The sequence below is a fragment of the Phocoena sinus genome, chromosome 5 (assembly GCF_008692025.1).
Source record: "Phocoena sinus isolate mPhoSin1 chromosome 5, mPhoSin1.pri, whole genome shotgun sequence".
In the NCBI taxonomy this organism is placed as follows: domain Eukaryota; kingdom Metazoa; phylum Chordata; class Mammalia; order Artiodactyla; family Phocoenidae; genus Phocoena; species Phocoena sinus.
This window is the reverse complement of record NC_045767.1, coordinates 55,592,111-55,664,199: the sequence shown is the minus strand read 5'-3', so window position 1 is coordinate 55,664,199 and position 72,089 is coordinate 55,592,111. Positions and strand designations below refer to the sequence as shown.

The following is a 72,089-nucleotide window of genomic DNA, read 5'->3' as shown; positions in this document are numbered from 1 at the left end:
AAGTCTAAGTAAATTACTATTGATATGTAAAATGTTCCTTTGTATCAGAAAATGAACTGCATAGGGAGCTTGTCCATCCCTTGCATTGTCAATCATCCCAATATCTTCTCCTTTTTTCTCCCCATTTTCCCAGGGATTCCACCTCTTAGCATCCTAATGAGTCTCTGTCACAAGAGCTCAGATCTTAATCCATGGCAGCTTGCTCCCTCTGAGCTTTGCAAAATGACACTGAAGGTCTCCAATTTATTATCCTGTTCTCCCACCTTGTCTGCCAACCCTGAAGCCAGCAGAGCACTGGACCCCAGCACATCCTTCTCTATCCTCAGCTCTTCTTACAACTTTCTAACTGGAGCACCAGCTCTGGTTTGGCATTGGTGTCCAGCCGGCCTGCCCACAGTAGAGGCTGACCAATGCAGCAGCGATTCTTCTGCCTTCTTTGCCACAGTGTCTTAGATGCAGTTCCTCAAACAAGCATATCAGATCAGCCAGGTTTTCAGGGGTGTCCTCACACTCACATAGAGGTAGATGGCCAACTGAGGATTTCCCCTGTGGATGTCTCTTTCCCAAGGCCCATTTCTTAAGTCTCCTGGCTGGCTTGTCAATTGTTGGTTCACAAACTGGCCCCCATACACAGAGGGCAAGGAAAGACCCTGAAGAAAGAGGCTAACCACCCAAGATTGATAGGTGACAGGTTTAATAATCAAGGGAACTTACATACAAGGTTTGTCTTGGGTGGCCACAAGATGAGTAGAGTTCCACACCTACCTGCCAGAATCTAAAAGTTTATATACAGATCTTAACTGAGTTCTGTCACATGTACCATTAAGATAGTCTCAACAACACATTGCTCCCTCAAAGCTGGGTCCTTGAAAGCAGCTGCTACTGTTGGAACGATGGGCAGAGTGTAATTACTAAGGATGGGGGTGGGGCATGGGGGGGTGGGGTGAGGAGCCTTTGATTGCCCACATCCAGCTCTTGGGTCAACAGGCTGTCATGTCTTCTTGACCACCTCCTCCGAAAGCATGTATACCTCAAAAGTTTAAGAATACTGTATATATTTATGAAGGTCAATTTAATTTAATGCAGAGAATAAGTTATAGATGCTAATCAGCTCTTTCATATAGGATAAAAAGATTTAGTTGAAATTTGTTGTTGTAATGGTTTTACAGTGAAAATGTTAAGCTAAGAGAGGTGAGACATTATCCTCAGACTATAGTAGAGGCTGCATAAGATGAGAGTATCTGATAAGAAAACTACACATGCATTTTGACAACAGGAAAAAGATGAGAAATCAGAAAAAACACTTCAAATATCAAAATACAGAATGATTTCAAAAACAATTCAATGCAATCAAGACAGAAAGAGTTGTGTTTTACATATGATATTTAACAAATGTCTATTTTCAATAGTAACAAAGAAAAGGAGGATGAAGATGATCAAATCCAATATTTTCAACAGTTTTTGGAAAGGGGACATTATTAGTCAATTGATAAAACTTGTGTCAAGAATCTACACGTTTTCACCATCTGTAATTCCATTAGAATTGATTAAACTTATCTAAGAAAATAGTCTTCTGAAATTACATAAAACATAATACATTCAACTGCTCATTCAATATACATTCATGCAGAGCAACCATCTTACTAAACCCACATAAAATGATCAATCTGAATTAGAATTCAAAAATTTCAACTACAAATTTATGAGGAGTCAATGTGAAAGAAGTTGAATAAATGCACCTGGAAGTAATGTCCAAAAGAACTGGAGAACAAAAATGTAAGTGTTGCATTTATCCTTAAAATAGGTTAGATTTGAAACTTTCAAAAAGAATGATCATGCTTTGAACATTGATTAGAAAAAGCTAGAAATATAAATACCAGTGAATCTAGAGAAGCAGAAAAAATAATCTGCCTGAGTTAGAGAAATACAGAGCGTCAAATTTAAGGGATGTAGCATGGGCTAACAGCTCTTTGTTAAAAATCAAGGTTTTTGTGCAAATTGAATTGCTTATGAAAAGGAAAATTCCATTTTTCAAGCTTTTTATTTGACTATTAATGATTTATGAGTAAGAAAGTTGGTCAACAATGCATGCCTCAACAACAAAAAAAGGCATGTCTTGTTCTTCAGACAACAGAGTACTATGAAGAGAAATTATTGCATATACGGTATTTTTAAAAATACATCACCACCTCACACTGGTCAGAATGGCCATCATCAAAAAGTCTACAAACAGTAAGTGCTGGAGGCGATGTGGAGAAAATGGAACCCTCCTACACTGTTGTTGGGTATGTAAATTGGTACAGCTACTATGGAGAACAGTATGGAGGTTCCTTATAAAACTAAGAATAGAGCTACCACATAATCTATTAATCCCACTCCTGAGCATATATTCAGAGAAAACCATAATTTGAAATGATACACACTCCGATTTTCATTGCAGCACTATTTACAATAGCCAAGACATAGAAGTTCCCTAAATGTCCATCTACAGAGGAATAGATAAAGAAGATGTGGTACATATATACAATGGAATATTATTCAGCCATTAAAAAAAGAATGAAATAATGCCATTTGCAGCAATATTGATGTACCTAGAGATTATCCTACTAAGTGACGTAAATTAGACAGAGATAGACACATATCATATGATATCACTTATATGTGGGATCTAAAAAAAAAAAAAAGATACAAATGAACTTATTTACAAAACAGACTCAAAGACTTTGAAAAATAACTTATGGCCACCAAAGAGGAAACGTGGTGGGGAGGGATAAATTAGCAGTTTGGGATTAACAACATGTATACACTACTATATATAAAATAGATAATCAACAAGAACCTACTGTATAGCACAGGGAACTCTACTCAATATTCTGTAATAACCTACATGGGAAAAGAATCTGAAAAAGAAAGGCTATACATAAATGTATAACTGAATCACTTTGCCTTACACCTGAAAATAACACAACATTGTAAATTAACTATACTCCAATATAAAAAAAATAAATAAATTAGAAAAAATACAATCAACAAACAGGAGTTGGAGGTGCAGTGGTACAACTATGTATAAAGTAAAACAAATATTAGAAAGCTAAATAACTTAAAGACAAAATAATATATCTTTCAGGAGCTGAAATGTGTCCCTCCAAAATTCATGTTAAAGTTTTAAACTCCAGTACTTTGGAATGTCACTCTATTTGCAGATAGTTCCTTTAAATATAGAGTTAAGTAGAGTTATTAGGGTGGACCCTAGTCCAATATGTAATCATAGGCCATAGGATTACAAACCTATGCCTATGTAAAACCAAATGAGTATAAATGAGTAAAATAGAAGTAGCTTCTTTCATGGTAGGCTAAAATATACTTTTTAAGCAAACAATTTTACTTTAAAATAACTAGGGGGGGGACCTTGAAGATGGCGGAAGAGTAAGACGCGGAGATCGCCTTCCTCCCCACGGATACACCAGAAATACATCCACACGTGGAACAACTCCTACAGAACTCCTACTGAAGGCTGGCAGAAGACCTCAGACCTCCCAAAAGGCAAGAAACTCCCCACGTAACTGGGTAGGGCAAAAGAAAAAACAGAGACAAAAGAATAAGGACGGCACCTGCACCAGTGGGAGGGAGCTGTGAAGGAGGAAAAGTTTCCACACACTAGGAAGCCCCTCCGCGGGCGGAGACTGCGGGAGGCAGAGGGGGGAGTTTCGGGACCGCGGAGTAGTGCACAGCGACGGGTGCGGAGGGCAAAGCGGGGAGATTCCTGCACAGACGATCGGTGCCGACCAGCACTCACCAACCCGAGAGGCTTGTCTGCTCACCCGCCGGGGCGGGCGGGGCTGCGAGCTGAGGCTCGGGTTTTGGTTTTGGACGGAGCTCAGGGAGAGGACTGGGGTTGGCGGCTTGAACATAGCCTGAAGGGGTTAGTGCACCACGACTGACTAGCCGGGAGGGAGTTCGGGGAAAAGCCTGCACCGGCCGAAGAGGCAAGAGACTTTTTCTTCCCTCTTTGTCTCCTGGTGCGCGAGGAGAGGGGTTTAAGAGCGCTGCTTAAAGGAACTCCAGAGACGGGCGCGAGCCGCGGCTAAAAGCGCGAACCCCAGAGACGGGCGCGAGCCGCGGCTGAGGGCGCGAGCCGCCGAGACGGGCGCGAGCCGCGGCTGAAAGCGCAAACCCCAGAGACGGGCGCGAGCCGCGGCTAAAACCGCGGACCCCAGAGACGGGCGGGAGACGCGAAGGCTGCTGCTGCCGCCACCAAGGGGCCTGTGTGCGAGCACAGGTCACTCTCCACACCCCTCTTCCGCGGAGCCTGTGCAGCCCGCCACTGCCAGGTTCCCGGGATCCAGGGACAACTTCCCCGGGACAGCGCACGGCGGGCCTCAGGCTGGTGCAACGTCACGCCGGCCTCTGCCGCAACGTCACGCTGCCTCTGCCACCGCAGGCCGGCCCCGCACGCAGTGCCCCTCCTTCCCCCATCCCCCAACCCCCGGCCTGAGTGAGCCGGAGGCCCCGAATCAGCGGCTCCTTTAACCCCGTCCTGTCTGAGCGAAAAAACAGACGCCCTCCAGCGACCTACACGCAGAGGCAGGGCCAAATCCAAAGCTGAGCTCCTGTGAGCTGTGAAAACAAAGAAGAGAAAGGGAAATCTCTCCCAGCAGCCACAGAAGCAGCGGATTAAAGCTCCACAATCAACTTGATATACCCTGCATCTGTGGAATACCTGAATAGACAAGGAATGATCCCAAATTGAACAGGTGGAATTTAGGAGCGAAATCTATGATTTTTTTCCCTTTTCCTCTTTTTGTGAAGGTGTACGTGTATGCTCCTGTGTGACATCTAGTCTGTATACTCTAGCTTCCACCATTTGTCCTAGGGCTCTATCCGTCCATGACTTTTTTTTAAAAATTCTTTTTCTTAATAATTAAGTTTAATTGTAATAACTTTATTATACTTTACCTTCGTTCTTTCTTTCTTTCCTTCCTTCCCTCCCTCCTTTAGACAACGAATCACCCCAAATTGAGGAGGTGGTCTCAGGGAGCAGGATTTATGATTTTTCCCCCTTTACCTCTTTTTGTGAAGGTGTATGTGTATGCTTCTGTGTAAGATTTTCTCTGTATAGCTTTGCTTCCAACATTTGTCCTAAGGTTCTATCCGTCCCTTTTTTTTTTTCTAAATATTTTTTAATTCAATAACTATATTATACTTTATTTTATTTTTACTGTATCATCTTTCTTTCTGTCTTTTTTTCCTTCTTTCCCTCCTTCCTTCCTTCCTCCCTCCCTCCCTCCCTCCCTCCTTTCTTTCCTTCTTTGCTTCTTTCTTCCTTCCTTCCTTTCCTCCTTTCCTTCTTTCTTTCCTCATACTTCTACTAATTCTCTCTACTTTTTCTCCCTTTTATTCTGAGCCGTGTGGATGAAAGGCTCTTGGTGCTCCAGCCAGGAGTCAGGGCTCTGCCTCTGAGGTAGGAGAGCCAACTTCAGGTCACTGGTCAACAAGAGACCTCCCAGCTCCACATAATATTAAACAGCGGAAATCTCCCAGAGACCTCCATCTTAACACCAGCACCCAGCTTCACTCAACGACCAGCAAGCCACAGTGCTGGACAACCTATGCCAAACAACTAGCAAAACAGGAACACAACCCCACCCATTAGCAGAGAGGCTGCCTAAAATCATAATAAGGCCACAGACACCCCAAAACACACCACCAGACGTGAAGCTGGCCACCAGAAAGACAAGATCCAGCCTCATCCACCAGAACACAGGCACTAGTCCCCTCCACCAGGAAGCCTACACAACCCACTGAACCAACTTTAGCCACTGGAGACAGACACCAAAAACAACGGGAACAACAAACCTTCAGCCTGCAAAAAGGAGACCCCAAACACAGTAAGATAAGCAAAATGAGAAGACAGAAAAACACACAGCAGATGAAGGAGCAAGATAAAAACCCACCAGACCTAACAAATGAAGAGGAAATAGGCAATCTACCTGAAAAAGAATTCAGAATAATGATAGTAAGGATGATCCGAAATCTTGGAAGTAGAATGGACAAAATGCAAGAAACAGTTAACAAGGACCTACAAGAACTAAAGATGAAACAAGCAATGATGAACAATGCAATAAATGAAATTAAAATCACTCTAGATAGGATCAATAGCAGAATAACTGAGGCAGAAGAACGGATAAGTGACCTGGAAGATAAAGTAGTGGAAATAACTACTGCAGAGCAGAATAAAGAAAAAAGAATGAAAAGAACTGAGGACAGTCTCAGAGACCTCTGGGACAACATGAAACGCACCAACATTCGAATTATAGGGGTTCCAGAAGAAGAAGAAAGAAAGAAAGGGACTGAGAAAATATTTGAAGAGATTATAGTTGAAAACTTCCCTAATATGGGAAAGGAAATAGTTAATCAAGTCCAGGAAGCACAGAGGGTCCCATACAGGATAAATACAAGGAGAAACACGCCAAGACACATATTAATCAAACTGTCAAAAATTAAATACAAAGAAAGCATATTAAAAGCAGCAAGGGAAAAACAACAAATAACACACAAGGGAATCCCCATAAGGTTAACAGCTGATCTCTCAGCAGAAACCCTACAAGCCAGAAGGGAGTGGCAGGACATACTGAAAGTGATGAAGGAGAATAGCCTGCAACCAAGACTACTCTACCCAGCAAGGATCTCATTCACATTTGATGGAGAAATTAAAACCTTTACAGACAAGCAAAAGCTGAGAGAGTTCAGCACCACCAAACCAGCTTTACAACAAATGCTAAAGGAACTTCTCTAGACACGAAACACAACAGAAGGAAATGACCTATAGTAGCGAACCCAAAACAATATATAAAATGGAAATAGGAACATACATATCGATAATTACCTTAAATGTAAATGGACTAAATGCTCCCACCAAAAGACACAGATTGGCTGAATGGATACAAAAACAAGACCCTTATATATGCTGTCTACAAGAGACCCACTTCAGACCTAGAGACACATACAGACTGAAAGTAAGGGGATGGAAAAAGATATTCCATGCAAATGGAAACCAAAAGAAAGCTGGAGTAGCAATTCTCATATCAGACAAAATAGACTTTAAAATAAGGACTATTAAAAGGGACAAAGAAGGACACTACATAATGATCAAGGGATCGATCCAAGAAGAAGATATAACAATTGTAAATATTTATGCACCCAACATAGGAGCACCTCAATACATAAGGCAAATACTAACAACCATAAAAGGGGAGATCAACAGTAACACATTCATAGTAGGGGACTTTAACACCCCACTTTCACCCATGGACAGATCATCCAAAATGAAAATAAATAAGGAAACACAAGCTTTAAATGATACATTAAACAAGATGGACTTAATTGATATTTATAGGACACTCCATCCAAAAACAACAGAATACACATTTTTCTCAAGTGCTCATGGAACATTCTCCAGGATAGATCATATCTTGGGTTACAAATCAAGCCTTGGTAAATTTAAGAAAACTGAAATTGTATCAAGTATCTTTTCCGACCACAACGCCATGAGACTAGATATCAATTACAGGAAAAGATCTGTAAAAAATACAAACACATGGAGGCTAAACAATACACTACTTAATAATGAAGTGATCACTGAAGAAATCAAAGAGGAAATAAAAAAATACCTAGAAACAAATGACAATGGAGACACAACGACCCAAAACCTATGGGATGCAGCAAAAGCAGTTCTAAGGGGGAAGTTTATAGCAATACAAGCCCACCTTAAGAAGCAGGAAACATCTCGAATAAACAACCTAACCTTGCACCTCAAGCAATTAGAGAAAGAAGAACAAAAAAACCCCAAAGCTAGCAGAAGGAAAGAAATCATAAAAATCAGATCAGAAATAAATGAAAAAGAAATGAAGGAAACAATAGCAAAGATCAATAAAACTAAAAGCTGGTTCTTTGAGAAGATAAACAAAATAGATAAACCACTAGCCAGACTCATCAAGAAAAGAAGGGAGAAGACTCAAATCAATAGAATTAGAAATGAAAAAGGAGAAGTAACAACTGACACTGCAGAAATTAAAAAAACATGAGAGATTACTACAAGCAACTCTATGCCAATAAAATGGACAATCTGGAAGAAATGGACAAATTCTTAGAAATGCACAACCTGCCAAGACTGAATCAGGAAGAAATAGAAAATATGAACAGACCAATCACAAGCACTGAAATTGAAACTGTGATTAAAAACCTTCCAACAAACAAAAGCCCAGGACCAGATGGCTTCACAGGTGAATTCTATCAAACGTTTAGAGAAGAGCTAACACCTATCCTTCTCAAACTCTTCCAAAATATAGCAGAGGGAGGAACACTCCCAAATTCCTTCTACGAAGCCACCATCACCTTGATACCAAAACCAGACAAGGATGTCACAAAGAAAGAAAACTACAGGCCAATATCACTGATGAACATAGATGCAAAAATCCTCAACAAAATACTAGCAAACAGAATCCAACAGCACATTAAAAGGATCATACACCATGATCAAGTGGGGTTTATTCCAGGAATGCAAGGATTCTTCAATATACGCAAATCTATCAATGTGATAAACTATATTAACAAATTGAAGGAGAAAAACCATATGATCATCTCAATAGATGCAGAGAAAGCTTTCGACAAAATTCAACACCCATTTATGATAAAAACCCTCCAGAAAGTAGGCATAGAGGGAACTTTCCTAAACATAATAAAAGCCATATATGACAAGCCCACAGCAAACATCATCCTCAATGGTGAAAAACTGAAAGCATTTCCACTAAAATCAGGAACAAGACAAGGTTGCCCACTCTCACCACTCTTATTCAACATAGTTTTGGAAGTTTTAGCCACAGCAATCAGAGAAGAAAAGGAAATAAAAGGAATCCAAATCGGAAAAGAAGAAGTAAAGCTGTCACTGTTTGCAGATGACATGATACTATACATAGAGAATCCTAAAGATGCTACCAGAAAACTACTAGAGCTAATCAATGAATTTGGTAAAGTAGCAGGATACAAAATTAATGCACAGAAATCTCTGGCATTCCTATATACTAATGATGAAAAATCTGAAAGTGAAATCAAGAAAACACTCCCATTTACCATTGCAACAAAAAGAATAAAATATCTAGGAATAAACCTACCTAAGGATACGAAAGACCTGTATGCAGAAAATTATAAGACACTGATGAAAGAAATTAAAGATGATACAAATGGATGGAGAGATATACCATGTTCTTGGATGGGAAGAATCAACATTGTGAAAATGACTCTACTACCCAAAGCAATCTACAGATTCAATGCAATCCCTATCAAACTACCACTGGCATTTTTCACAGAACTAGAACAAAAAATTTCGCAATTTGTATGGAAACACAAAAGACCCCGAATAGCCAAAGCAATCTTTAGAACGATAAAAGGAGCTGGAGGAATCAGGCTCCCTGACTTCAGACTATATTACAAAGCAACAGTAATCAAGACAGTATGGTACTGGCACAAAAACAGAAAGATAGATCAGTGGAACAGGATAGAAAGCCCAGAGATAAACCCACGCACATATGGACACCTTATCTTTGATAAAGGAGGCAGGAATGTACAGTGGAGAAAGGACAGCCTCTTCAATAAATGGTGCTGGGAAAACTGGACAGGTACATGTAAAAGTATGAGATTAGATCACTCCCTAACACCATACACAAAAATAAGCTCAAAATGGATTAAAGACCGAAATGTAAGGCCAGAAACTATCAAACTCTTAGAAGAAAACATAGGAAGAACACTCTATGACATAAATCACAGCAAGATCCTTTCTGACCCACCTCCTAGAGTAATGGAAATAAAAACAAAAATAAACAAATGGGACCTAATGAAACTTCAAAGCTTTTGCACAGCAAAGGAAACCATAACCAAGACCAAAAGACAACCCTCAGAATGGGAGAAAACATTTGCAAATGAAGCAACTGACAAAGGATTAATCTCCAAAATTTACAAGCAGCTCATGCAGCTCAATAACAAAAAAACAAACAACCCCATCCAAAAATGGGCAGAAGACCTAAATAGACATTTCTCCAAAGAAGATATACAGAATGCCAACAAACACATGAAAGAATGCTCAACATCATTAATCATTAGAGAAATGCAAATCAAAACTACAATGAGATATCATCTCACACCAGTCAGAATGGCCATCATCAAAAAATCAAGAAACAATAAATGCTGGAGAGGGTGTGGAGAAAAGGGGACACTCTTGCACTGCTGGTGGGAATGTGAATTGGTTCAGCCACTGTGGAGAACAGTATGGAGGTTCCTTAAAAAACTACAAATAGAATTACCATATGACCCAGCAATCCCACTACTTGGCATATACCCTGAGAAAACCAAAATTCAAAGAGAGTCATGTACCAAAATGTTCATTGCAGCTCTATTTACAATAGCCAGGACATGGAAACAACCTAAGCGCCCATCATCGGATGAATGGATAAAGAAGATGTGGCACATATACACAATGGAATATTACTCAGCCTTAAAAAGAAATGAAATTGAGCTATTTGTAATGAGATGGATAGACCTAGAATCTGTCATACAGAGTGAAGTAAGTCAGAAAGAAAAAGACAAATACCGTATGCTAACACATATATATGGAATTTAAGGGAAAAAAATGTCATGAAGAACCTAGGGGTAAGATAGGAATAAAGACGCAGACCTACTGGAGAACGGACTTAAGGATATGGGGAGGGGGAAGGGTGAGTTTTGACAGGGCGAGAGAGAGTCATGGACATATACACACTAACAAACGTAGTAAGGTAGATAGCTGGGGGGAAGCAGCCGCAAGGCACAGGGATATTAGCTCGGTGCTTTGTGACAGCCTGGAAGGGTGGGATGGGGAGAGTGGGAGGGAGGGAGACGCAAGAGGGAAGACATATGGGAACATATGTATATGTATAGCTGATTCACTTTGTTGTAAAGCAGAAACTAACACACCATTGTAAAGCAATTATACCCCAATAAAGATGTTTAAAAAAAATAAATAAATAAAATAAAATAAAATAAAATAAAATAACTAATACATGACAAAGTATTTAGAAAATGCAAAAATTTCTAAAAAAGATTCGCAAAGTGCAGTCAAATATTCCACACAATTCATCAAATTGAAATAAATTCCTAGAAAAGTAATTTTACCTAATATTATTTGTCTTAGTTAAAATAACATTTACTGGTGACTTCAATAAAGCAGTTCTGGTCAAAAAATCAAACATGGAAAGATCAATAACTGAATTAAATTCTATTAAGGTGCCCCATTTCCCATTTTAAAACCAAACAAATAAATTTAAAAAAACTAGTTCCTCCCCCTCCCCTCCTCCCCTCCCCCTCCTCCTCCTCCTCCCCCTCCCTCTCCCTCTCCCTCTCCCTCTCCCTCTCCTTCTCCTTCTTCTCCTTCTCCTTCTTTTGTTTCTTTTTGTTTTTGAAACAAGCCTGGGTATTTGGAACACTAGTATTGAAAAAAAAAAAAATGAAGGAAGTAAAATGATCCTGTTGCCATGTACTCACATTTTGGAATGTACTCACATGATCCTATTGTGAGGTTTGCAGATGACAGAATATTTGATGGAATATACAGATCTTAGCTTTAAAAAATGGACCAAAGACAGCATAAGCAGAATATAAATATGAATTTTTATTTAAAATCTGAAATTCCATATTCAGAAATTTATAGCTTGGACACTTAAAACTCAATAAATATGCCAATATAAATGTATTTTAAGCTTCCTGACACCAAATCAAATAAATGCAAACTTGTTAAGTAAAAGAAAAAAATATTAAAGATGCCCTGGAATTTAAATCAAAAATAAATTTGAAGTGTATATATATATATATATATATATATATATATATATATATATATGACTGCTCCTTGGAGAGTTTAAATTATTTGAGAGTTGAAATACTTGACTGTAAGTCAGAGTTCAAACTGTATCACTTGCTTGCCATGTGCTACTTTTTTAAACACTTAGTGTCCCATTTCTCAATCAGTGAAACCTCCTTTTACTCCTTTTTGCCATATGGCACCAGGGTCAGGATATTATATTATCATAAGAGCTCATATCCACTCTGTATTTGACTTGAACTCTTTGATAATTTTTTCCCTTCTGTCATTGTTTTCATACAAAGAAATTGAAGCTAAATGACTTATTCAAGGGCACTAGGCCAGCCAGCCTTATGCTATTGATTTAGATTAATAGTTTTTATTTTCCCAGTTGGGTTGACTTCTTGAGCCTTGTCAACTCTAATTCCATTTCCATAAAATTGGGATAATAAAACTTAACATCTAGATCAATTGAGTATCTCTGTAATTATTCTCTTATACATGTAAAGTACTTTGAACATGGAAAGTGAAGTGCAGTCTTTTAAATTGCAAGCTGCTTAAGAGTGAAGAGGTTGTTGAGAGATATTAGAGCTCTGTTTGATTTTTGGATGAGCTGACACTTGGCAGAGGAATTATATTTATTCCCTGTTGCTCAAGATAGTGACTTTTTTTTTGGATTGTTGGATTTTTTTTCTCTTTAATAAAGTCCAACAGAATTTAAGCATCCAAATATTATTGTCATCTCAAGTAGTTACAATGGGCGACTGAGTTACTATTTATCGAAATATTCTGACCACCCTATTTTGTAGTCCAACCCTCTTTCCCAACAGTCTAAAACCCTCTTATCCTAAGATATCTTTTCTTGCATTATTTCAAATTACTTTTTAAATTATTTGATAATCACTTAATTACTTGTTTTTTATAAATTAGGTTTACTTTTAAAATTTTATCATTTTCTTGTCCTCCAATCATTTACTTATTTACAAATTTCATAGGGCAGGAATATTTCTTTATTGTCATTGTGGCAGTGGCTGTAGCGATTGACATCATTATTATGATTATGATTACTAACATTTTGATGGGTATACCTTAAACTTCTACATAATGTCTAGCCATGTTGGTGAAGGTCACAGTTAGTAGCAGAAGTTCCCTAAAATGAGACTTCTTAATCCCGACCAGTTATTCTTTCCTGATACCATGCTGTTTATCATTATCTATCTATCTATTTATCTATCTATCTATATTTATACCCAGATAAAATGTGTTCTTCTCCTCCTCTCTTTACATTTCTTCTTTCATTTTTCCTTTTGGGTGAGTGTGTATCAATCTGCCATTTGATACCTTTCCCAAAATAGAAAATTGCCTCTAGACTTAAAGTGCAGTTTGGAAATATAAGAGGTCAATTAAAATGTCTAACACTCAGAAATGCTGTATGATTGTCCTAAGTTAACAAATCACACAGGGTCATTTTAGTTTCCTCTCGTTGACTAATCTCCTTCTCAGCTTAAATCCCAGTTGTGACAATTAGTTCAGATAATGTGTGCATAACATTTATATTGCACTGCAAGACATACTCCACTTTTAGTATTACCTCTGCTGTGGCTCAAATATTACCATAAAACATGGATTTTGCTTATGTGTAAAATTAGATATTGTTCCCCAAAAAGGAAAACTATTTTGCACATGAGGTAAAACTGGCAAATAGTAGAATATTTTCCATCATAGTATTAAGCATTATATTATGCCCTGCAAAAGCTCAACACTCAGCTACAAACTGCTCATTTACAAGTGCTTTGCAAATGTAATAATTTATTGTCATGACATCTCCTAGAGTGGTTGGTAAAGTAATCCAGATATTTCACAATTTTAATACTGTCAATATCTCTAATCTAAATTTAACCAAAAATGTATTTTGTTGTGTTCAATATATTTCACAGTTAGGAAGTTAGATCTATGTTGCCATAAAATATATATAGACTAATAAAAATTAGGGTGTTCTGGAGTTTGCAAATCATTCAATGTTAAGCTTTTCTTATATTTTTTACACTAGCAATGTTATAAAACAGTCTCCCATGTTATATAGGATGCCATCTTCAGTTTGAAAATAGCCTTTTTTGTTCAATTTCAGTGGAAAATATAGACTTTTAGAAGTTCTTTAATTTTCTAATTATTTTTTAAAAAATAGGAGTCAAAATTGCCTTTATCACTCCAATTCAAGAACTAATATAGAAGTTTTAAGTAGTGTTACAATACTATCATCTTTAAGTATCTGCATGATCTGTACTAAACATGTATATTTTATTAAATGTACATTGCAATGTAATGTATTACATAACTTAATACAGTGCACAAATGTACATTATACCCACTTTCAAATCAATACATTATACATATATTAAATGCACAATACTATTAATATTTTATTGAAATTTTATTAAAATATGATAAGCTCTAAGTTATCAGCACCTATGTGATATCTATGTTAAATGAAATAAGGATGACATGAATTTTCTGGTGCTTTACATTAGTAAGAATCCTGTTTAATGAATGCTTTCCATGGGCAAACAAAGAATAAATTATATTTTGAATATTTTAAAGAGTAGAAAGAAATGCAACTTTTCAGTTCCTCACTTTCAGGTGTTTAAATTTGTTCTCCTTGTAATAGGAACATTTAGATTACTACATTTTTAATAATCTGTTACATTTTACACATACATAGTCTTTATTTCTGAAAATGCAAGAAAAAAATGAAATTTATGACACAATTTAGGTATTTGCTTCAATAAAAATCATGCTTTAACAAAGTTAGGTAAACTGTTCTCTTCCTTTTTTTTTCTTTTTTTGAAATTTAAAAATTAACAGTCCCACTTGGCTTATGCTTTGCATTATGTTATAAAAGATATTGTAATAACATGCAAGTTAATGAGATAAGTTGACTTTTTTTAGTTTTATTTTTATTATTTTATACAGCAGGTACTTATTAGTTATCTATTTTATACATATTAGTGTATACATGTCAATCTCAGTCTCCTAATTCAGCCCACCACCACCATCCCCCACCCTGCTTTCCCCTCTTGGTGTCCATATGTTTGTTCTCTACATGTGTGTCTCTATTTCTGCCTTGCAAACCAGTTCATCTGTATCATTTTTCTACACTCCACATGTATGTGTTAATATACAATATTTATTTTTCTCTTTCTGACTTACTTCACTCTATGACAGTCTCTAGGTCCATCCACGTCTCTGAAAATGACCCAATTTCATTCCTTTTTATGGCTGAGTAATATTCCATTGTATATATGTACCACATCTTCTTTATCCATTCATCTATCGATGGGCATTTAGGTTGCTTCCATGACCTGGCTATTGTAAATAGTGCTGCAATGAACATCGGGGTGCATGTGTCTTTTTGAATTATGGTTTTCTCTGGGTATATGTCCAGCAGTAGGATTGCTGGGTCATATGGTAATTCTATTTTTACTTTTTTAAAGAACCTCCATACTGTTCTCCATAGTGGCTGTATCAACTTACATTCCTACCAACAGTGCAAGAGGGTTTCCTTTTCTCCACACCCTCTACAGCATTTGCTGTTTGTAGATTTTCGATGATGACCATTGTAACCAGTATGAGGTGATACCTCATTGTAGTTTTGATTTTCATTTCTCTAATAATTAGTGATGTTGAGCAGCTTTTCATGTGCCTCTTGGCTATCTGTATGTCTTCTTTGGAGAAATGTCTATTTAGGTCTTCTGGTCATTTTTGGATTGGGTTGTTTGTTTTTTTTAATTTTGAGCTGCATGAGCTGTTCATATATTTTGGAGATTAATCCTTTGTCCATTGATTCATTTGCAAATATTTTCTCCCATTCTGAGGGGTGTCTTTTCATCTTGTTTATAGTTTCCGTTGCTCTGCAAAAGCTTTTAAGTTTCATTAGGTCCCATTTGTTTATTTTTGTTTTTATTTCCATTACTCTAGGAGGTGGGTCAAAAAAGATCTTGCCGTGATTTATGTAAAAGAGTGTTCTTCCTATGTTTTCCTCTAAGAATTTTATAGTGTCCAACCTTTAGGTCTTTAATACATTTTGAGTTTATTTTTTGATATGGTGTTAGGGAATGTTCTAAATTCATTCTTTCAGATGTAGCTGTCTAGTTTTCCCAGCAACACTTATTGAAGACACTGTCTTTTCTCCATTGTGTATCCTTGCCTCCTTTGTCATAGATTAGTTGACCATAGGTCCGTGGATTTATCTCTGGGCTTTCTATCCTGTTCCATATTTTTGTTTTTGTGCCAGTATCATGTTGTCTTGATTACTGTAGCTTTGTAGTATAGTCTAAAGTCAGGGAGTCTGATTCCTCCAGCTCTGTTTTTTTCCCTCAAGATTTATTTGGCTATTTGGAGTCTTTTGTGTCTCCATACAAATTTTAAGATTTTTTGTTCTACTTCTGTAAATAATGCCATTGGTAAGTTGTTAGGGATTGCATTGAATCTGTAGATTGCTTTGGGTAGTATAGTCATTTTGACAATATTGATTCTTCTAACCCAAGAACATGGTATATCTCTCCAACTGTTTGTGTCATCTTTGATTTCTTTCATCAGTGTCTTATAGTTTTCTGAATACAGGTCTTTTACCTCCTTAGGTAGGTTCATTCCTAGGTATTTTATTCTTTTTCTTGCAATGGTGAATGGGATTGTTTCTCTAATTTCTCTTTCTGATCTTTCATTGTTAGTGTATAGGAGTGCAAGAGATTTCTGTGCATTAATTTTCTATCCTGAAACCTTAACAAATTCATTGATCAGCTCTAGTAGATTTCTGGTGGTATCTTTAGGATTCTCTCTGTATAGCATCATGTCATCTGCAAACAGTGAGAGTTATACTTCTTTTCTGATTTAGATTCACTTTATTTCTTTTTCTTCTCTGACTGCCATGGCTAGGACTTCCAAAACTATGTTTAATAATAGTGGCAAGAGTGGACACCCTTGTCTTGTTCCTGATCTAGAGGAAATGCTTTCAGTTTTTCACCATTGAGAATGATGTTTGCTGTGGGTTTGTCATATAAGGCCTTTATTATGTTGAGGTAGCTTCCCTCTATGCCCACTTTCTGGAGAGTTTTTATCATAAATGGATGTTGAATTTCGTCAAAAGCTTTTTCTGCATTTATTGAGATGTTCATATGGTTTTTATACTTCAGTTTGTTAATATGGTGAACCACGTTGATTGACTTGCCTATATTGAAGAATCCTTGCATCCCTGGGATAAATCCCACTTGATCATTGTGTATGATCCTTTTAATGTGTTGTTGGATTCTTTTTGCTAGTATTCTGTAGAGGATTTTTGCATCATATTTGTCAGTGATATTGGTCTGTAAATTTCTCATTTTGTAGTATTTCTGTCTGGTTTTGGTATCTGGATGATGGTGGTTTTGTAGAATGAGTTTGGGAGTGTTCTTTCCTCTGCAAATTTTTGGAAGAGTTTGAGAAGGATGGGTGCTAGCTCTTCTCTAAATGTTTGATAGAATTCACCTGTGAAGCCGTCTGGTCCTGGACTTCTGTTTGTTGGAACATTTTTCATCACAGTTTCAATTTCATTACTTGTGATTGGTCTGTTCATATTTTCTGTTTCTTCCTGGTTCAGTCTTGGAAGGTTATACCTTTCTAAGAATTTGTCCATTTCTTCCAGGTTGTCCATTTTATTGGCATAGGGCTACTTGTAGTAGTCTCTTAGGATGCTTTGTATTTTTGCAGTGTCCATTGTAACTTCTCCTTTTTCATTTTTGATTTTATTGACTTGAGTTGTCTCCTTCTTTTTCTTGATAAGTCTGGTTAAAAGTTTATCAATTTTGTTTATCTTGTAAAACAACAAGCTTTTAGTTTTCTTGATCTTTGTTATTGTTTTCTTTGTTTCTATTTCATTTATTTTTGCTCTGATCTTTAGGTTTTCTTTCCTTCTACTAACTTTGGCTTTAGTTTGTTGTTCTTTCTCTAGTTCCTTTAGGTGTAAAGTTATATTGTTTATTTGAGATTTTTCTTGTGTCCTGAGGTAGATTGTATTGCTATATACTTCCCTCTTAGACTACTTTTGCTTCATCCCATAGGTTTTGGATCATCGTGTTTTGATTGTCATTTGTCTGTAGGTATTTTTTGATTTTCTTTTTGATTTCTTCAGTGATCTCTTGGTTATTTAGTAACATATTGTTTAACCTCAATGTGTTTGTGTTTTTTACGTTTTTTCCCTGGTAATTGATTTTTAATCTCATAGCATTGTGGTCAGAAAAGATGCTTGATATGATTTCAATTTACCAAGGCTTTATTTGTGACCCAAGATGTTATCTATACTGGAGAATATTCCTTGTGCACTTGAGAAGAAGGTATAATCTGCTGTTTTTGGATGCAATGTCCTACAAATACCAATGAAATCTATCTGGTCTATTGTGTCATTTAAAGCTCATGTTTCCTTATTAATTTTCTTTCTGGATGATCTGTCCATTGGTGTAAGTGAGGTGTTAAAGTCCCCCACTATTATTGTGTTACTGTCGATTTCCTCTTTTATAGCTGTTAGCATTTGCCTTACATATTGAGGCGTTCCTATGTTGGGTGCATATATATTTATAATTGTTATATCTTCTCGGATTGATCCCTTGATCGTTATGTAGTGTCCTTCCTTGTCTCTTGTAACATTCTTTATTTTAAAGTCTATTTTATCTGAGTTTTGCTACTCCAGATTTCTTTTGATTTCCATTTGCATGGAATAGCTTTTTCCATCTCCTCACTTTCAGTCTGTATGTGTCCTTAGGTCTGAAGTGGGTTTCTTTTAGATAGCATATATATGGGTCTTATTTTTGTATCCATTCAGCGAAACTTTGTCTTCTGGTTGGAGCATTTAATCCATTCACATTTAAAGTAATTATTGATATGTATGTTCCTATTACTATTTTCTTGTTTTGGGTTTGTTTTTGTAGGCCCTTTTCTTCTCTTGTGTTTCCCACTTAGAGAGTTCCTTTAATATTTGTTATAGAGCTGCTGAATTCCCTTAGCTTTTGCTTGTCTGTAAAGCTTTTGATTTGCCGGGTAGAGTAATCTTGGTTGTAGGTTCTTCCCTTTCATCACTTTAAATATATCATGCCACTCGTTTCTGGCTTGTAGAGTTTCTGCTGAGAAATCAGCTGTTAACCTTATGGGAGTTCCCTTGTATGTTATTTGTAATTTTTCCCTTGCTGCTTTTAATAATTTTTCTTTGTCTTTAATTTTTGTCAGTTTGATTACTATGTGTCTTGGCATGTTTCTCCTTGGGTTTATCCTACCTGGGACTCTCTGCACTTCCTGTACTTGGGTGGCTATTTCCTTTCCCATGTTAGGGAAGTTTTCTACTATAACCTCTTCAAATATTTTCTCAGGTCCTTTATTTCTCTCTTCTCCTTCTGGGACTCCTATAATGCACATGTTGGTTTGTTTAACGTTGTCCTAGAGGTCCCTCATGTTGTTTTCATTCTTTTTTCTTTATTCTGTTCTGTGGCAGTAAATTCCACCATTCTGTCTTCCAGGTCACTTATCCATTCTTCTGCCCCAGTTATTCTGCTATTGATTCCTTCTAGTGTATATTTCATTTCAGTTATTATATTTTTATCTCTATTTGTTTGTTGTTTAATTCTTCTAGGTGTTTGTTCTTTAATTCTTCTGTCTTTGTTAAACATTTCTTGCAACTTCTTGATCTTTGCCTGCATTCCTTTTCTGAGGTCCTGGATCATCTTCACTATCAGTATTCTGAATTCTTGTTCTGGAAGGTTGCTTATCTCCACTTCATTTAATTGTTTTTCTGAGGTTTTATCTTGTTCCTTCATCTGGTACATAGCCCTCTGCCTTTTCATTTTGTCTGACTTTCTGTGAATGTGGTTTTCTTTCCAAAGGCTGAAGGATTGTTGTTCTTCTTGCTTCTGCTGTCTGCTCTCTGGTGGATGAGGCAATTTAAGAGGGTTGTGCAAGCTTCCTGATGGGAGGGGTTGGTGGTGGGTAGAGCTGGGTGTTGCCCTGGTGGGCAGAGCTCAGTAAAACATTAATCTGCTTGTCTGCTGATGGGTGGGGCTTAGTTTCCTCCCTGTTGGTTGTTTGGCCTGAAGCCACCAAGCACTGGAGGCTACAGCCTCTTTGGTGGGGATAATGGTGGACTCTGGAAGGGGTCATGACAAGGAGTACTTCCCAGAACTGCTACTGCCAGTGTCCTTGTCCCTATGGTGAGCCACAGCCACTCCGCCTCTGTCAGAGACCCTCCAACACTAGCAGGTGGGTCTGGTTCAGTCTCCTATGGGGTCACCGCTCCTCCCCCCTGGGTCCTGATGTGCACACTACTTTGTGTGTGTCCTCCAAGAGTGGAGTCTCTGTTTCCACCAGTCCTGTTGAAGTCCTGCAATCAAATCCCTCTAGTCTTCAAAGTCTGATTCTCTGGAAATTCCTCCTCTCATTGCTTTACCCCAAGGCTGAGAAGCCTAATGTGTGGCTCATAACCTTCACTCCAGTGGGTGGACTTTTGTGGTATAATTGTTCTCCAGTTTGTGCGTCATCCACCTAGCAGTTATGGGATTTGATTTTATTGTGATTTCACCCCTCCTACCATCTCATTGTGGCTTCTCCTTTTTCTTTGGATGTGGGGTGTCTTTTTTGTGAGTTCCTGGGTCTTCCTTTTGATGATTTTTCAGCTTTTAGTTGTGATTCTGGTGCTCTCACAAGCGGGAGTGACAAGCTGGCTTTTATAATTATAAGCAATAAGGTAAGTTTATTAATTTTCTATAAGGTTCAAATTGTTGAGTTTACCTCTACATTTGCTTTAAAGTATCCAAACATAGACATTTGATGAATGGTTTCTCATTTGCTAAATACACCACTATCCAGATTAATCCTTTCCTAACTATCGTTCACTCATGTTACAGACTTTATTCATTCATTTATCATACCTATATTGTGTCCTGTAATTTCCTAGCTAGCTCCTCAGTGGTTCCAGGAAGTTTTTTAACTCCCACCTAGTTTTCAGTCCTTCACCATAACACCTCCAACTTAACCACCTTTCACTTCTACTCTCACACCAACAGCTCCTATTTGGTGAACTACAAAAGCCCATTCTTATTCCCACCTGTCTTTCCTCATTCATGTCCTGACTAATCTAACTGTAATCTCTTTTGAGCCACAGCACTTGGAGTGTGTAATTAAGTTTTGTTACCACATAATACATTTTAGTTGTTTATCAGATAGGTTAATTATCTTTTCAAAACTGCAATATAAATTTTGCATATCTTCTACGGGAAGGTAGCATCATTTGTTCCAAATGTTTCTTTCTTTCCTAGTTAGGTAAGCACACATATCACATCAAATTCTTTATATACCTTTAATCCACGTTTTCTATTATCACACTCCCTGATTAGTAAAGACCCTCTTCATGTCACAAAGATTATTATAGAAGCCTCCCACCTGATAGTCCAGTTGACTCTTCTACACTGCCAACAAATTCTTATTATAAATTCAAACCTTACCACTCTATTTTCTTCATACCATACTCTGAAGACCTCCAGTGCAGAAGAAAGACCAATCTCATAAACACCAGATCTTTCAACATTGGCTTGTGTTTTGCTCTTCTGTTTCTTTGTTTTCTGTTTTTCTCCAAAGGTGTATTGAGCTTTTTACTATCTTCAGAAAACATCTGTCCCTTTCATGGTTTTGTGTGTTTGTTCATATCGACTCTTTGGAAAATCATAGAAAATGAAAGGAAAAAACAGTGATAAAATAACTTTTTGATACTCTATTGCTTAAATAGATAGCTACACTGTTAAAGTTTTATTTCTTGCTCTCCTTCAGGATAAGGCAATGTTATAGCTTTCAGTCTTCCTGAAGTCCCTTATTTATGCAGTGAATACACCCAGCAATAACCTATTTCTCATTTTGTTAAAGTACTTTGTCTATATCTCAAGTTCCTAAAATTTTGGTCTCATAACTTCTTTACAATTTTGAAAATTCCTAAGCTTGCCAATTAAGTTGGTTTTATGTGGGTTATATGGATTGAAATTTATTGTATTATAAATACAACTATTTTAAAGTAATTATGCATTAATTCATGTAAAATAATAATAGAGCAATTGCATGCTACCATAAAACAACTTTTGTGAAAATTAACTAGATTTTTTTTTAAAAAAATGGGAAAGAGTGGCATTAAATTATCTTTTACAAATTTCATTAGCATCTTGCTTAATAGAAGGCATCCATGTCCTCATATCTGCTTCTGCATACAATTGTTTGCAATATGTTGTTTTGGTTGGCATATGTGAAAAAAATCCAGCCTCATACAAGTAGATAATTGATGTGTGTAAAATTTCTATGTAAATTTTTGTTTCTTTTGATATATTGATGCTCAAAGTGGTGAATAGCCAATATGTCTTGATTACCAATACCCAAGTGGATCTGTTCTCTTACCCAAAAATTGATGCTGGTGTATTATGATCATTTTGTCTTATTTGGAATCAAAATTTCATGTGAAAATATAGTGGGAGGGAGATACTTCTCAGAATTATCAACTCTGTATTACTGAGGAAATTATATGTGCAATCTTTCTTCTCCATTCTCTCCTCATTACTCCACCCTAAGGTTTTCATTACTCTTTTGATTTCCTGTGTTTGTGATACAGTTGGCCAGTGAATGCTTCCCCAAGGGCTGTCTTCTCACCCAGATGAAATTTTTACAGCTTTTGAGAACACCAGCTTTACCTTCTAAAATATCTACATGGCTTGGTAAGGAATGTTCTTACTTTAACACCTCTCTTCTTTCATTGAGAGTCTCGTACAGTATACCCCCATTTTTGTTTTTAACAAATGAAATGATGTCATATTTCTTAATTAAATTGGGCAAAAAGAGATTGAAAATCATAATGTTATATTATTATTAACTAAATTGGTTAAATTTAAAAAATTTGTAAGGAGGTAATATTTCATACTTCTGTATCCCTTATATCTTATGGTAATAAAACATATAACATATACATTCAGTAAATACTTGTTGGTTGATTAATATTTGTGTTAGATTGGTTACAATGGTGGCCCAGTTAATGACCTCTTGTATACAAACAACATGATTTTGCAGCTTCTTCCTTCAACAAGTGAAATTTATTTTCTCACTTCTGAAATCTGTGCTGGACTTGTGAGTTTTTTGAAAAATGGAATAAAAGACATGCTAAACAAATTCTGATCTTTGTCTTTAAGATCCTTGAAAGCAAATTATCTTCCTTTTCCCCCTTCTCCTCCCTCTTTTTCTTCTCTTTCTCTCTCCCTCTCTCTGTCTCTCTCTTTCCCCCTTCCACCTCCACCGGGAGTAAAAGCATGGAGTAGCCTGCTGGAGTATGAGAGACAACATGTGAGAGTGTTCCATTCTATAGGTAGCTTACACCGAGAAGCAGATTGCAAATTCACAATTTTCAGCAGGCACATAAGAAATACCACTGAGACCAGAAGAATGACTCAAATGAGATCAGGCTAAATTATTGATCAACAAAATCATGAACAAGATAAATGGTTATTACTTAAACAACTACATTTGGGAAAGTTTGCTACTAAGCAATAGATAACTGATACAACATTGTACAGGATTATATATATATATATATATTTGTTTCTTTTTTATGTAATACTGTCTGGGAATTATATATTTTTGGCCTGAGATCTGAGGTGAAATTGATTACATGATGAAAATAAACTTTTCAGACTTAAGATTTATAAAATTCTCATTTCTTAGTGAATTTCATGTTCAATTTTAATCTCTTCCTCAGTCAAGATTATCCATGATTCCATGACTATGGATGGATAATCCAAGAAAGCAATAATACTCTTGTCTTAGAGAAATTGCTTTTATAAATAACTGTTAGATGCTAAACTTTTCTTTTTCAATTCAGCACTGCCCCAATATAATCTATTTAAAATATTTCTAGTACTATTCTAACTCTGGCCTCATAGTATATTTCCTGTAGATAATAAAGCTAAGAAATAGTGATCCCTGGTGATGAATCTCATAATTCCTTAAAACAATAGTGATAAAATGAGTGGTGCAAGATTAATTTCCACTTCCTATTCCCCCTTTAATTTCTATTACAATAAAAATGGAGCAATCCTTGGGCTTCCCAGGTGGCGCAGTGGTTGAGAGTCTGCCTGCTGATGCAGGGGACACGGGTTCGTGCCCTGGTCCGGGAAGATCCCACATGCCGCAGAACAGCTGGGCCCGTGAGCCATGGCCGCTGAGCCTGTGCGTCCGGAGCCTGTGTTCCACAACAGGAGAGGCCACAACAGTGAGAGGCCCGTGTACCACAAAAAAAAAAAAAAAAAAAGAGCAATCCTTAATTCACTCAACAGTGTATTTACTCTGAACGAGGTATGGGCTAGGATCATAACACCGTATACAATGGAGAATAAAATAAAAATGGACTCCACTATTATGAAGCTTATAGTAAAGCAGAGGAAGACAGAAATCATTCAAATAACTACACAAATTATATATCACAGTAAGAGCTATAAAGGAAAATAATAGGATCTATAAAACAAAATTGCAGAGGAGGTGGCCTATAATTTAGATTGGGGATCCATTAAAGTGTCCTGTTAAAAGTGACATTCATCAGAGAGTTAAAGGTTGAGTAAGAAGCAAAAATATTGCAAGTATGGGGAAGATAATGCCAGAAAGAAGGACTAACACATGGAAATGCCTTAACATGGGAAACACATTGCTATATGAAAGAAACAAAGTATCGATGTGTTTGAGTTAGATTGAGCAAGGGATAGAGATGATCTATTAGTTGGAAAGGAAGGTAGGCAGTTGACCTTGTGTGGCTAGGTACACCTTGATGAGAATTATACTTTATATCCTAAGTGCACAGTGGGTCAGTGAAAGGATATAAGGAAGTTGAATGTATAATTCAATACATACTTTCTCTTTCTTTTTTCTTAGTTAAGCATTTTACAGACATAAAGTGCATAAATCATAAATATATATCTGTATTAGTCCATATTCTTCAGAGAAACAGAAATAGTAGGAGATAGATAGATAGATGATAGATAGATAGATAGGTAGGTAGATGATAGATAGATGATATATTTATCACAAAGAATTGGCTGACATGATTATGGAGGCTGAGAAGTCTCATGATCTAATGTCTGCAAACTGGAGATCTAGGAAAACCAGTAGTATAATCAGTCTAAGTCTGAAGGCCTGAGAACCAGGGGAGCCTATAAGGTGTAAACCCCAGTTCACCAATCAAAAGGATGGAGAGTGTGAGATGAGCCCAAGGAGGTATGCAGGAAGCAAAACAGGATAAATTCCTCCTTCCTCTACCCATTGTTTTATTCAGACTCTCAAGGGGTTGGATGATGCCCACTGACATTATTGAGTCCACTGATACAAGTGCTAATCTTATACGGAAACACCCTCGCAGATACACCCAGAATCTGCACCCCCCCAACCTCCATAGCCATGATACATAAAATTAACCGTCACAGTATTCAAAGAATAATAACAAGTAAATACACCTTTGTAACCTGTGTCTGTTGTCAGAGACCACTCTCAGTAACTTCTCCCTGTCTTTATCCCATCCTTTTCCTGGAATCTATCATCCTCTTGACACCCAACATTTTAGATTAGTTTAACCTCTTGAAAACTTTATATAAATGGAATCACATAACATTCTGTGTCTGGCCAGTTTTGTTCTGTTATGTTTCTACCTGCAGCAGCAGTACTATACTCCACCTATTTTCTGTATAATATTCTGTATTCTAACTATAGCACTATTTATTTATTTATGCTATTATTGATGGGCATTTAGGCTACATCTGGTTGCTCTGTAAAGCTAATGTAACCATGAATATTTTTGTACATTTTTGTTGTACCTATGCACACATTTTTGTTGAATATATACAGAGAAGAAAAATTGTTAGACCAAAGGGTATATGTACATTCAAATTTAGTAATAATAATAAAAAGTTTCCAAGGCCTATGGTGCTCAATTGCACTTCCACTAGTGGAATAAAGTAAAAGAGAAATACATTTACTATAGGGAAAAAATAACAAAGAAACTTGTCTGTTGGGATTTTGGCATTGGATGGAAAGAAAAAGAAATCCCTCCTGAGAATTCATACTCACAAACTGGTCCTCATCTGGATTTGCAGCTAGTGAGCTGAAACTTTCAAGCTGAGAATTTATTTTTAAGTGATCCTGTATAAGTATCTTCAGGCACCAGGCAGAAGCAAATGCAAGTACTCTCCAGAGAAATGCTTCTTTCAGTCAAGCCTTACAGGAATCTCATAGATAATGTTCCAGAAGAAATAAAATCACAATTAAAAAAAAATATATATATATATATATATATATCACACAACCAATAATAAAAGAAATAATCATGAGCAAGAACTTACAGAAGAGACAGAAATGTCAGATTGCCAAAAAGTACAGATATAGGGGTTATAAGCCAAAATAAAAGTTAATTAATTATATATAGTTTTAGATAAATAAATAAAATAATTAAAGTATGAACACTTAAGAGACAATGCAAATATCTAAGGAGTCAAGAAAAAGGATCAGTTAACATGTAAATGGAATTATATAAATTTTGCAGATAGAATCACGGAAGGAAAAAAAGAAGTTAAATATGTTAAAGAGAAGATAAGCAATGTGAATGACTGAGAAGATATAACATGTTTAGATGCATAAGAAAGAGAAGTGACAATATTCAAAAAGATAACAGCTGATAATTTTCCTATACTTAAAGGGAATAATCCTCAGATTTAGGAAATATAATCAATTCTTAAGAGCATTAAGTGAAAATAAACCTGAACTTCGACATGTCATTGTCAATCTGCTCAAAATAAAAGCTAAAATAATTTTGAAAATTATATTGAGAGTAAAGATAAATAGCCTACAGAGGCACCATGATGAGACTGAGACTGACTTTCCAATAGCTAAAATGGTACTTAGAGGACAACATCATTTTGTGCGTTGTGCTAAGAGAGAATAACTGTGAGCCTGAAACTCTATACCCAGTGGCCATGGCAGATTATATAGTAGTTACATGGGCTACCTTGGGGGGCTGAGGATGGGGGGAAAGTTAATGTGGGGGGAGGAAGAGGAAGAAGATAAGGAGTAACCAAGTGAAAACAGGGGGGAGGCATATATCTGATCACATGATACACTGAGGGAGTATTATGTATTATCTGAGTATATATGTATAAAGAAATTAAACATATATTTTACAAAAGAAGAAAAAAGAATGAAGACAAATAAAGACATGTTTATATGTGGGTACATATAAACAAACATTTCTTGAACAAAGCAATAGTATTCTCACATTTGAGAGGTGTATTAGTTTCCTTGAGCTGCTGTAATAAAGTACCACAAACCGGGTTGCTGTATACAACAGAAATTTCTTCTTTAGCACTTTGAGAGGTAGGAAGTTGAGAGCTCTCTCTGAAGGCTCTAGAAGATAATCTGTTCCATGCCTTTCTCTTAGCTTCTGGTGTTGCTGGCAAATCTTGGCATTCCTTGTCTTATAGACACATCACTCTAGTCACTGCTCCATTGCCCCATGGCATTCTCATTGTGTGTCTCTGTATCTCTTCTCTTCTTGTAAAGATACCAGTCATATTTGATTTAGGTCCCACCTTACTGCAGTATGACCTCACTGTAACTTGATTACATCAGCAAAGACCCGATTTCCAAATGAAGTCGCAGTCTCAGGTACAGAGGTTTAGAATTTAAACATATCTTTTGGGGGACACAATCAATCCACACAATGGATTAAAATAAGATACTAAAATCTAAACAAGAATTGAAAAGAAGAGAAAGAAAACTGAATTACATTAAAGAATTAAATGTTCTTCAGTCCCTGTAATATTCTGGAGGAGAATAAAGTTATTAACTTTAGACTCTATTATTTGAACACGCATGATGAAAATATTATTTGTATATAATCAATATTTAATAAAAGATTAAAGTGAACTTATGGACATGTTTATGTTCCTATAGGAATAGAAGAGTTCTTAGAAGAGATCCTAAAACATAAGCAAATAAAGGGAAAAAACTAAATTTTAGAAAATTTCCATATGCTAACAAAGGAGTTAAATGTATATGTTTTGTGACTTCTTTGTTACACAGAACTGCTCTACAAAATGACATTTGCATCAGTGGAACTTTATATTATTCAAGTTAACAAAAAAGTAAATATTTTCTTCATGATCTTTCTACCTGAACTTCACAATTTCTGCTTCACTTACCTGGCTTTATGCAGGCAAATATTAGATCCATCTAAATTCCAATAATAACTTTCTCTCTAGTTGGAGACAGTTGGAGCAAGCTTATTTGCTATTTTTACCTGCTAATTACCTATTTGCAAGAGAATTTTAAAATGCTACCTAATCTATGCCCCTACTTCCTTATGTTATATGCAATTCCCTGTTACTTTGTTTAAATAGGTTATGCCTTTAACAGTAATTGTCTGGAAGTGAGACTTGCCCCATGTCAGGTCACTGTTGCCTGTACCAGTTATTCTAATTTTAGGACATCACAGGCCATATGTGAGAGGGAACAAGATTCTATAAAGTTTGGGCACTGCATTTCACATTTACCAATTATCAAGGGACCTGAATGGAAAATGCAATTTTGTGAAAATTCTTCCTAGGAGAACTCTTTGCTGCAAAGGATTGATAGGTTCTTACGTGTACAAATTAATTACTTTTTTCACATATTATTTGTGGTTGGTCTCATTCTTCTTGTCAGAAATGACAATATCTGTTCTAATGTAGGTCAGGAAGGAGAACAGGCTGGGAAAGTCTAGGTCTTTCTCTGTTAGCAATTAGAAGCTGCTTGATGCTTTCAGTGCCTGTGGATAAATAAAATACTGTAACTGCAGAGCCATTTTTAGAATTGCACACCCACTGAGACATTTTGACCTTCAGCAATAAACTACTAGGCAGTACTTGAACTGTTCATATCAGTTAATTAGAAAATGAATATGTAGCTGAATAGATTAATTCAACAACTTACCTAAGCACAGCAACAGCAACTTCACACCTCTACTATCTTCTGTTTCTCCCTTTTCTCTTTTTCTTTTAAGAATAACCACTCATATGTGAATTTTCCATTATAAAGAAGCCAGTGAAAACAAGTTGTCATTTTTCCCATTAACTGATATCAACAAAATATTTTATCCATGTTTCTTGAGCACAGAGGCTGTAACAGACTCATCTATGAAGCTCACAAATGGCCAGAACCTTAACTCATGTGTTCTGGCTTCTTCTCTCCCTCACAAAGAAACATGGCCAGCCCACCAAAGAGTAACTCGGATATTCATTCATTTACGTACTCCACAAACATTTTCCTGAATGCCTAGTGAAACAAGCATCATGGTATAAATGAAATAGAAAGCAAGGTCACACTGGCTTGGAAAACTTGCTTTTTGATGGAGCAACCATGAAATATATAAAAATGATCATCAAACATGTGAAATAATGTCAGATTTTGATATGTTCTATCAATGAAATAACACATGTTTACATGAAAGGATCTAGGTGGGTCTACTTTAGATAAAGTGATCAGGAAAGACCTCCATAGGGGAGAGTGTTTGCTTTATGAATATTGTAGAGTCACTCAAGTCAAAGAAGAGGAAAGAAAAATCAAGGTTACGAGAATAGGAAATGAATCCCCTGCCTCCATGTCCTATTCCGCTGTTGAAACTGGTAAAATGTGCTGATTACAGTTTATTAAGAAAAACACAGGGTTCCGTAAGGTTAGAAGACAGGCTGGAGATAGATGAGCAAAACACTATGAAAAGGATTTTGGATTTTATTCTACATACTGCAGAAAACAACTTTAAGCAGGGGAATCATATGCATTGCCTTGCATTTTGAAAATAAGTTATAGGCTGCTATGTGAAGAATGAATTTGTTCTGGACAAGAGGTAAGTGGGAAATCAATTAATTGGTGAAAAGTGTTCTCTTTCATTAGGATAGTGTTAATTGAGATGGAGAGGAGGGGATACCCTAGGATTTTTCTTGTAAAAGATTAATAAACAGAAACCTCGATTAAATAGGTTTGAGACACTGGACGGGGATCTATCATGTCCTATGAAGAGAGCAAAACCCAACAGGAAGGAGAAATAATTCTCTTCTTTCCTGGCAAGGACTCAGCCAATGAAAAGCCACGAACTCTGTCTACAATAGCCCTCTCAACTTCCTTTTCCTCTGTATAAAATGTTCTCCTTCCCTTGCCGTGTGGGGCTTGCCTGAGGCTCACCATGGTTACAGACCTGGGATTGAAATTCTCTTCTGATCCTGAATAAACTCTTCTTTGCTGGAGAAATATCTGGCAGTCCATTTGTCTTGGGTCAACAATCTTCAGCAATTGGTTAAATGATGATGCCATTTCCTAAGATGAAAATCCTGGGCAAGAACTATATTGAAGGGAAAATCATGACTTCTGTTTTAAAAATGTAAAGTTTGAAATAATTAAGCTATATCCAAGTAGATTTGTCAAGCAAGCTGTTGTAAATGTAGCTCAAAAGAGATATCTAGTTTAAAAACTGTGTATTTTAGAGTTATTGGCACATAGGTGGTGTTTAAAATCATGGAGATTGATGGAGTCTTTTAAGGAGAGGAACTTCAGGATTTCAGTGTCAGGTCAAAACATGATCTTAGGAATGGAGCCTGTGAAGGAGTAGTCAGTGAGGGAGGAGAGGCCCTCGAAGAGTGTTCTATGATAAGGTAGAAGATGCGTTTCAAGAAAAAAATGAGCAATCAGTAGTCTTGGACATCACTCACAGATCAAGTGAAACGAGGAACTAGAATTATCTAGTAGATTTGCTTCATGGAGGCAGTTGCTAGTGTTAACCAAAGTAGAGTTATGCAATGACTTGGTAGGTTCTGCTTCCCTGGGAGAGATTCACTCAGCACAGCCTAGACTCACTTAACTCACAAAAGAGGAAAATTTACATCAGTAACCCTTTAGGATGTCATGGGACCTCTCTTTCTTATGGCAAAAATTAGAACCAAAATACGTGTGTATTTATGTAATTATCCACTTAGTAGTGGAACTTCTTACGAGTAGAGGTGGTTCTTCCTGTTTTCACCATTCTTCCACACATACATTGTCAGATTCCAAGTGAAATAGTGTTTTCTTGATTGCATTTTTTCTAGAAATAATTCTACTCAAAGTAATAATGGAACAAGTTTCTGTCAATGTGTGGTTGTACTCCCAGACCACTTGGCATATATTATCACTGGCAATATAAATCAGACAAAATATTTTTATAAAACAAGCCTTCTCTGTTAAGATAAATGGGTAGATACTACAAACATCTTGAGGATTTTTCAGTCAGTTATTATATATGAAAGTAGTTTAATACTGAAGGCATACTATTTTATAGTTTCATGACCAGGTGTGATGGGTAATTATTTTAAATTCATGGATATTATTTACATGAACATATTCAATCTATTGGGTGTTTAATAAAGTTTCTTACCACTTCTCCTTACTGAAAGTCCTAATCACTTTTTATTCTCCTAGAGTTTTCAGAAACTGTGGCCTTATTTTGAAAATGTCACAATGGCACTGCATTATGATTTGCATTCATGATTTTCAAAGTGGACCCTGAAGCGTCAAAGCACACTTTTCCCCTGGGGAAAGGTTATCAGAATCTCAGAGTGTTGGGAGATGTGTGAGTTTCAAAGAGTAGTTTTTAAATAATCAATGTTTTCATTTAAAAAAAAAAATTAGAAACATCTCAAAAAATAAATATAAAGGGGGCATTATTTTGTCATATTTTTCAAAATGGATCCTGTTTAAAAGCTAAACAACTGTTTTGTCTTATACAACTATTTTTAGAGTAAAACTGCATTTTATGCAAATTGGAAAAAAACATCCAATCAGAACAGAGGAATGTAAAGAGTAATATACAGTTCTGTCTTTTACCTCCTATATAATAATTTGTTTTCCATTCTTCAAGTTTTTATAGTAATTAATAAGTTCATATACATATAGCGTAATTTATGAACTTTAATCAGGAACTACTACGAAACAAAGGAAGCATTTAGTTCAGTTACTCTACTAATTTTCTTTGTCTCTGTTTGACAACAGTTTAACCCTTTAATATGGAAAATCCCTAATACACCACAGAGTTGAGAGAATAGTATATATAATAGTGTATATAATAATCATAAATATATAATTTCCATCACCTAGATTCAAGAATTACCAGCCTATGGCCAGTTTTGTTGTTTTTATTCCCCCAACCAATTCTTACCCACCTCAGATTATTTTAGGATGAATTTCAGACATTGTGTTAGCTTCTCCCTAAATATTTTAGTACACCAATCTAAAAGATAAGAATTATTTTGCTTTGTACATAATCGAAGTGTTATTATCACATTAAAATTATAATTCATACATATCATTAATTATACATGAGCTTATTTATTTCACAAATTATTGTATTTAACAGTTTGAATAGTTAAATCAGGATTCATGTAAAATCTATATACTAGAAGTTGATGTGTCTTAAGTACTTTTTAACCTATGTGTCCTCTAACTTTTCTTTATATATTTCTCTTACTCTTTTATTGAATATTTATCAAAATTTTAATATGTACTCTATTTTTATATCTGTTATTTGATATCATCTTTTAATTAAATTTTGTTTTCTGATGCTTCAACTTTAGACGGTACATTCTGACTTCAAATTATATAGAAAGAGTAAAGTAGTGCACTTTCACTTTTTTTTCACCTCTGTCACTCTTGGGATTCTTTGAGACTTTTGGATCTGTGGTTTGTGGTATTTCCTTCATTTTTGGAAAATTTTCATCCACGATCTCATTAAATCATTATCTGTATTGCTCTCTTCTTCTTCTCCTCAGAGACCTCAATTGCACAAATGTTAAACCCTTTAATGTTTCCTCAAACTCTTGGATTTTTCGTGTTTATTTGTTTGCTTTTTATTTTCCCTCTTTATGTCTCAGTTTGTATGTTTTCTATTGAATTATCTTCATATTTACTGATTCTTTCTTCAATTGTGGCTGGACTAGTGAAGAGCCCAACAGGGCATTCTTCATCTCTGATGCTGCATTTTTTATTTGTGGCAGTTCAGTTTGACACTTTCTTTTATAGGAGAAAGAGATGACCATCTTACAACCATATAATAAGAAATCAACTAAACTTGTAAATTCTTAAAGTGTGGATATAGTATGTAAGTTTGGAATAGCTGTGGGGCTTAGAAAGACAAGAGTCATTTGCATTCACCACAATCCCTTTTCCATGGGCCTTGATGAGGTGCTTACAACTGGGGGAAAAATAGGAGCATGGAGGAAGTCTCCATCAATTGCACAAGAATAGACAAAGAAGTCCTTGGTGGCTGGGAACAGGCATGAAACCCCACCTACTTCACAATACCATTTTTTCCTGTTAAGCAAATGCCTTAATAATCTACCATCCTTGGGATTTTACTTGAAATTGCATTCTGGCTAATCTTCCCCCTGGTCCTGTTTTTGTTTTCCTTACTCCTTTTGCAGTCTCTCATGGTAAGATTAATAATCAATTCTGGATGGATTCTAATTTCATAGTCTCTCCTGGAAAACCCAAGGAAGACAATTCTCTTTACTATAGAAAGGTAAATAAAATTAGTATGATAAATGCTGTAATCCAACTTATACATAACAGGCATTAGGACCACACAGCAGAAAGTGAGAAATTATTTGGGACTGGGGTGCTGAAGAGACTTGAAAGATAAACAATAGTTAACCATGCTGAGATTGGGTGGTTGAGGGAGGAAGGTTTTCTACATAGTTGTAAGTCAACATTTTTACTCAAAGTGAATTTCTATATCATGCTATGTAAGCCTATACTTCTTCTCAAATTTTTTTTTTTTTAGGGGGGTGTAGAGGTAGCAAAAGAAAGAAGACATGAATTATGGAACATAGTCTCAGTGAGCAAACCATGTGTGCATGATGTTGTGTAAGACTGCCTTTGTTTGTAATTAAAAGTTCATATTGTATATTAGTACATTCATTGACTACCTACACTTGACAACCAGCTACTGAACAACATAAGGAGACTTCTATGCTAAAAAGACAGTTAAATTGTGAGAAAAAACTGATAGTGGAACATAAATAGTTTTAATTTACATAAAGATAAATATTAATAGATAAAAAGTTATTAAAGAGATTGAAGGTGACTTGAATTCTCTGAAATCAAATGTGATATATTTTGATGAAGGACTCAAGTGCACCTGAAATGAATGTTCTGCTCTTAGGTGGAAGGTTCTACAAATGTCAATGATTTCAAGTTGTCAATGTGTATTAAAAGCACACTAGATTGAGAGTGCTTGGCTTCAAGCACAAATCTGACATTTACTAAGTCTACAGAGAAGAACTTCTAGTTCTCAGTGTTTCATTTTCTCCTCTTTTTATTAAGAATTACATAATCTTCAGAGAGTTGTGAACATTGCTGCAACTTTAAAAACAGTTGACTATAAAGCATCACACAAATGAAACCTCTTTTTATGAATTCTTTGATTTAAGATAAACTGAGTCACTCTATAACCCTTACACACACCAAAATATAATAATTTTTATATTGACAGTCACATGTTCAATCTGGTGGGGTCTATCATATTGACAAATGCACCTGTCTCCATTTCCCTTTCCCTAAAATTGGGGTGAACTTGGCTTCAAAGGAACTTATTCTCTCCCCTTAGTGTTCTTGTTCTTTTTTGATTGACATATAATCCAATGACTTTGGAAATCACGTGATGAATCATAGGTGTACATGTCATGGAAAAGAAGTGGCAAGATATAATGGAAAAGACAGCAGGAAAGAAATAAGAAACACTAATTCAAATTGCAGATCTTTTACTATTTAACTTTCAATGTGAAGGAAAGCTAACAGTGTTGAACGTAATGAAAAACATTTTAGACTTTAATCCAAAACTATCCCATAAAACATGCCTATGGCAAGTTTCCTGTTGTATTTGAAATCTTGTTTTTTATGTACAAATTATTGAGTATTAATCATGAATTCATTAACTATGATAACATATATGACAGATATAATGCAGTACTTGGCAAATAAGTCAATTTTATTTTTTTAATACTTTTTCCTTCTCTTCCACCTTCTTTCCTTCCTTCCTTCTTTTCTCCTTCCTCCCTCCTTCCATCCGTAACTTACTTCCTTCTTTATTTATGCTGCTATTTATAAAATAATAATATTGGACTGTCTGAGCTCTAAAGTTTATTCTAGCTCAGTGATTCAATGATAAGCTAAGACTGCATATGAAACTCTCATCATCTCTGAGAATTTACACAATCATGTCATGGATGGTGCTCTATCCTCTGGAAATATAATTGCTTCTGCCCTGGATCAGAAGCAACTTAAATGAGTAAAATAATAACTGGAAAATTTGGCTCTTTTCCTGAGCCTAGAGCATATCAAAAAAAACAAGATGGGGCTTCCCTGGTGGCACAATGGTTGAGATCCGCCTGCCGATGCAGGGGACACAGGTTCGTGCCCCAGTCCTGGAAGATCCCACATGCCGCGGAGTGGCTGGGCCCGTGAGCCAGATTCCCAGATAAGAAACCTGATTCAAAGAGGTCAAAGAGAAATTAAAGAATTCTAATATTTGAACAAGAAAGTCCTTCTCTAGGATTTTCTGTTTCTCTTTGGTAAGTTTACAGGCAGGAAATAGGTAGTTAACAAATCAAACTGAAGAATATCATTATTCTCATTATTATTGCTACCATTATAATTGTCAAAATGTATGAAATACAAAGCAAAATTTCTTCCTGATTTTCTATGCAACTCTTGAGCCAGATTTTCTCAGTCTAAAATGTCTTATAAATATGTGGGTCAATTATCAGAAGTTACATGAACTCTTCTATAACATTAAGATAGTGTTTTTATTTTAACACTTTTAATATCAAATAATTATATGGCTAAACGGGGGGGGGGAATTAACCTCTTATATAAGTAATGCCTGTAATATCCTTTCTGGAAAATAAATTTTTTAGCTGAAATGCCTGAGTTTAAAGCCCAACTTAACCATTTCTTGCCCAGGTCACTTGCCAAATTATTTACCCTCCTATGCCCCATTTACATCTACTGCAAAGTGAAGAAAGGAACTGTATCACCTGATTTTGTAATAAGGAATAAAAATTAGACCATATATAAATAAAGCACTTAACACACAATTGCATCCATATTAAATGCTTGATAGAATATAATTTTATAATTGAATTATTGGCTTTTCATTTGAATGATCAGAAAAGGGAACCTAGAGAAGGTAGGTGACTTGTTCAAGGTCACATTGCATGCTAGTGGTCTTTTAACTGTGTAAGTCACATTTCAGGGTCCTTTACTGATAATTCACAGTGACATTGAATAGATCCTTACGATTAATAACAATATTGGGATAGCTTGAGGGTTTCTTGGGTATTTTTTCTCATCTTTTCCTTTGCAAATAATATGCAGGTCAACTATTTGTATTTAAATTGTCTCTACTGAGCAGCTAGTAGGACAATATCATGTTGAATATTTTCAGTTGAAGTGGTAGATTTTTTACTTCAATTAAAAAAGAGTGGTAGATTTTTGTGTCCATCCATATTCTATTTCTTTGTGTTTTATTTTCAATATGTATGACAAAGGTTAGTGAGACTAATTAGTGAGACTAATTAGTGAGACTGCCAGAGAATGGGTTAACATTCACTAGCAAATCGGAAAGTACAAACATTATATTTGAAACAGAAGAACTGCCTAAGTATTTTTCATAGTAAAGTTTAAGTAGCTCCTTATTTAAAAGTTACAGAAGTTGTTATAAGTTATAGAATTAAATTATGATTTTGCTTATGGAATACAGTATGAAGAAGCATACTATTTCTCAACATGTAGTCTATGAGTCATCAGCATGAAAATCTCCTTGGGTGCTTTGTAAAAATGTATAGACGTCTCCATATATATATATATACTGAGTCAGACTGTTTAAAATCAGTTTGAAATCTGGTACCACCACATTAGATTTACAGAATTTGGGCAAATTAATCGCATGTCTACTTAGTTTACTCATCTGTGAAAAAGAGACAATGTGAGTACCTACTTCATGGAGCTACTGTAGAATTAAATGAGCTAATGTATGAAATCAATTTGGCACCCCATAAGTGACAGAATGTGGGCCTTGGAAGAGCTTTTTAGGTGATTCCTCACACTGCAAACTGTTGAGTTAAATTGTGATGTCCCTAAAGACAGCATCTGATTCATGCCTCTTTCTATTTCAGTGTCTAGAAAAAGAAGTAAATTCAGAAGAGGTCTGTTAATAATACAGATTATTCAACATTTATTCTATTCTCTACCCTCTCACCCAATCCCTAGGACAATAATTTTTCTAGATTTCTGAAATTAACGTGGATCTCCCTCATTCAGTACAAATACTAAAGAATCTTTGATATCATTCTTCCTTCCTATATATAAGTATCTCACAATGTATTATATTTCATAGATAACTAATTTTGTAAGATGCTTCTCAAAAAATTGTTTCATAGTCACATATTTTGAAAAATGTTACACCCACTATAAAGTTGCAGAAATGTATAATTCATATTAAAGGATACAAGAAATCCTATATCAAAGAAACTTGATTTATTTTTTAATTCAGGATTTCTTAAACTTACTTGATTAAAGAAATTTTTCACTGCATAATACTTATAAAGATCCTTTAGCATAAGTAATCATCCTAGCACATTCTTTTGTTCATCTGATGTTTTCAAAATTATCCCTTTCCTCCGTCTTTTCCCTTTTGTGTGTTCAGAAGCTGACATTGGAATTAAGTGCATGGGCAGCCATATATGGCTTCAAACCCTGATCCTTCACTTAGTCACAAAGTTATCCTAGGCAAGTTAATTAAACTCTCTAGACCTCCATTTTCACATTTGTAAAATGGAACTAGTAACACCCACTTTTTGGAGCTTTTGTGAGAATTCTTTCTATGATGTCCATAAAGTACTTACCCCAGCCTACTGGCTGTGAGAATGACCTGCTAACTTCCTTTGTATTGATTTCCATTGTTGCCTAGAACTCTAATAATGTGAAATGTCCTTATTTTGTTTTCATAACAGTTTCAAATCATTCCTTTTCTTTAAGTCATTTCAAATATCCAATGCAGTGGACTGCATTTGACTGCCAGAATGAAGCAGGTCATTGCCCATGATCATTCAGAGAAAGAGCAATTAATAAAATATTAGAACAAAAACTCTCAGTCCAACATGGAGCCTTTTTCAATGTTATCCTTATACTTGTCACTACTTTCTCTTCTGAAATGGTTGCTGCCAATATCTGCTAAATTCTAAGACAAGTATAAGAGGGAAATGAAAGTCAAGCTCAGAAAGAACATGTGTTTTATATGCATCTTGCTCTTTTGAGGGGTAGTGTGGTGTGGATAGGCATTATCTTTCCATTATCACTTTCTCCTGCTGACTGCTGACTGCCTTAGGTGGCAAGGGGGACTGGTAATTGGATAACAGTATTCTAACCCTCTTGGTATTTTTTTTTTAATGTAATGAAAACAGCTTCTTCTTGAAGTCTCCATTTTGCACTAAAGGCAAAATGTCACCAGGAACAATAAGCAAAAACAGGGCCTTTAATAATGATTGGTCAGGGGCTTCCCTGGTGGCGCAGTGGTTGAGAGTCCACCTGCCGATGCAGGGGACGCAGGTTCGTGCCCCGGTCCGGGAAGATCCCACATGCCGCGGAGAGCCTGGGCCTGTGAGCCATGGCTGCTGAGCCTGCGCATCCGGAGCCTGTGCTCTGCAACGGGAGAGGCCACAATAGTGAGAGGCCTGCGTACCGCAAAAAAAAAAAGAAAAAAAAAAGATTGGTCAGGAGTCCTTCTGGAACCACTCACTGGTCATCTGGTTTGGAATGAGTGGTAGTAATTCCCAGCTTACACTTCAAAGGCAAAATCCCCCTTCATGACCTCCATTAGCACTCCTGGCCTGGATCACACATCTTGTACCCTTAATGTTTCAAGTGTGATTCATTCTGAAGGAATATATTCCATATAAGTATATGGAAAGGTTATAATCAGGGATAGTTTCACCAGACCTTTTCTAGGGCTTCAGGGTGTAGGAAAACCTTAGTGACTTAGGTGTCCCCCAAGATATGGTTCTCAGTTCTTCAATCTCAATTTTTTATTTCTTTCTGCATCGACTAGCACACTAACAATGAATCATGTCCTAGGGACAGAGTCAAATTAACCAAGGTCATCAGACTGATACAAAGGTCAGGTTTCCATTTCATTAATTAAGAATGACATAGATAAACTTTTAAAAGATCTGAAATAATCTTATTTAAATTGCTTCCCAGTTAGCAGAAGTACCTAGGAAACTAGATTATAACAGGAAATCTGAAAAGAGAAGGATAAGAACTTCCATGGGAAGAAAGACAGTTTTATCTTGCTTGCATTATACACTTGAAGTAAATTTAAATTACAGTTGACCCTCAAACAACAAGGGTTTGAACTGCACTAGTCCACTTATAGGTGGATATTTTTCAATAGTAAATACTATAGTACTACATGGTCCATGGTTGGTTGAATCTGTAGATAAAGAGGAACCGTGGATATGGAGGGCCAACTATGAGTTATATAGATATTAATCCCTTCATTGTTCAAGGGTCAACTTTATTTCATTTGCTCATATCTTATTGCAAGAGCAAGAACATACAAGGTCATAACCAAGTCATCAGTTTCTCTTTTGCCCCAAGAATATTGTTCACAGAATAGAAAATTTTAAGTTTTTGCTGATATGACCTAAATTTTTTCTTGACTGGGTATACCTTTTCAAATAACCATATTCATTTATCCAATACTTGGCAAACATTTAATAAGCTCCTACTATCTGTTAGACTCTTTACTAGGTGCTAGGAATATAGAGATAAATAAGAAATTGTACCTGGCCACAAGGAAGTTAAAGTCATAGCTAAGACAGAGTGTGGATTGGTTATAAGAAAGTTGAATTGAAATTAATTACAGGGCTTCCTTGGTGGCGCAGTGGTTGAGAGTCCGCCTGCCGAAGCAGGGGACAAGGGTTTGTGCCCCGGTCCGGGAAGATCCCACATGCCGCAGAGCGGCTGGGCCCGTGAGCCATGGCCGCTGAGCCTGCGCGTCCGGAGCCTGTGCTCCGCAACGAGAGAGGCCACAACAGTGAGAGGCCCGCATACGGCAAAAAAAAAAAAAATTAATTACAATACTATTTAATGAGTGTTATGGTAGGGATAAGCATGGGGTTCAATGTGACCAAAAAGGAGTAAGATAATTCAAACATGAGGAGTTGGGGAAGGTTTCTTGGAAAAGATAACATTTCGGCATGAGCATGCCTAGTAGTAATTAGAATTATTTGGTAACTATGGAAACTGCTGCTAAATAGCTTATCAACAAGAGAATGTATAACACTTAGGTAACCCATTAAATCAAAAAGACAAACTGAAAATTTGGGAAGGAAAACAATAAGGATAACTCCAGAAATCTTAAAAGCAGGAATTTATGGGATTTTCTCTCTTGTGATACTGGCAACATGACAAATCTGATGATATACCAGTTCATTTGTTTGTTTTTGCTTGTTTGTGTTTTTGTGGGTGTTACTCCATTAACAGTTTCAAAAGAACTGATTGGGGTCAGGTGTCTATACCTGGATAAATCAGTTACAGCCAAAAGAGCAGGATAATGGAGCTTAGAAGTGATTGGTGAAGACCTAAGTCAATATATTTGGTGCTTCTCAAGGAAAAAGCTTGGTATGAGTTGGTAGTCACCCAAAGAGATACCACTATGCTATATTACAGTCTTATTAACTCTCTTAATTCCCAATGCCCTCAGTATAAAGTTCAAGCAGTGTATTATAGCTGACAAAGGCCTTTACAAACTTACACGGCTTCTGCTAATCTTTCTGGCCTTATTGCATAAGACAACATCTTGAAATCTAAGCACCAACTATATTGAGTAATTCTTACCAGGCCCCATGAATGTGGCTATGTTCTTTCTTTCCTATAGGGCTTTGCCTTTGTTATCATCTTGAAACATGCTAAAAGGTTTGAGTTCCTCTTCTTGCCTGATTTCTATTATTTTTAGCTCCTAGCTATGTAATCATTTCTAGTAAGAAGACTTCATGACTCCTAAAGAAGGCTCATTTGAGTTACCACAGAAACTTGTACTTACTCCCATCATACTATAAGTCTATATTCTATCTCCCTGGGATAGAAGTCGTATCTGTCCTGTTTTATATTATATTCCAAGAGCCTACCAGAGTACTAGCACATAGTAGTTACTCAATAATTATATATTTAATTATTAAAATTAACACCAGCTTTAAATTCCAAATGTCTATTTATTTGTGTATATTTTTGATATTTTTCTACAAGTTATGTTTCTTTCACCATTGTGTTGCATCCTTACAGTGTAGTGCTTGAAGTACAGCTCAATAAGCATAGGTTGAATAAACACCAAATGAGAATAAACTTGCAATGTTAAAAAATGATGTGTTCTTGCATAAACGATAAACTCCATGGTTGCAGAAACCTGTCTGTCTTTACACCTCAACATTCTCAGGGCCTACAACAGTGCCTGGCACATAGTAGATGACTCATACTTCTTGTTGAATATATAGGTGAACCAGTTATTAATACCAACATAGTATTAATATCCATAAAACTATTCTTATTGTGGGAATTCCCTGGTGGTCCAGTGGTTAGGGCTTGACGTTTTCACTGCTGGGGCCCGGGTTCAATTCATAGTCAGGGGAAAAAAAAAAAAAACAACTATTTTTATTGTAAGAATTTTTTTAAAGATGATTTAAGTTCGGTGTCATTATAATGATCACCCAGTACAACTGTGCTGTAAAACAATGGGACAGAGGTGTATAGTTTCCAAATTGAAAAGATGGCAATTAAGCTGGCTTCATGTTCTGACACTTCTGTTTCTCTTATTTCAGTGATAACTTCATATGGACTAGAAATCATTAAGTGTTGTTTTATTACATATAATAAATATTGATGGATTTCCTACAAAATAGTCAATTTGCTTTTGTTTCTTATTAAAATAATAATCACAAATACTTGTCCTTCTACCTCTCTCAGCTAAATTCAGAAGAGGGAACTTTAAACAATGTAGATATGCTAAAACACTAAGATTTTTCTTTTGTTAGGTGGGACCCCCTTTTCCAATCCCACTCCCTTTTTTCTTCCCATTTATTATCAAAGAGGCAGAATATCTCACCTTCATGTAGGTGCAATTGGCCATTTCAGAAATGGGTGTATGTCATTTAAATTTTTGTGAGTGTCCACCTGGCAGGTTAGGCTTCTGTGTATATCAATCCCAAGATCACATCCTTGAAGTAAGAATGATAATTGGAGAACAAATTTGGCTTTGAGAGCAGTAATCTTAAGACAGCATTTCCCTTAATATTATTAGAGGAAAAAAAAATATGTGTGATTTCTCCAAGTGAAATGGAAAGAGCAAAAGGAAAAGAAAAATTGTTCAAAGTGGCAGGGTCTCTGCTTGTTCAAATTCTTAAAATACAGCTTAACGCACAATCTCATAAAACACTAAATGAGAGAAAAGAGGGGGAAAACGTCCTTTTTTTGTATTCCCTCAAGAAAACACAAAAAGACAGATGGCCCAAATGAGAGGGCCTCTGGTCAGATGAGATCTTAATAATCTTCTTTTGCTTTGACAAAGGAAAGCATGTAGTGAACTGTGTGATGACTTTGTTCTCCCAGGAGAAAGGACAACAGAGAAGAGAGAAAGATGCCTAAAAATGGTCACATCGTTGACAACGTGAGTTATGATGCTTCGTTTTGTTAAGTAGTGAAAGAACAATAAGAATCTTTCCTTTTATATCTTGCGCTATCCCTACTTATAAAATCCAAAGACAAAAGTTCAAAACAGTACAATTTTTTTTCTTTCTGTTGTATAATGAGGGAAGAACAAAGAAACTTGTTTTACTCTGTCTCTGGGAAATGAATAATGGTAAAAATAAGGAGAGAAAGCAGAAATAACCCAAACCAACAGAGCATTAAAATCTCACACAGAACTGTTTGTGGAGCTCCAATTTCATCCTTCATAAGCAACTAAAGACTGTCTTGGATTTCACTCTCATCCACAGTTTCATTTCCTATAAGTCAGTAATGCTTATGGAGTGAAATTCTGGACTGACTAGCATGATCCTTTTAAGCATATCTTCCTGGCTGGAAGATAAATCAATTTCCCCTTTCAAGACTCAACACCACTTCCTTGTAATATACTTAAGGAAAATCTTGGGTAGAACTGAATTTCAGAGAATCATGTATCCAATGTCTAACTCATTCTTTTAAATATTCCAGAAAAGAAGCAACAAAGGGATTGTCTACAGCATGAAGCATGATATAGTGAAAAAATTGTTTTATTTTGTTTGTTTTTCAAATTCTGATTGTGACACTTGGTTGTGTAGCCTTGCTCAGATTATTTAGCCTTACTGAACTGTAATTTCTTCAGATATAAAGTTTTTTAAAATCTGTACTTCAGATGTAGAAAACAAACACGGTTACAGGTGGTGGAGGGGAGGGGAGCGGGAGGTATAAACTGGGAGATTGGGATTGGCATATACACACTACTATATATAAAATAGATAACTAATAAGGACCTACTGTGTAGCACAGGGAACTCTATTCAATACTCTGTAATGATCTATATGGGAAAAGAATCTAAAATATGGTGGATATATGTATATGGATAACTAATTCACTTTGCTGTACAGCAGAAACTAACACAACATTGTAAATGTACTCCAATAAGAATTTAAAAAAAGAATGCTTTGCAGATTAAAAACCTTCCAAAAAATAAAATAAAATCTGTACTTCAGAAGGATGCTGTAAAGTTTAAATATCCAGAAAAATATAGAACACAACACATTTTAGGGTTTTTCCTTACTACATATTAAAACATTGAATATTTGTGACATATAAAAAGCTCTGAAATGAACTAGAGCCAATGGCACACTTACAGCCTTCTTAATTAACAGATTCCAGCAATATAGAGATTGGTCATCTCCAGCCTATAGACCAAATTCAGTCCTCACATGATTTTGTACACAAAATTAATTGGAAGGCAGGCATGCCCGTTTATTTCTATACTTTCTGTTGCTGCTTTCATGCTTCAGTGGCAGAATTGTGTAGTTGCAATGGAAATCCTATGGCCCCCAAGCCTAGAATCTTTACTATTTCCACCTTTACAGAAAAAGCTGAGGACCCTTAACTTGAAAAAGAGGAAGGAGAGGTTGGCAAAAATTCTAGACAATTTCCAAGGTTGTAAAAAACAAAAAGAAAACTCCCAAATGTATATATATTCCTAGCACTGGTATATTCAACTTGCTCTGAGACGAATTTTATTTAATATATTCACCTTCAAAGAGTTTTCCCACTCAGTAATATAGATGGAAATGGAATATATATGTTTTGGTTCACTTTGCTGGACTTTTTTCACAATATGAGTAATACCTGTACCCTTAGAAAATATAAAAGCTCAATAAATTATAAAAGCATCTTGACTAAGGCCAATCATTTTTATACTCTCTTAACAATCCTCCCTCGATTTCCATTTATAATCGCCCCTTTCTTCATAACTGCTCTCCCAAACGGCAACTAATATCTCAATGAAAAAGTGTCACTTCTACTGCTGAGAGCAACATTAATTATTCATTATTTAGTTCAAAACATTCATTTTAGAAGGAAAAAGCAGAGGGTCAGAGAGATGACATGAATAGCCCTCAGGGCTGAACAGCATCAGAGCTGAAAGGAGAATCCAATGTCTGGGCTCCGGCTTCAGTGATCCCTTAGAGACAACACGCTCCACTCCAATGTGGCCTACCTCTGTTCTAATCCCAATATTTCTATTAATATATTATCTTTCTTTTTTTGCATTTTCAACTTCTACCTCTATCTCCTCACCCCAGCTTAAATAAGCCTTTGTATTTCCCCACCAAGTTTAGAATATCACCATTATAATTTAGGAAACAATTATGCACATAGATTGCTCCTTCTTTATTTTTTCTTTCTACCGCTCATGCTCTTATGCATTTTCCATGGCCACACACAGTCTGACACGACTCTGTTTTATCACCAACGCCTAGCAATCAACCTACACTGTTATCTCCTTGTGGCCCTCTTCTAGCTCTTTTTCCCGATGGCAGCTGACTCCCTGTAATCTCCCTTCCTTTTTAAATTTTTACCATACCTTATCCCTCTGAAGACATTTTCTTGTGACTCTCTTCCTGTTTTTCCAATCTTTCTTCTTCCACTCTCTGATGTCTTCTCTGCCATTTTTTAAAAATTATTATTTCATCTGTCTCATATTTTACCTGTTTTCAGGATTTAGACTACCTTTTATTTATATTACATCCAAGAGTGTGGCTTTTTTTTTCTTTTTTTTTAAATTTTTAAATTAAATTAAATTTAATTTTTATACAGCAGGTTCTTATTAGTCATCAATTTTATATGCATCAGTGTATACATGTCAATCCCAGTCTCCCAATTCATCACACCACCATCCCACCCCCTTCTGCTTTCCCCCCCTGGTGACCAAACATTTGTTCTCTACATCTGTATCTCAATTTCTGCCCTGCAAACCAGTTCATCTGTACCATTTTTCTAGGCTCCACATACATGCGCTAATATATGATATTTGTTTTTTCTCTTTCTGACTTACTTCACTCTGTATGACAGTCTCTAGATCTATCCACGTCTCAACAAATGACCCAATTTTGTTCCTTTTTATGGCTGAGTAATATTCCATTGTATATATGTACCACATCTTCTTTATCCATTAGTCTGTCGATGGGCATTTAGGTTGCTTCCATGACCTGGCTATTGTAAATAGTGCTGCAGTGAACATTGGGGTACATGTGTCTTTTTGAATTATGGTTTTCTCTGGGTATATGCTCAGTAGTGGGATTGCTGGATCATATGGTAATTCTATTTTTAGTTTCTTAAGGAACCTCCATACTGTTCTCCATAGTGGCTGTATCAATTTACATTCTCACCAACAATGCAAGAGGGTTCCCTTTTCTCCACACCCTCACCAGCATTTGCTGTTTATAGATGTTCTGATGATGCCCATTCTAACTGGTGCAAGGTGATACCACCTTGTAGTTTTGATTGGCATTTCTCTAATAGTGATGTTGAGCAGCTTTTCATGTGCTTCTTGGCCATCTGTATGTGTTCTTTGGAGAAATGTCTATCTAAGTCTTCTGCCAATTTTTGGATTGGGTTCTTTGTTTTTTTTAATATTGAGCTGCATGAGCTGTTTATATATTTTGGAGATTAAACCTTTGTCTGTTGATTCATTTGCAAATATTTTCTCCCATTCTGAGGGTTTTGTTTTCATCTTGTTTATGGTTTCCTTTGCTATGCAAAAGCTTTGAAGTTACATTAGGTCCCATTTGTTTATTTTTGTTTTTATTTCCATTACTCTAGGAGGTGGATCAAAAAAGATCTTTCTGTGATTTATGTCAGAGTGTTCTTCCTCTGTTTTCCTCTAAGAGTTTTATAGTGTCTGGTCTTACATTTAGGTCTGTAATCCATTTTGAGTTTATTTTTGTGTATGGTGTTAGGGAGTGTTCTAATTTCATTCTTTTACATGTAGCTGTCCAGTTTTCCCAGCACCACTTATTGAAGGCACTGTCTTTTCTCCATTGTATATCCTTACCTCCTTTGTCATAGATTAGTTGACCATAGGTGCATGGGTTTATCTCTGGACTTTCTATCTTTTTCCATTGATCTATGTTTCTGTTTTTGTGCCAGTACCATATTGTCTTGATTACTGTAGATTTATAGTATAGTCTGAAGTCAGGGAGTCTGATTCCTCCTGCTCCGTTTTTTTTCCCTCAAGACTACTTTGGCTATTTGGGGTCTTTTGTGTCTCCATACAAATTTTAAGATTTTTTGTTCTAGTTCCATAAAAAATGCCATTGGTAATTTGATAGGGATTGCATTGACTCTCTAGATTGCTTTGGGTAGTATAGTCATTTTCACAATATTGATTCTTCCAATCCAAGGATATGGTATATCTCTCTAACTGTTGGTATCATCTTTAATTTCTTTCATCAGTGTCTTATAGTTTTCTGCATACACGTCTTTTGTCTCCCTAGGTAGTTTTATTCCTAGGTATTTTATTCTTTTTGTTGCAGTGGTAAATGGGAGTGTTTCCTTAATTTCTCTGTCAGATTTTTCATCATTAGTGTATAGGAATGCAAGAGATTTCTGTGCATTAATTTTGTACCTTGCAACTTTACCAAATTCATTGATTAGCTCTAGTAGTTTTCTGGTGGCATCTCTAGGATTCTCTATGTATAGTATCATGCCATCTGAAAACAGTGACAGTTTTACTTCTTCTTTTCCAATTTGTATTCCTTTTATTTCTTTTTCTTCTCTGATTGCTGTGGCTAGGCCTTCCAAAACTATGTTGAATAATAGTGGTGAGAGTAGATATCCTTTTCTTTTTCCTGATCTTAGAGGAAATGATTTCAGTTTTTCACCATTGAGAATGATGCTTGCTATGGGTTTGTCATATATGGCCTTTATTATGTTGAGGTAGGTTCCCTCTATGTCCACTTTCTGGAGAGTTTTTATCATAAATGGTGTTGAATTTTGTCAAAAGCTTTTTCTGCATCTATTGAGATGATCATGTGGTTTTTATTCTTCAGTTTGTTAATATGGTGTATCACATTGATTGATTTCCATATATTGAACAATCCTTGCATCCCTGGGATAAATTCCACTTGATCATGGTGTATGATACTTTTAACATGTTGTTGGATTCTGTTTGCTAGTATTTTGTTGAGGACTTTTGCATCTACATTCATCAGTGACATTGGTCTGTAGTTTTCTTTTTTTGTAGTATCTTTGTCTGGTTTTGGTATCAGGGTGATGGTGGCCTCATAGAATGAGTTTAGGAGTGTTCCTTCCTCCTCAATTTTTTGGAAGAGTTTGAGAAGGATGGGTGTTAGCTCTTCTCTAAATGTTTGATAGAATTCACCTGTGAAGCCATCTGGTCCTGGACTTTTGTTTATTGGAAGATTTTTAATCACAGTTTCAATTTCATTACTTGTGATTGGTCTGTTCATATTTTCTATTTCTTCCTGGTTCAGTCTTGGAAGGTTATACCTTTCTAAGAATTTGTCCATTTCTTCCAGGTTGTCCATTTTATTGACATAGGGTTGCTTGTAGTAGTCTCTTAGGATGCTTTGTATTTCTGCAGTGTCTGTTGTAACTTTTTTTTCACTTCTAATTTTATTGATTTGAGTCCTCTCCCTCTTTTTCTTGATGAGTCTGGCTAATGGTTTATCAATTTTGTTTATCTTCTCAAAGAACCAGCTTTTAGTGTTATTGATCTTTGCTATTGTTTTCTTTGCTTCTATTTCATTTATTTCTGCTCTGATATTTATGATTTATTTCTTTCTACTAACTTTGGGTTTTGCTTGTTGTTCTTTCTCTAGTTCCTTTAGGTGTAAGTTTAGAATGTTTATTTGAGATTTTTCCTGTTTCTTGAGGTAGGCTTGTATAGCTAAAATTCCCTCTTAGAACTGCTTTTCTGCATGCCATAGGTTTTGGATGGTTGTGTCTTCATTGTCGTTTGTCTCTAGGTATTTCTTGATTTCCTCTTTGATTTCTTCAGTGATCTCTTGGTTATTTAGTAATGTAGTGTTTAGCCTCCATGTGTTTGTGTTTTTTTATGGTTTTTTCCCTGTAATTCAATTCTGATCTCATAGCATTGTGGTCAGAAAAGATGCTTGATTTGTCTTCAGTTTTCTTAAATTTACTGAGGCTTGATCTGTGACCCATCCTGGAAACTGTTCCGTGCGCACTTGAGAAGAAAGTGTAATCTGCTATTTTTGGATGGAATGTCCTATAAATATCGATTAAATTTATTTGGTCTATTGTGTCTTTTAAAGCTTCTGTTTCTGTATTTATATTCATTTTGGATGATCTGTCCATTGGTGTAAGTGAGGTGTTAAAGTCCCCCACTATTATTGTGTTACTGTCAATTTCCTTTTTATAGCTGTTAGCATTTGCCTTATGTATTGAGGTGCTCCTATGTTGGGTGCATGTATATTTATAATTGTTATATCTTCTTCTTGGATTGATCCCCTGATCTTTATGTAGTGTCCTTCCTTGTCTCTTGTAACATTCTTTATTTTAAAGTCTATTTTATCTGATATGAGTATTGCTACTCCAGCTTTCTTTTGATTTCCATTTCCATGAAATGTCTTTTTCCATCCCCTCACTTTCAGTCTGAATGTGTCTCTAGGTCTGAACTGGGTCTCTTGTAGACAGCATATATATGGGTCTTTTTTTGCATCTGTTCAGCAAGCCTGTGTCTTTTGGTTGGAGCATTTAATCCATTCACGTTTAAGGTAATTATTGATATGTATGTTCCTATGACCATTTTCTTAATTATTTTGGGTTTGTTTTTGTAGGTCCTTTTTTTTTTTTCTTTGCAGTAAGCAGGCTTCTCACTGTTGTGGCCTCTCCCATTGCGGAGCACAGGCTCCGGAGCTGCAGGCTCAGCAGCCATGGCTCATGGGTCCAGCCGCTCCACGGCATATGGGATCTTCCCGGACTGGGGCACGAACCCGTGTCCCCTCATTGGCAGGCGGACCCTCAACCACTGCACCACCAGGGAAGCCCCTGTAGGTCCTTTTCTTCTCTTGTGTTTCCCACTTAGAGAAATTCCTTTAGCGTTTGTTGTATAGCTGATTTGGCGGTGCTGAGTTCTCTTAGCTTTTGCTTGTCCGTAAAGCTTTTGATTTCTCCATCAAATATGAATGAGATCCTTGCCAGGTAGAGAAATCTTGGTTGTAGGTTCTTCCCTTTCATCATTTTCAGTATATCAGGCCACTCCCTTCTGGCTTGTAGAGTTTCTGCTGAGAAATCAGCTGTTAACATTATGGGAGTTCCCTTGTATGTTATTTGTCATTTTTCCCTTGCTGCTTTTAATAATTATTTGTCTTTAATATTTGCCAATTTGATTACTATGTGTCTCGGCATGTTTCTGCTTGGGTTTATCCTGTATGGGACTCTGTGAGCTTCCTGGGCTTGGGTGGCTATCTCCTTTCCCATGTTAGGGAAGTTTTCACCTATAATCCCTTCAAATATTTTCTCAGATCCTTTCTCTCTCTCTTCTTCTGGGACCCCTATAATGTGAATGTTCTTGTGTTTAATGTTGTCCCAGAAGTCACTTAGGCTGTCTTCATTTCTTTTCATTCTTTATTCTGTTCCACCACAGTGAATTCCACCATTCTGTCTTCCAGGTCACTTATCTGTTCTTCTGCCTCAGTTATTCTGCTATTGATTCCTTCTAGTGTAGTTTTCATGTCAGTTATTGTATTGTTCATCTCTGTTTGTTTGTTCTTTAATTATTTTAGGTCTTTGTTAAACATTTCTTGCATCTTCTTGATCTTTGCCTCCATTCATTTTCCGAGGTCCTGGATCCTCTTCACTATCATTATTCTGAATTATTTTTCTGGTCAGTTGCCTAACTCCATTTCATTTAGTTGTTTTTCTGGGGTTTTATCTTGTTCCTTCATCTGGTACATACCCCTCTGCCTTTTCATCTTGTCTATCTTTCTGTGAATGTGGGTTTTGTTCCACAGGCTGCAGGATTGTAGTTCTTCTTGCTTCTGCTGTCTGTCCTCTCAAGAGTATGGTTTTCATCCTAACCATAGATATATCCAGCCAGAATTGTGACAAAGGTTTCAGGCAAATCTCCAGATCAAGTCCCAATGAAATATCTGTTTTTCATCTCTCCTATATCAATGAATAAGTGAATTGTATAACTACCAATCCTTGAATCCTTGGTTTTTTAAATCACTTTCCCTCCCTCTCTCCTTTCTACCCTCCCTAACTCCTTTCTTCCTTTTCATCTTATCCATATGTAATTAGTTGCTATGTGATTGGGATTCTCACCCACACTACATTCCCTATTTCATTCACGTCTCTTTTTCTTCTATTTATATTATTATCTATTATTTTCACCTCCATAATCCAGACATCAGACACTTCTCTCTTTTACATTTGTGGATGAGAGAATGAGAATAATCCTGCACCTTCAATATCATCAGCAGTCAGACAGAAAACATTCAGTAAATTCACCATTCATCTTGTTGTTTCTTAGAGAAAACCATTTTCAAATAATGTGAAACTCTAATAGAAGAAAGAACTAGAAGGAGCCTATCATATCCATACGAAGATCATGCATTCACAAAAACTTAGACAAAAATCATGTGAATAAGTATACTCACATTTACAATGTGAATATAAGCAGCGTATTTTTAAGCTACATTTAGTTTGCCCTCACTATGTGCCAAAACACCATTTTGAGTACTTTACACATATTAGCCCATTTGATTTTCCAAACTATCCATGAGATAAGTGCCAATATTATACCCATTTGCAATTAAGAATAATAATGCACAAAGAGCTTGATCTAGGAACTTGTAAGTGGTAGAGGATAGATTGGAATTCAGTGGAGACTAGACTCTTTAATATAAAATTATAATTCCAATCTAGAAATGTGAATTATTTTTGGAAGAAAATTATTACTTATTATGACCAATATATTTTTATTCATTCATCATATATTCATACGTTTCCCTCAGAACCTAGTCTGTGACAGGCAGTGTATAGTCTGGGGATCCATCAGTGATAAATAGATATGTCTTTTTCCTCATGAAGCTGGCTGATGTATTAAATGCAAGATGAAGGGAATAAGGAAAAAAGGAAATGCAGGGTGATTCTTAGAACTTTTGTTTGAGCAAGTGGGTAGATTGTGACACTTTTTACAGGGAATGGGGGACCAGAGCCTTGTCCAGACCCATTTTCAAAGTATAATTAATTGACAAGACCAGGAATTTTCATTGTTGTTGCTGCTTTTTGGTTTGTTAGTTTGTTTTTATCAGGAGGCACATAATGTATGGAATGTCTCTTTTATCTGTACTAGTATCTGCTTGTCGTTCAATGCTGAGATCCATCAGAGGCAGGAAAGAGCTTAGAGTCAAATTCTATATATTTCATTTTCATTTTCTTGCTGAATACTTTTATAAAAAGAAATCATCAACTATTTGCTTACACAGTTTTTAATTGATACAAGAAAGAGAATAAACATTTGATTATTTTCCTTAATTTGCCATCTTTCAAGATGATTGTATATATGAACAGGCATGTGTGTGTGTGTATATAGACATATTCATGAATTTAAATACATTTGATGAGTTTCAATCCACAGCAAACCTTATACTTTTCAAAGCTCAAATTTCTCACCTTTGGTCATTGTGAGCTTGTTTAGGTTGATACCTGAATCCTTTGGAAATGTTTTATAAAAAAAAAAAAAAAAAAAGATTTAATTCAAATTCAGGACTATGCAGTTGTACTTAAAGCCTTCTGTCTTACCTTTGTTCTTCTTTTCCTTTCTTCGACACAGAGAATCCTCATTTTCCAAGACACAGGGGATGATAAATATATTTATTTTTAATTATTTATTTTTAATCAGAAATCATAAACACAGTGGTCTCAGAATAATATTATACAAACATCCATAGTACAAATATTCTTAAAATAAGCAATATAATTGATAAAATAGTAACTTTTTCTGCATTTGCTCTCCCCAATCTCCACCTCCACATTTATGCAGTGACACATGTATTGTCATGGGATATAGCTATTATTCATTATACTCTCTTTCTTTTGTTATTATATAGTCTTAGTTCTAGCAGTAACCATATATCTAATTCTTACTCTCAGTCCTTATGTCAATGTGTCTATTCATTTTGTGGTCTGATGCCCTTTCTCTAGTACATTCTTCAGGAATGGTGCACTAGAAAAATATTTCCCAAGTGCTTGCATGTTGATAATAACTTGTCTCCACCCTTTATCATTGACAGTTACTTTTACCTTTTACTCAGTGTAAACTCCCTGGACACTTTCTACCTTTAAACATCTTAAATATTGTTCTCTGTTTTCTTGAAGCAAATGCATTGTTCTTAAAAAACATGAGGATAAGCCATAAAAAAGAACAAAATAATGCCATTTGCAGTGACATGGATAGACCTAGAAATTATCATACTGAGTGAAGTAAGTCAGACAGAGAAAGACAAATATTATGTTATATCACTTATATGTGGGACCTATTTACAAAACAGAAATAGAGTCACAGATGTAGAAAACAAACATCGTTACCAGGAGGGGAAGAGGGAGGGAGGGATATCTTGGGAGATTGGGATTGACATATACATACTACTATATATAAAATAGATAGCTAGTAAGAACCTAGTGTATAGCACAGGGAACTCTACTCAATACTCTGTAATGACCTATGTGGAAAAAGAACCTAAAAAAGAGTGTATATATGTATATGTATAACTGATTCACTTCACTGTACAGCAGAAACCAACATAGCATTGTAAATCAACTATACTCCAAAAAATTAATTTAAAAAAATATGAGGATAATCTAATTTTCTTTTTCTTGCAAATTCTTGCTCATTTTGCCTAAATGCAAGTTTTTATTTTTCTAAATATATCGATAATTTTAAAGAATATATCTTGATTTTATTTTTTTCTGAGTAAATATTTTTAGACACACAATATGTCCTTTCTTTTGTGTGTGTGCCCTTTCAATATATTGTTTCAAGCAGCTTTTAAAATTTTCTTGATGGTTACGTTGCATTTTAGCTTTGCACTGTATTGCTATATTATTTTGGTTTTCTTCTTTGAGGCCTCCTATTATCCATATGCAATTTATTCCTTGCCTTTATTAAGTATTTGCTACTTTCTCTCAAGACTTTTATCTCGTCCTTCACTCTTTTTAAATTTTAAAAGTTTATTCTCCATCACTTTCTATTCCTTTCAAGGCATTATCTCTTATGATTTTTCATTACTGGATTTTTTTATATTACTCTTCATAACAAATTATTTTTCTTTATTCTTTCATTATTTACTTCATTTTTGAATATTTCTGATTTATGTGGTTTTTCAGATCTTGTACAACTTTCTAAAAATATATATTTAGCTGCTTTGAAATGGTAGATTATTATAAAACTACACCCTATCTTATCCACTCACAAAAGAATTAAAACTAAATAGACTAGACTTTAATGTCAGACCTGAAACCATGAAACTCCTAGAAGAAAGCATAGGAAAAATGCTTCTTGGTATGAGTCCTAGCAATAATTTTGGATATGACACCTAAAGCACAGCAACAAATCAAAACTACACAAGTGGGACTACATCAACATAAAAAGCTCTGGACAGCAAAGGAAACAATAAACAAAGTGAAAAGACAACCTATGAAATAGAACAAAAATATTCACAAACCGTATATCTGATAATGGGTTAATATACAATCTCTCTTTAGAAATATGGCATCTGAATAAAGGCATTAATGGGACAAGAGAGAGAGGCCTGAGTATACACTCACTCATTCACTCACTTATCAAAGATTTTAAACAGTTCTAATTTTTGTCACATCTCTGCTAAGCACTGAAATATGAGTGCTTAAACTATGAGTGAAAGTGTTACTCTCCCAGAGAGATTCAGAATAACTAATATATTTTCATTGTTTTAGTCATCAATTACATAAATGTTCTACCAGTATTAATTGAATGAAGATCATCTTCCAAAAGGAGTATAAAAAAACACATAATTTCAACAAAAAATTCGAGAAAGAACTGCATTTATTAAAAATCTCAATATCACCAAGAAGGAATTCACTTCTTATAACGTTTTCTATTTTACCTCATAGTATCTGGATCATTTTCAAATTCTTATTGTGTGTTTTTTAAAGAGTTGTTATGGAGTTTGAGTACAGAGATTCATTCTTATCTAGATGTAGTGAGATTTTTTCTTATTGATTTTTTGAATTATTTTCTTCCCCTCTAAGATGGAAGTTGCCTTAACAATCCTTCTGAGGCTTACAAAAGAGAACCAGCACAAGCAGAGAGAGGTTGGTTATTCTCTTCCTAAGAAACAGGAATTTTGTAATGAGAGCACATAACAGAATCTCCCTGAGGGCAGAAGAAGAGTTTAGCTTTCCAACTCTGCATGGGAAATGATTCACTAATTAGTAGTCCTAAATGTTAGGGGAAGAGAAATGGAGAAATAAAAGCTGCTTATATGGTATTTTGCGTGTCATGAAAGTGTTGTATGAAACTTCGCTTCTTCATGGAAAATACCATTCTGTAAAAACCTGGTCCTATAAACTGTTAAGTGGGTTCCTACAGCTGCAGACTGATTAAAACCCAGAAGGTAAAGCTAAAATAAACAAATGCCACCTTCTGCTGGAACAGGTGTTTGTGTCCTCATTTAGAAACCAAACTAAATGAGAGGATGCAGAGGGGTTAGAAGAGACCATTGCCTGGATTACCAGGATCCTGGCATTCTGTAATTCATTGCTGTTTGTACTTGAACTTAATACTGGGGATTTTGATTTGCCAAGTTAGTTGATAATGCCTTGAGGATTAAACTTCAATATAATTAAGAAAGCCTCTATCTTCTCCTGGTAGGATTCCCACACTCAGTGCTGCCATTTTTTCCCCTTGTTTTTATTGTTGACCTCTCTCTTCACCCTGCACTACTTAGAAATCAATTACAGGGCCCAAATTAAGGAGAGTTCCTTTCACCTCCTCACAGCAAATGAAAAGACACTACATGCAGGATAAATTAAAAAACAGAATATATTGGATAGCATGCTATGAAATTTAATGAGTACCTTTTAAATATCATTGTGTTATGTGATATTGGGTTCTTTTCTCCTCTCACTTTTTTTTCCTCTATTTCATTCCTTACCACTTTTCTAACATACTTGCCATTTGCTGAAAGCAGAAAAAAAAAATGTTACTCTCATTGTTTTAAAGACTTTGGGCCTCTTCTTTTCTCCTTAAATGATATAAATGCATGAAAGTCATTTTAGAGTGGTTTTGAGAAAGTGTAATTGGCATATTCAAGAAATCTTGGGGGCAAATAATTTCCCAAACATATTTTCAATAGTTCCTTCTTTAGGATGAATCTATTGTTGTAAGATCATATAAATAAGTAAATAGGATATTGTTTTAACTATTTCAAAGTGCTTTATGAATACAAAAGGGAGTTGAAATAGAAGTGCTGTTTGAAGCCCATTGGGAATAGACACCACATTAAGTTGCAAGACATCTGCCAAGGACTTGCAAAAGAAGGTAGGGTGGTTTTGTGACCCTTAAAACCTTCTGGCAGGAAGTAGGGATTAAGAAAAAAGAGCTTTTAGGACACTACTTGATAGCTGATTATTTACACCGTTAAGTTTTGGAATCTCAGTGGCAATATGTGAAACTCCAACCTAGAAAATAGGAAGAACAAAATGTAGCTGTTGACTGCTTCGACAGCAAAGCAAAGGAGAAGTGGCTGCCTTGAGCAACTTGTGAGCCCAAATTTTCTCAGGGAAGACAGTGTGGAGTGTTTACCTTTGATCAGATTTGGACCATGATCAACAAACATAAGCAATAACAATACTCGGACCTGTAGATTCATGGAGGGATGTTTTAGTTACAATAATGCTAGATTGTTGTTGTAAAGACACACACCTTACACTTTCAGAGTCTTAACAAAATAAAATTTTATTTCTGCTCATATTAACTCCAGGCAGGTATGAAGAAAGCTTTCTTCCTTGTAATCATTTCGGAATTCAAGGCCCCGCTATTTCATGGCCACTTTAGACTTTTAGACTCTTTCTCCCCTTTCAGCTTGGTGCTGGAAAGGCACATCTTCTTATCCACTTTGATCCAGAAGTGATATATATTGGGTCTTTTCAGATCACAAGGCCCACATAGATGTAAAAGGAATGCCCCAAAATGTAGTCCCTGGCTAAGACACCACTGCAGTTCTACAGCATGAAAGAGGAGTATGCCTCTTTGGTGGTTAGCTATCAATTTCCTCAATAAGGAAGCATAAACTAGTATAAGGAATTTTAGGTGCTTCAGTGCTGATGAAGATGTAAAGAGTCATAGAAAAGAGGAGGCCCTCAAGCTTCTTAATGGTATGGATGTATGAAGTGACCTACAAGTGGGCATATGAGTGAATTTCCAAGGAATTCAATACAGCACCATTAAAAGAAAGTGTCAGCATTAAAGGCTTTCAGTAACCAAAGTAAACATTTAGTTCAGTGTTGGTCCAATTCCTTCCATGTTCCCTAAACTCTCTTCCTTTTCTACTCCCCTCACCCTCAATCCTAGACCCTACACTGTTGGAGTCAAAAAGGAAAAAGAAAAAAAAGCTGATAACAAAATGTACAATAGAAAGAAATAAAAGTGGAGAGAGAAAAGGGGCTACACCCTTCCTCTCTCATTGTAATCCTAAAGCATTCTCAATAGAGATATTGAGAGTAGCATGCAATAGAGTTTAAGATTGTATCTTATTTTAATATATACTGGATTAGATATTAATTACTACCCAGAGAAGTTTTGATTACTTGAAAGTAAGAAAAAAAAAAAAAAAAAAAGAAAACACTAACCTTTAATTTCAATCAGTAACATGGGAAAACCCTGCTCCAGAGAATGAATTTGAAGGAACAGTGAAAAAAATATAGTCGACAAATAAGAGGTGTTGTGTTGACTATATGAGAGAAAGCCTTTCACAGGTATGAAGTTAAATGTTGTAGTTGATCAGTGTTCTTGTTAGATGTGAGCTGATTTCCATACCTATAGTATTTATTAATTATATATAATTATATTTAATACACTCTTCTTCCTTAGTATACAAAAAGAGCATTATTTACTCTTTGGCGATTTATGATTTGGAGGGTTTCAGAATCATTTTAAAGTAATATAATTAAAAAAGAAATAGGACATATTAGAAAAATTCACTCTCTTCTTAAGCCTTTCCTAACACTTTTCTTCCTCTTTTCCAAGTAGAATTGATCCATCTTTCTTGCCTTTTACTCTGTTACTCGTGCATATCTGTCCTTCCTGTTGGACTTGAGCATTTAGAAGGCAGTGACCTCTTGGTGTGGAGAAAAGGGAACCCTCTTGCACTGTTGGTGGTAATGTAAATTGGTACAACCACTATGGAGAACAGTATGGAGGTTTCTTAAAAACTAAAACTAGAACCACCATATGACCCAACAATCCTACTCCTGGGCATATATTCATAGAAAACCATAATTGCAAAATTTACATGCACCTCAATGTCCATTGTAGCGCTATTTACAATAGCCAGGACATGGAAGAAATCTAAATGTTCATCAACAGAGGTATGGATAAAGAAGTGGCACATATATACAATGGAATATTATTCAGCCATAGAAAGAAACAAAATTGAGTTATTTGTAGCCAGGTGGATGGACCTAGAGACTGTCATACAGAGTGAAGTAAGTCAGAAAGAGAAAAATAAATAGTGTATAATTACACATATAAATGGAATCTAAAAAAAAACATGTTTCTGAAAAACCTAGGGACAGGACAGGAATAAAGACGCAGATGTAGAGAATGGACTTGAGGACACAGGGAGGGGGAAGAGTAAGCTGGGACGAAGTGAGAGAGTGGCATTGACATATATACACTACCAAATGTAAAATAGGTAGCTAGTGGGAAGTAGCCGCATAGCACAGGGAGATCAGCTCGGTGTTTGTGACTACCTAGAGGGGTGGGATAGAGAGGGTGGGAAGGAGACTCAAGAGGGAGGAGATATGGGGATATATGTATACATATAATTGATTCACTTTGTTATAAAGCAGAAGCTAGCACACCATTGTAAAGCAATTATACTCCAGTAGAGATGTTAGAAAAAAAAAAATGAACGAAATTGAGTTATTGGTAATGAGATGGATGGACCTAGAGTCTGTCATACAGAGTGAAGTAAGTCAGAAAGAGAAAAACAAATACCGTATGCTAATATATGTATATGGAATCAAAAAAATGGTACTCATGAACCTAGTGGCAGGGCAGGAATAAAGACGCAGATGTAGATAATGGACTTGAGGACACAGAGAAGGAAGGGGAAGCTAGGCCGACGTGAGAAAGTAACACTGACATATATACACTACCAAATGTAAAATGGGTAGCTAGTGGGAAGCTGCTGCATAGTACAGGAGATCAGCTCGATGCTTTGTGACCACCTAGAGGCGTGGGATAGGGAGGGTGGGAAGAAGGTTCACGGAGGAAGGGATATGGGGATATATGTATACATACAGATAATTCACTTTGTTGTATAGCAGTAACTAACACAACATTGTAAAGCAATTATACTCCAATAAAGATATTTAAAAAAAAGGAGTGACCTCTGAATTTCCTTTATTGTCAAAAATATCTTATATGTAGGTGGCCTGGTAAATAGAAAGACTCACTGATTTGAAAAAGAGGCTGAAAGTTGAGGTTTTATAATAAATTCCTGAAATTATCTTTTTTTTTCTTTTAATGAATTACTATTCTGTCTTAAAAGTGGAACACAGAAAAAAAATCAGTTAATTGAGGCTTTTGGATCTTAAGTTCCTATTAATCAAAGTTTTAATGAATATAGACATAGAAGACAGATAAAGACTGACAAGATGCCTCTCTCGATACCATAATGAAGGTTAATATGTAAAAAGTCCCTATAGTAGAGACCCTGTGGGAGATATAGCTCATAAGTGTTCCCTACATAATCAGAATTCTGTGTTTCTTTCTCTTTTACATGATAATTTCAAAGTGATACTGAGCTGAACAACCTAAGGAAAGGATTAGTCCAAGAAGGAATGATATTTCCAATAGGGTATGTACCCTTGGAAAAAAGTTATCACACTTCAAGCTTGGTAGTGGTTAGGCTCCATGCTCAGAAGAATTTCCTGGGTATACTTAACCTCTTCCAATTTGTAAAATCTGTGTTGTCATTTACCTTCAAAGTCAAGTTATAAAGGCTTTTATATCCAAATTGAGAAAACAGGCTCTTTTAATAAATTATTTTGTTATTAAGCCACACGTGTCTTTTTGTTAAATTTTAAATTAAATTTATTTAAGATTTCTGATACTTTACAAATAAGTCAGCATGAAAGAAACTCTAAACTTAATCTGTTGCCATTGTCAACCTAATTGATTATCTTAGGGAAGCAGGTTGTATAAGAATGACAAAGTATGATTTGAAAGAAGTATATTATCAAGGTGTTAAGTTAACTATGAAATAATCATAGAGCTTTTAAATGTTCAGAGTCCTTCTGTTAAATGTGAAAAGAAAGTAAATGCAATATGCTCAATATTTTTTCATATTTTCCTTTGCCTTTGGAGGTCACCAAAATTATTCCTATTTGCCAATTTTCTTCCTATTAGGTAGCACATCAGAGTAACTGCCTTGTTGAATTTCTTTGATGCTAGACGTTTATGACATGCTGGACTTTTAGTGCTTGAGGCTGTTTCTAGCACATTCTCTAATTATGCTTAAATAGGAGCTGGCTCTTGTATAAAACAGCAAATCTGGATTTTTAGAGCAGAACAGTTAAAACTGCATTGATGCAAATCCAAGAAGAGTGAGGTTAAACTTGGAAGCCAGTTTAGCCAAGTACAACAGTTCAAGAGAGAAGCAATTAATTCTTCCGTATTTTCCAGGGGGCATATTTCAGTGCTTCCGTATTTTGGCCCCCCTTAAATACTTCTTTCCTTTAACGTGTGTAACTCATCACTGGCCAGTACCTTTCAAGTAGACAACCTCAGCAATTTAAATGCAGACACGTTGGGTTTTGCTGTTCTTGTTCAGTGATTGTAAGACACACAATTTGCCATTTGCCATCATTCTCTCTACAACCAATACCAAAAACCAGGTTTGTCTGTGACTCCCTATACTATTTTTTTTTCTGAATCTAAAGATATATTATTAAATGACTGACAGAATACTCCTATCATGAAAATAACATCAAAGAGAGAAAAGAGACAGGGACTTTGGTTTAAATTTGTTCCCCAACTCATGGCATGCATTTAAGCAATTCTCTTAAACTTTGAGTCTTAGTTTTACTATTCATAAAACAAGAACTTAGGTTGAATTATTTCTTTTTCCCCCAAACTGGCCAACTGTTCGATGATATGATGTTCATTTAATTACCATAGTTTTCTGTTTATTTTCTTTCATTGAAATATTAACCTTATACAGTAAGCATGTCCAAATCTTCAGTGTACAATTCAAGGAATTTTTAAATATGCATGGACCACTCAGATCAAAGTATAGATTTCCAGCCCCAGTGGGCTCCCTGGTTTAGCCACTGAGTCCATATTCCTCACTACTATCTTCACTTTTGACACCACTGCTTAGTTTTTCCTGCTTTTGAACTTGATGTAAATAGAATCATTCAATATGTGCTTTTATTGGTGCTTGGCTTCTATTGTTCAACAATATGTCTTTGAAAGTCTTCCACACTCTGATGAGTAGCGATAGCTTGTTCTTTTTCATTGTGGTGTTATATCCCATTGTGTGTGTATATCATTTGAGTTCTTTTAAGTTTTTGGCTATCAAAAATAAGGCAGCTGGTAACATTTTTGAGCGTGTCTTTCATAAAATAAACAATTATTTTGAGGGAGGAGATATATAACCAGAAACAGAATTACTGAATCATAGGTTGATCATATGTTCAACTTTAGTAATACTTCTTTATACCCATTCTGTTATTTACCTTAGATTTTTCTTTAAATTATTGTTTTCAAATTTTAGCAAACTTATTGTTGTATAATGGTGTACTACTATGTTTTTTTAAAGATTTTAACATTTTTTTTTTTTTTAAACATCTTTATTGGGGTATAATTGCTTTACAATGGTGTGTTAGTTTCTGCTTTACAACAAAGTGAATCAGCTATACATATACATATGTTCCCATATGTCTTCCCTCTTGCGTCTCCCTCCCTCCCACTCTCCCCATCCCACCCTTCCAGGCTGTCACAAAGCACCGAGCTAATATCCCTGTGCCTTGCGGCTGCTTCCCCCCAGCTATCTACCTTACTACGTTTGTTAGTGTGTATATGTCCATGACTCTCTCTCGCCCTGTCAAAACTCACCCTTCCCCCTCCCCATATCCTTAAGTCCGTTCTCCAGTAGGTCTGCGTCTTTATTCCTATCTTACCCCTAGGTTCTTCATGACATTTTTTTCCCTTAAATTCCATATATATGTGTTAGCATACGGTATTTGTCTTTTTCTTTCTGACTTACTTCACTCTGTATGACAGATTCTAGGTCTATCCATCTCATTACAAATAGCTCAATTTCATTTCTTTTTAAGGCTGAGTAATATTCCATTGTGTATATGTGCCACATCTTCTTTATCCATTCATCCGATGATGGGCGCTTAGGTTGTTTCCATGTCCTGGCTATTGTAAATAGAGCTGCAATGAACATTTTGGTACATGACTCTCTTTGAATTTTGGTTTTCTCAGGGTATATGCCAAGTAGTGGGATTGCTGGGTCATATGGTAATTCTATTTGTAGTTTTTTAAGGAACCTCCATACTGTTCTCCACAGTGGCTGAACCAATTCACATTCCCACCAGCAGTGCAAGAGTGTCCCCTTTTCTCCACACCCTCTCCAGCATTTATTGTTTCTTGATTTTTTGATGATGGCCATTCTGACTGGTGTGAGATGATATCTCATTGTAGTTTTGATTTGCATTTCTCTAATGATTAATGATGTTGAGCATTCTTTCATGTGTTTGTTGGCATTCTGTATATCTTCTTTGGAGAAATGTCTATTTAGGTCTTCTGCCCATTTTTGGATGGGGTTGTTTGTTTTTTTGTTATTGAGCTGCATGAGCTGCTTGTAAATTTTGGAGATTAATCCTTTGTCAGTTGCTTCATTTGCAAATGTTTTCTCCCATTCTGAGGGTTGTCTTTTGGTCTTGGTTATGGTTTCCTTTGCTGTGCAAAAGCTTTGAAGTTTCATTAGGTCCCATTTGTTTATTTTTGTTTTTATTTCCATTACTCTAGGAGGTGGGTCAGAAAGGATCTTGCTGTGATTTATGTCATAGAGTGTTCTTCCTATGTTTTCTTCTAAGAGTTTGATAGTTTCTGGCCTTACATTTAGGTCTTTAATCCATTTTGAGCTTATTTTTGTGTATGGTGTTAGGGAGTGATCTAATCTCATACTTTTACATGTACCTGTCCAGTTTTCCCAGCACCATTTATTGAAGAGGCTGTCCTTTCTCCACTGTACATTCCTGCCTCCTTTATCAAAGATAAGGTGTCCATATGTGCGTGGGTTTATCTCTGGGCTTTCTATCCTGTTCCACTGATCTATCTTTCTGTTTTTGTGCCAGTACCATACTGTCTTGATTACTGTTGCTTTGTAATATAGTCTGAAGTCAGGGAGCCTTATTCCTCCAGCTCCTTTTTTCGTTCTAAAGATTGCTTTCGGTATTCGGGGTCTTTTGTGTTTCCATACAAATTGCAAAATTTTTTGTTCTAGTTCTGTGAAAAATGCCAGTGGTAGTTTGATAGGGATTGCATTGAATCTGTAGATTGCTTTGGGTAGTAGAGTCATTTTCACAATGTTGATTCTTCCCATCCAAGAACATGGTATATCTCTCCATCTATTTGTATCATCTTTAATTTCTTTCATCAGTGTCTTATAATTTTCTGCATACAGGTCTTTCGTATCCTTAGGTAGGTTTATTCCTAGATATTTTATTCTTTTGTTGCAATGGTAAATGGGAGTGTTTTCTTGATTTCACTTTCAGATTTTTCATCATTAGTATATAGGAATGCCAGAGATTTCTGTGCATTAATTTTGTATCCTGCTACTTTACCAAATTCATTGATTAGCTCTAGTAGTTTTCTGGTAGCATCTTTAGGATTCTCTATGTATAGTATCATGTCATCTGCAAACAGTGACAGCTTTACTTCTTCTTTTCCAATTTGGATTCCTTTTATTTCCTTTTCTTCTCTGATTGCTGTGGCTAAAACTTCCAAAACTATGTTGAATAAGAGTGGTGAGAGTGGGCAACCTTGTCTTGTTCCTGATCTTAGTGGAAATGCTTTCAGTTTTTCACCATTGAGGATGATGTTTGCTGTGGGCTTGTCATATATGGCTTTTATTATGTTTAGGAAAGTTCCCTCTATGCCTGCTTTCTGGAGGGTTTTTATCATAAATGGGTGTTGAATTTTGTCGAAAGCTTTCTCTGCATCTATTGAGATGATCATATGGTTTTTCTCCTTCAATTTGTTAATATAGTTTATCACATTGATAGATTTGCGTATATTGAAGAATCCTTGCATTCCTGGAATAAACCCCACTTGATCATGGTGTATGATCCTTTTAATGTGCTGTTGGATTCTGTTTGCTAGTATTTTGTTGAGGATTTTTGCATCTATGTTCATCAGTGATATTGGCCTGTAGTTTTCTTTCTTTGTGACATCCTTGTCTGGTTTTGGTATCAAGGTGATGGTGGCTTCGTAGAAGGAATTTGGGAGTGTTCCTCCCTCTGCTATATTTTGGAAGAGTTTGAGAAGGATAGGTGTTAGCTCTTCTCTAAACGTTTGATAGAATTCACCTGTGAAGCCATCTGGTCCTGGGCTTTTGTTTGTTGGAAGGTTTTTAATCACAGTTTCAATTTCAGTGCTTGTGATTGGTCTGTTCATATTTTCTATTTCTTCCTGATTCAGTCTTGGCAGGTTGTGCATTTCTAAGAATTTGTCCATTTCTTCCAGATTGTCCATTTTATTGGCATAGAGTTGCTTGTAGTAATCTCTCATGATTTTTTTTATTTCTGCAGTGTCAGTTGTTACTTCTCCTTTTTCATTTCTAATTCTATTGATTGAGTCTTCTCCCTTTTTTTCTTGATGAGTCTGGCTAGTGGTTTATCTATTTTGTTTATCTTCTCAAAGAACCAGCTTTTAGTTTTATTGATCTTTGCTATTGTTTCCTTCATTTCTTTTCATTTATTTCTGATCTGATTTTTATGATTTCTTTCCTTCTGCTAGCTTTGGGGTTTTTTTGTTCTTCTTTCTCTAATTGCTTGAGGTGCAAGGTTAGGTTGTTTATTCGAGATGTTTCCTGCTTCTTAAGGTGGGCTTGTATTGCTATAAACTTCCCCCTTAGAACTGCTTTTGCTGCATCCCATAGGTTTTGGGTCGTTGTGTCTCCATTGTCATTTGTTTCTAGGTATTTTTTTATTTCCTCTTTGATTTCTTCAGTGATCACTTCATTATTAAGTAGTGTATTGTTTAGCCTCCATGTGTTTGTATTTTTTACAGATCTTTTCCTGTAATTGATATCTAGTCTCATGGCGTTGTGGTCGGAAAAGATACTTGATACAATTTCAGTTTTCTTAAATTTACCAAGGCTTGATTTGTGACCCAAGATATGATCTATCCTGGAGAATGTTCCATGAGCACTTGAGAAAAATGTGTATTCTGTTGTTTTTGGATGGAGTGTCCTATAAATATCAATTAAGTCCATCTTGTTTAATGTATCATTTAAAGCTTGTGTTTCCTTATTTATTTTCATTTTGGATGATCTGTCCATGGGTGAGAGTGGGGTGTTAAAGTCCCCTACTATGAATGTGTTACTGTTGATCTCCCCTTTTATGGTTGTTAGTATTTGCCTTATGTATTGAGGTGCTCCTATGTTGGGTGCATAAATATTTACAATTGTTATATCTTCTTCTTGGATCGATCCCTTGATCATTATGTAGTGTCCTTCTTTGTCCCTTTTAATAGTCCTTATTTTTAAAGTCTATTTTGTCTGATATGAGAATTGCTACTCCAGCTTTCTTTTGGTTTCCATTTGCATGGAATATCTTTTTCCATCCCCTTACTTTCAGTCTGTATGTGTCTCTAGTTCTGAAGTGGGTCTCTTGTAGACAGCATATATAAGGGTCTTGTTTTTGTATCCATTCAGCCAATCTGTGTCTTTTGGTGGGAGCATTTAGTCCATTTACATTTAAGGTAATTATCGATATGTATGTTCCTATTTCCATTTTATATATTGTTTTGGGTTCGCTACTATAGGTCATTTCCTTCTCTTGTGTTTCGTGTCTAAAGAAGTTCCTTTAGCATTTGTTGTAAAGCTGGTTTGGTGGTGCTGAACTCTCTCAGCTTTTGCTTGTCTGTAAAGGTTTTAATTTGTCCATCAAATGTGAATGAGATCCTTGCTGGGTAGAGTAGTCTTGGTTTCAGGCTATTCTCCTTCATCACTTTCAGTATGTCCTGCCACTCCCTTCTGGCTTGTAGGGTTTCTGCTGAGAGATCAGCTGTTAACCTTATGGGGATTCCCTTGTGTGTTATTTGTTGTTTTTCCCTTGCTGCTTTTAATATGCTTTCTTTGTATTTAATTTTTGACAGTTTGATTAATATGTGTCTTGGCGTGTTTCTCCTTGTATTTATCCTGTATGGGACCCTCTGTGCTTCCTGGACTTGATTAACTATTTCCTTTCCCATATTAGGGAAGTTTTCAACTATAATCTCTTCAAATATTTTCTCAGTCCCTTTCTTTCTTTCTTCTTCTTCTGGAACCCCTATAATTCGAATGTTGGTGCGTTTCATGTTGTCCCAGAGGTCTCTGAGACTGTCCTCAGTTCTTTTCATTCTTTTTTCTTTATTCTGCTCTGCAGTAGTTATTTCCACTACTTTATCTTCCAGGTCACTTATCCGTTCTTCTGCCTCAGTTATTCTGCTATTCATCCTATCTAGAGTGATTTTAATTTCATTTATTGCATTGTTCATCGTTGCTTGTTTCATCTTTAGTTCTTGTAGGTCCTTGTTAACTGTTTCTTGCATTTTGTCCATTCTACTTCCAAGATTTCGGATCATCCTTACTATCATTATTCTGAATTCTTTTTCAGGTAGATTGCCTATTTCCTCTTCATTTGTTAGGTCTGGTGGGTTTTTATCTTGCTCCTTCATCTGCTGTGTGTTTTTCTGTCTTCTCATTTTGCTTATCTTACTGTGTTTGGGGTCTCCTTTTTGCAGGCTGCAGGTTCGTAGTTCCCGTTGTTTTTGATGTCTGTCTCCAGTGGCTAAGGTTGTTTCAGTGGGTTGTGTAGGCTTCCTGGTGGAGGGGACTAGTGCCTGTGTTGTGCTGGATAAGGCTGGATCTTGTCTCTCTAGTGGGCAGGTTCACGTCTGGTGGTGTGTTTTGGGGTGTCTGTGGCCTTATTATGATTTTAGGCCGCCTCTCTGCTAATGGGTGGGGTTGTGTTCCTGTTTTGCTAGTTGTTTGGCATAGGTTGTCCAGCACTGTGGCTTGCTGGTCGTTGAGTGAAGCTGGGTGCTGGTGTTAAGATGGAGGTCTCTGGGAGATTTCCGCTGTTTAATATTATGTGGAGCTGGGAGGTCTCTTGTTGACCAGTGACCTGAAGTTGGCTCTCCTACCTCAGAGGCAGAGCCCTGACTCCTGGCTGGAGCACCAAGAGCCTTTCATCCACACGGCTCAGAATAAAAGGGAGAAAAAGTAGAGAGAATTAGTAGAAGTATGAGGAAAGAAAGAAGGAAAGGAGGAAAGGAAGGAAGGAAGAAAGAAGCAAAGAAGGAAAGAAAGGAGGGAGGGAGGGAAGGAGGGAGGAAGGAAGGAAGGAGGGAAAGAAGGAAAAAAAGACAGAAAGAAAGATGATACAGTAAAAATAAAATAAAGTATAATATAGTTATTGAATTAAAAAATATTTAGAAAAAAAAGGGACGGATAGAACCTTAGGACAAATGTTGGAAGCAAAGCTATACAGAGAAAATCTTACACAGAAGCATACACATACACCTTCACAAAAAGAGGTAAAGGGGGAAAAATCATAAATCCTGCTCCCTGAGACCACCTCCTCAATTTGGGGTGATTCGTTGTCTAAAGGAGGGAGGGAAGGAAGGAAAGAAAGAAAGAACGAAGGTAAAGTATAATAAAGTTATTACAATTAAACTTAATTATTAAGAAAAAGAATTTTTAAAAAAAGGTCATGGACGGATAGAGCCCTAGGACAAATGGTGGAAGCTAGAGTATACAGACTAGATGTCACACAGGAGCATACACATACACCTTCACAAAAAGAGGAAAAGGGAAAAAAATCATAGATTTCGCTCCTAAATTCCCCCTCTTCAATTTGGGATCATTCCTTGTCTATTCAGGTATTCCACAGATGCAGGGTATATCAAGTTGATTGTGGAGCTTTAATCCGCTGCTTCTGTGGCTGCTGGGAGAGATTTCCCTTTCTCTTCTTTGTTTTCACAGCTCACAGGAGCTCAGCTTTGGATTTGGCCCTGCCTCTGCGTGTAGGTCGCTGGAGGGCGTCTGTTTTTTCGCTCAGACAGGACGGGGTTAAAGGAGCCGCTGATTCGGGGCCTCCGGCTCACTCAGGCCGGGGGTTGGGGGGTGGGGGAAGGAGGGGCACTGCATGCGGGGCCGGCCTGCGGGCGGCAGAGGCAGCGTGACGTTGCGGCAGAGGCCGGCGTGACGTTGCACCAGCCTGAGGCCCGCCGTGCGCTCTCCCGGGGAAGTTGTCCCTGGATCCCGGGAACCTGGCAGTGGCGGGCTGCACAGGCTCCGCGGAAGCGGGGTGTGGAGAGTGACCTGTGCTCGCACACAGGCCCCTTGGTGGCGGCAGCAGCAGCCTTAGCGTCTCCCGCCCATCTCTGGGGTCCGTGGTTTTAGCCGCGGCTCGCGCCCATCTCTGGGGTTTGTGCTTTCAGCCGCGGCTCGCGCCCGTCTCTGGGGCTCGCGCCCTCAGCCGCGGCTCACGCCCGTCTCTGGGGTTTGCGCTTTTAGCCGCGGCTCGCGCCCGTCTCTGGAGTTCCTTTAAGCAGCGCTCTTAAACCCCTCTCCTCGCGCACCAGGAGACAAAGAGGGAAGAAAAAGTCTCTTGCCTCTTCGGCCGGTGCAGGCTTTTCCCCGAACTCCCTCCCGGCTAGTCGTGGTGCACTAACCCCTTCAGGCTATGTTCAAGCCGCCAACCCCAGTCCTCTCCCTGAGCTCCGTCCAAAACCAAAACCCGAGCCTCAGCTCGCAGCCCCGCCCGCCCCGGTGGGTGAGCAGCAAGCCTCTCGGGTTGGTGAGTGCCGGTCGGCACCGATCGTCTGTGCAGGAATCTCCCCGCTTTGCCCTCCGCACCCGTCGCTGTGCACTACTCCGCGGTCCCGAAACTCCCCCCTCTGCCTCCCGCAGTCTCCGCCCGCGGAGGGGCTTCCTAGTGTGTGGAAACTTTTCCTCCTTCACAGCTCCCTCCCACTGGTGCAGGTGCCGTCCTTATTCTTTTGTCTCTGTTTTTTCTTTTGCCCTACCCAGTTACGTGGGGAGTTTCTTGCCTTTTGGGAGGTCTGAGGTCTTCTGCCAGCCTTCAGTAGGAGTTCTGTAGGAGTTGTTCCACGTGTGGATGTATTTCTGGTGTATCCGTGGGGAGGAAGGCGATCTCCGCGTCTTACTCTTCCGCCATCTTCAAGGTCCCCCCCTAAAAGATTTTAACATTTTTATTTAAAAATATATTTAATACCTCTGAAACAGTAGGTTTGATGTGGTACTTTTTTAAATTTACATTAAGATAGATCTAAAATTATCACACTGCAAAATATCCCTCTATGTAGAACTTTAAATACTCTCATGTTAACCACATTTGTTCTAGATGATCTATTCCTAGGTCACTTCTCTGAGAAATTTTCATTCTAAAAGAGAAGATTTCTACTATATAATCAACATTTTTAATAAAATCAAAAGTATAAGTAGTCATGATTTCACAGCTAAAGAAAGTTTGAAAAAAGAAAACATTTCTAAAATATATATACCCAATACTATCAGGAGTTAATATGAGAAAGCTAGTTTTGAGATATCTATGATTACAACATAACTGTTGTGGCAGGTTTTTGGTCTAGTATTAGCTAAAGACTCGGTCAGTCATATATGATTCCATGGCTACAGCTGATTGCAAGACAGGGGGTCACAGATCTGGGATTTTTAATATCCATGGAGAGGGTGGACTCAAACTCCAGAAGCCGGGAGGCCACAGTTAACAACCATCAAGATAGGGGGTCAGCTAAGTGGGTTTTTGACCCACAGGGGATTCAGGAGATGTCATTCCATTCCTAGGGACAAAATAGACAATTAATAAAGGTGTTGTTTAACATCTATAAAGAGAGAGAGAGAATAAAAAGGAAAAGGCAGGAATGCAAGATCAAGAAACAGTCATGCCACCTCCCAAAAAAAGTTCCAATCTCTTTCTAAGTTTCCAAATCTAATTCAATGTTGTGATCCAGAATCCTATAATTGAATAGTAGCCAGGCCTGTAATAGGAAGGATCCTGTCATAGGTCCTTCTACAAAGGGAACTACGGCCATTTACTCTGGTAATTATACACTATGGAAAAGGGAATACCCTTACATTTTGAAGGCTATTGGGCACAAAGTCTCATACCTAGAGACTCAAAACATCTCTTCAGCCCTTCATCAGAGTGGAAGCTTAAATGATCTAAGTAATAACTGAGGATCTAGCTAAAGTCTGGTTCATAGTGTACCCACTGGATCCATGGACTCACCCACTGGCCATTTTCCCAATCCCTGAGTGCATAATTGGAATTGATGTGCTTGGATAATTCCCACACTGAGTCTCTGACTTGTAGCTAAGAATTATTTTCCCAAAGAAGGTCAAGGAGAGGTTTTAGAACTTGTCGCTTCTCCCACACCACAATAGTATATCCAAAACTGTATTTCATCTTAGAAGGTGGGAACAGCAGAGATTAGTGTCACCATTAAAGAACTAAAGATACAGCGGTGATGGCCCCTATTGTATCTCCATTTACTTTGCCTGTGTGGCCTCTGTAGACACTGGCTGGGTCCCAGAGAGTGATGGTAGATGACTAAAGGCTCAACCAAGTAGTGGTCCCCACCACAACTGCTGTGGTAGATGAGATGTCAGTGCTAGAATATATTAATACAGTTTCAGGAACATGATAGGTGGCCATTGAATTGTTAAATATATTTTGAACTTCAGTTACAATAGGGGAACAGAAACAGGTTGCACTCCTGTGAGATAGACAATATTTATTTACAGTTTTACTTCAGGGCTATTAACTCTCCTGCTCTCTTTTATAATAGAGTCTGAAGAGATCTGGATTTCCTATAAACCCCCAGAGAACACTACACTGATCCATCATGTCAGTGAATTTATTTGGATTGAGCAGGACAAGAAAAAGATGGCTAGAGTGCAGGCGGCCTTCATAAGACACATGCGTTTCAGAGAATGAGGGATTAACTCTACAAAGATTCATGGATGTGTCTGTTCAGCAACCAATGACATTTGTGGGGGTCCTTTGGTCAGGTATTTCCTCCAAAGTAAAAGACAAATTGCTGCATAATGCATGCCCGAACACCAACAAGCAAGCATAGCACCTATTAGGCCTTTATTGATTCTGGAGGAATCACATTCCACTTCTACTCATACCATTCAGGTCAAATACCTGATGACATAGAATCTTGCTGGCCTTGAGGGGATCTATATCAGGAAAGGGCTCTGCAGTAGGTCCAGGCTGTGGTACAAACAGCTCTGGGTCATACCAGCCTACAGATCCTTTGAATTGGGAAGTATCTAAAGTATGAATAGATGATGCATGACCAAATGGGAAAATCACAGCAGCAGTCTTATAGAATGCTGAAATGACCTCCTTAAAGGCATGGCTAAAGTAACAGTCAGAGGTAACACTGAGAAAGAATAGTATCCCATCCCTCAGAATGGAGTGTATGCACTCAGTCATAGATCTCTGTATGATTCTGTGTCCTCAAAAGAAAGAATACATACAAATGAAGGGGTGGAAGCAAGTGTGATCATATTACTGTCACTCCTTAAGGCACATCGGAGAAGTTTTTACTTCCTTTCCCAAGAAATCTGGGCTCTGCAAAGTTGTAGGCTTTGGTCCCCAAGAGTGGTGCATGTTTGGCAGGGGACAGGATAAGGTTTCCTTTGATATACTAGATGTAGCAACTGCCATGACATTTTGGATTCCTGGTGACTAGGAACCAGGAGGTGAGCAGTGCAGTCACCATCCTAGAAGTGGTCATTAATAATACAGAACAGCAAGACAATTCAGGGCTGTATTAATACAGTGGGGCAGTGAGGAATATCTGTGTAATACGGGTGAACCTCTTGGTGCCTCCATACTCCCTTACCGTATTGTAAATGTGAAAAAACCCATGTGACAAACCTGGCCTAAGAAGGTGCTATGG

At 36.6% G+C, this 72,089-nt stretch overlaps 1 long non-coding RNA gene across 2 annotated transcripts; it reads left to right on the top strand.

Moving 5' to 3' along the window:
- The first annotated feature begins 19,915 nt into the window (after nucleotides 1–19,915).
- Nucleotides 19,916–43,429, top strand: LOC116754823. 2 transcript variants are annotated; one of them, XR_004350161.1, is made up of 4 exons: nucleotides 19,916–20,161; nucleotides 22,548–22,650; nucleotides 42,686–42,743; nucleotides 43,289–43,429. It is a non-coding gene; the product is annotated as an uncharacterized LOC116754823 (long non-coding RNA). The 2 variants fall into 2 exon arrangements; XR_004350162.1 differs by having other exon boundaries at nucleotides 42,645–42,743.
- Nucleotides 43,430–72,089: the final 28,660 nt, after the last annotated feature.